At 41.4% G+C, this 72089-nt stretch overlaps 1 protein-coding gene across 1 annotated transcript; it reads right to left on the reverse strand.

Annotated features, from left to right (window-relative positions):
* Nucleotides 1–1944: 1944 nt before the first annotated feature.
* On the reverse strand, nt 1945–54718 carry GEMIN8 (gem nuclear organelle associated protein 8). Its single transcript, XM_081946834.1, has 4 exons — nt 54602–54718; nt 50854–50891; nt 33096–33528; nt 1945–4235 (listed from the first exon to the last, which is right to left on the reverse strand). Exons 2-4 carry the CDS (start codon nt 50854–50856, stop codon nt 3979–3981), a joined length of 693 nt encoding a protein of 230 aa, XP_081802960.1. The 5' UTR covers nt 50857–50891; nt 54602–54718; the 3' UTR covers nt 1945–3978.
* Between the last annotated feature and the right edge of the window lie 17371 nt (nt 54719–72089).

The raw sequence follows: 72089 nt of genomic DNA on the forward strand, positions 1-72089 counted from the left end.
ATGGTCTTCCCATCGCCACAGCCTTTTCATTCTTTGAAGAGAGAACTGAACCTGTCTGTAGCATAAATATTTTTGGAATTTGACGGTGAGTAACATTTGGATAGAGATAGCAACATAATGTAATTGCTGAGGGCTATAGTGTGAATCTAGAGTTACTAAAAGGGAAATCATGACTCATTTAAAGAGTACAACCACTTTTCTAAGATAGTATCATCCACATTCATTTTAATTACTTTGGGGCCTTGTTGTCTATAAATGCCTATGAAGAACACCATCCTGAAGGAGGAAGTCCGACTATGTCCACTGATTCACAAATGAGCCTCAAATGTTGCTCTTCTCTGTACTCTTTTCTAGAGTCTCAATGTCTCTCTCTTTTTTTTTTTTTGTATTGTGGTGACCCAAACCTGGATGCAATATTCCAAGTGTGGTCTTACCAAAGCATTGTAAAGTGGTTCTAACACTTCACATGATCTTGATTCTATCCCTGTTACTGTAGCTAGGAGTGCTTCAGTTGATCCAAGGCTGCCTTGGCCATACCGTGTCTCTTAAGCCAGTTCATTGCTGATTTGAAAAGGCTGGCTGTTTCACCCAGTGACTTTTCTCAATCTTTTGCTGGTAAAAGATCTTTGACCAGGTTTGCAGCAGAGTGCCACTCTCTTGAAAACAATGCCTTAGGGACTGACTCTATATTTCAGCTGACAAGATATGGGTCATCTTTCTTTCAGGCATCAGATTAAGTCACAAGGCAGTAGAAGCAAAGTGATGGCTGAGGGAGAAGCTGATGTGCTGTGCAGTTTGTCCTGCTTTTGTTGAGGTGGTTTTCTGCCCACAAAGAATGATTGGAAGTTGCCTTCTGCCACTTGGTCCCACTGAGCAAGTTCTGCAATTCTAACCCCACATTCCATATTACACACTCCTATGTAACAATTGGCAAGTACTACATGTGCTGATCAGCTGGAGCATGGAAAATGAAAAATTGCTCACTCAGGTACAATTATTGATTCTGGCAGGTCATTATGTGAAACTATTGTGTATTATATTGTCCAGTCAGTGTGATTATCTGAATTTAAATATTCAGGTTTGAGTTTCTACATCTCCTTTATTCTCCGTATTCATTCTTATGCCTATAAAATAGGAAAGCAATTGACAAATGCAGTTACAGTATGTTTGATTGACTGAGTGCCAATTTTGTAGTATCCACTAGCAAATTATATTGTTTTTGTATCACGTTAAACTGTGAAGAAGGTTTGAGCTGAAGTCGAGTGTGGCAAAAACTCAGCCATGAATTACAACAATGTTCACTCACCGTCTTAACGCACACTTTGTTGGTTAACTGAATAGACAACAAGCTGAGTATAAAGTACTATGCTTCATGCAAACAACTAAGCAGAAAATGACAATTTACTATATGTGAAGCCAAGCCCCTAATTTATATCTGCCAAATAGGCTAAATCATAATGTAAATAAGAAATTGGTCTTCATTGATTTTAATTTGATTTTCAATATACTTGCACTTCTCTCTCATCTTCTCCCCAAATATTTTTGCAATGGGCATAAGTATGAGTTGGACTGCATCTATACTCACAATCTAAATTTCTTAATTATTAATTTCTGATTGAAGAGACATAGGATTGCAATTTTCTTTACTTTCTTCATCAGATGCACAGGAGTGAAAGACGTAATAGAGTAACTGATAAAATATAAAGTGTTTTAATAAAATTTTATAGTCTGAAAAAATGCTTACTTTGGCTTTAAAACTCTGAATATTTTCAAATAAACTGTGAGTTTAAAAATATATTTTAATACAATCATACTTTAACTGCAGCCCTTTCAAGAAAGATTATTTAACAGACCTGTTTAAAAAGCAAGCTACAATAAATCATTATGTAGTGTTAAAGAGCATACTTTTTGAAAATAATTCAATAGATTTGACAGCACCCTCAGTGAACAAAAAAAGGAAAGTGGCTTTTATTTTTTTAAAGCAGACACCGTTTTAATTTTTTATCAAATAACAGAACAAGGCTTTCTGAGAACCTTACAATAGCAATTATTCTAATGGTATTTCCAAATGCATATTTTATTGTGCAAATTGCTGTACAACAATTCATCCAAACAATTGTATAGAAATCTTTATTGGTTTATTAAAATAATCCATACGGCTGTCCAATTCAAACACAGAGACTCTGAGTGATATACAAACAAAATAAGTTAAACAATTTCAATTAAGAACCAATTAAGTAACCAACAGCTCACATTCCAGATGGGAATTCCAATCATACTGGTCCTAAGATCCAAGCAAAAAGCCAAGTTTTTACTGTCTTTCAGAAGCCCATTGAGGGCAATCTTTGCAGAGAGCAGGCCTTCCAACAGATTAGGCATACCTCCTGGACCGCATTTAATTACATACCTACTCTAACAGGAGTGTCTGGGATGGAGAGATATCACTTACAAGAGGCCATCCCACGAACTGTCTTTTGTAAGCTTCAAGTCCTTATTATTAAAAGAAAAAAGAAAAAAATATTTTACCTGTAAATACCTGTGAAACAATAGCCCTTTTCAAAATAGTTGAAATAATTGAGCAATGTCCTTGTCAATTTAGAATAATTAAGTATGATAGAAACACTTGCAGAGAAAAATGCACATGAACAGCAAAGGCCATCTGTGTAAGTAAATTTTGAATAAAACTGATTTCTTTTTCACAAAATAAATGTTTCCCAAAATAAACTTAAACTTGGAAAAGAGATCATGGCACATGTTCTCAAAATGCCCTACGTATAGAATTTCTATTCTGAATGTAGAAATGGATAAGATAAAATATAAGCTCTTTATTAATATAGCTGCTAATTTTGCAAGGAAATAAATATGCATTTTAAGGAAGATCATTGAATGGAGAGGTTGTACCAATTAGGAGAATTTGAATGGAAATATCTTATTTCAATTAATCAGATCTAGCATAGTGTGTCTATGGAGGTACTGGTTGAGGAAAAGGATTATCCAAAGGAAATGTCTGAAAACCATAGAACTTCTAACATATATTCACATGAGACAGAAATACCAGCCAGTACATTTATTTATGCATATGTATGGCTGTCTCTCAGTTAACAGGAATGTTAGTTTTGAACCACCTTTTAAAAATGGATTTTGAGTTGCTATACCTAAGTAAGACAAGAGAGAAAAATCAGTAGCCATGGAGTGGAAATAACGTGGCTTGATTGGAATTAAAACTTTGTTCCACTATAGTCATGATGAGAATCACATGCACACACATATAATCTCTTTCCTTCTCCATCCCATCCCCATGTCTAGTTTATTTTTCTTCTTGATCGGTTAAATACAACTTCAAAATAAATAAAAATACGTATTTTAATCTGATTGGGTTTTTTTGTTCTGTTACTTCTATGAAAGCAGACAATGCTTGCTTCTCACTTGAAACCCTAGAGCTGAACTTTTCATTTTGGAAGAGAAACTTTCTCCACATAAAGCTCAACCCAATCTCTAAAAGCAAAATTACAGTAATTTAAGATATTTTATCCAATTAATATAGGTCCCTCCAAGAAAATAAATGGTTGCAAAAAATAGCTGCATTTAAAATCCTACAGCAAAACCTGTGTAGCACTAAAAAGTATTTTAAAAAATGCTTTGAATTTTGAGTTTTTAGCATTTTCCCTAGCCCAATTGAACAAAAATAAATGTTACTTCATTTCCTGCAAGGCTAACGCATGCCAAGATTAAATTAGTTGAAATACCCTTTAAAAGGGAATTTCCCTTATCCCTTGTACAAATGACTGATTCAGCTTTTCCTGTTGAGTTGGAATAGACTCTGGAAATTGGCAGACAAATTCAAAGTTGTGCTGGAAAGGGGAAAGGAAAATTAAAAAGGTCTTTTGCTGACTCTTGATTCATTCCCTTAATCCTTCTACTTGATTGAACATCAGGATATACAACTTTGAATCTCCCAAAAATAAAAGAGGTGCATACTCAGAGTTTCAGAGAAATAATTGGCCAGTACTTGGGTTGTTTTGTATCACAATTCCTATCAAAGTTGAGTTGCATGGTGGTCTCCATTGCTTGTATTTTGTTGGCACCTTTGCCATAGAGCTTTCTCATTTCAGCCATTCTTCTCTCGCCGGGCTTCTCAGCTGGGGGCTGAGCTGACCGGCTTGTGGATAAGTGAAGGCTGTGGTCAGCTTCCACGTACATCTCTTGCTGTTCTGCCTCCAGCTGTTTCTGTTTCCCTATGTAAAGAAGCACACAAAGAACGTCATGAGTTTTTTTTAAAAAAATTATGGGAATCCCAAATGATGCCAGCAATGTGCAACTTAGGTATGTTGTCTAAAGACATGTATACCTTTAAAACAAGAATTCTTGTTTGTATTTTAAACCCTCAACCATGGTCAACCAGTATGAACTGAAGCATACTGTTACATAAAGGGAACACTGCACCTATCTTACAAAAATGGCATTGATCATCAGCTCTTTTCTGGCCACAATTCATAGTACTTATCTCACAAATCATTTGGATTTAAAAGACAGCCTTGTATTGTATCATCCTGACCATTCCCCAATATCTGTAATCCCTTTTTGAAGTGCCTCTGAAGATCAATACATAGTGGTTATACAAAACAGGAGTAATTAAATGGGGGGGGGGGGGAATGAGAGATAAAATAGTGCTTATTACAGTTATAGACCAGAGTTCAAAATAACACGTTAAACAGATAGCAAAAAAAAGTAAGAATGTTACAATTGTGGAAAAGGCCGAGTGTCTAATTTTACAGGCAGTGTAACATATATTTAGTATATTTAGATATAGCCCCCCCACTTTGCCATTTAGTGACTTTGGACCAACATCAGAAGATTCTTGTGGGGATAACATTGATTGAATCTGGCGAGATAGAAATAAAGGGAAGAGTGTAAAACATTCACAAGCTTGATGGCTGGATGAATGCACATGCAATAATTATGTTGCCTTTTATCTGTTTTTAAATATCATCACCTGCCCCTAAGCACTATAAATGCAATAAGTGGTTGTAATAACAATGTTAGCAAATTGTAGTAGAAATTTAAAAAAAACCATTGAGATAATGAACATAATTGAAGGAGATTCAAAAAATACATTTTATTGCAATGCTAAAAAAGTGGTAAATAATTTACTACAACAGCTCTTAAATTGAAAAAAAGAAGTAACGTATATTTCTTTAAAGAGACATTAAATTTTTTTATGTTCCATAAAGCTGAAATCAATAGACCTAAACTGTTTTCTAGCTGTGGCAGTAAAATAATGCAAACAGGACAATATAAATTCAGCCAAATTGCTAGCAATGAAGACAGTTGACATTTAAAAAAAAATCTTCTCAAATTAAGCTAATTTTGTGATACAACTGCTGATACAGTTTACCATCATCTGCTAAATTTACACAACTCTTGACTTGTATAGACAAGATTGTGATTAAGACAGATGTGTTGAGAAACTTATTGCTTGAAAAACTTCATTTTATGATTAATACATTCAAATATTTAGGCTTACACTCTCACAGAAATAGGTTACATTAAATTTATTACCAGTTTTGAAAAAGTGAGTAATTTGTTTACACAACTGAGTCTATGAACCCACTTAGAATGCTAATTTTAAAGGACTGGTATTTAGATGATAATAACTATACTGAATATGTAACACTGATGATGATTATAATAAATGAAATACATATTTTGAAAAAAATATTTTAACATATTTCTGGCATAACTTTAAAAAATCATTGTCTTTAACTTGTCTTAAATCTTTATATATACAACCATTACAAAACACCAGTTTTATTTGGTTTGTGGAATTTTGCCAAAAGCACATCTTTAAAAGAAATGGCTACATGTGCTGGCCTCCTTAAAGAACAGCTGTGTGAGCCTAAAGTAATTCTGGAGATACAGTTCTTACTTATTATTTTCAGCAGTAAAAAGAAAGATTATTATCTTCAAGGAGAACATTCTTTTAATATTGAATTTTTACCCTGATCACCCTGAAAGTTCTTGGATAAGTTAACTATTGTTTAAAATTGGAATAAAAACCATTTTGCTTAAAGGACCAGCCTGGCTTTCAAAATATGCCATGGATAGCTAAGTGAACACACAACGCTAAAGTCTCTAAAAGTTCCGGGAACATGTAAAAGTCTTCAACTCTGCCAAAAAGAAACACACATACAAGATCCAACAAGCATTATCAAAAAGTTCCAAAGTTAGATGCCACCACTGAAAAAGTCCTGTGTTTTAACATGCATCTTGAACACACTGAACACACGCGCCACATGGAGTGGGGAAAACGATTCAGGGTTTCAGAATTAAGCACTTCAAATCATGAATGCTACTTGCCAAGCTCTACTTTCCATCCCATTCAAGGAGACTGTTCTGGATTTAAACTGTTGCTAGAAAATGACGGTGGTTTTAGTCTGAACAGCAACATGAAACTGAATCTTGACTAATCAGAAGTACAATTATCCAATAGTACTGACCTAAAATCAAGGTACAGTGGGACCTTGGGTCCCGAACGGCTCAGACAACGAAAATTTGGGTGCCGACCGAAAAATCTGCTAATTGCTTCACTCATGTTACGAACACATCCTTGGATGCCGAATAAACACAGCCCTGGCGATTTCCCCTGCTGCGGTGATTTCCCCTGCCATACCATTTTTTGTGTGCGTTCACATGCGCAGTTTGTCTTGCTTCTGGTCATGACCAAATCGGGTGCCAGTCCTGGAATGGATTACAGTAGGCACCCAAAGTCCTACTGTATCACTTAGATGAGATATTATTGAAAATGAAGGTGTAGAATTTGGGAGTTCTTGAATCTACTTGTTTAGAACTTGGCTATGGTCAAACTCACTTTTGTGCAATGGTGCAAGGCAGGATAACTCTGCCTACTAATATGGCCAGGGTAATATATGACTTCTTTTAACACATGTAGCCTGTTATAATGTCCATTATAGAGGGCTGCCTTTGAACACCTTTAGAAAATTAAATATCTGGCTCAGCCTGGCTGTATACAGGAAATTCAACCTTGTTTCAACACCTGCATGGCTTCCTAGTTGTTTCATTCCAATTTAAATTGCTGCTGATAATTAAGGGCAAGAATGGTTTAGGTCAGTGATGGCTAACCTTTTTGTTGTCACATGCCGAAAGCGCGTGACAGTGCGCCCCCACACCCATAATGCAATATGCATGTGACACCCCCTGCCCCACTGCACATGCACACGTGACCCTCCTGCGCTTCGCCTGCCCCTACGCGCATATGCGTGGGATACCTCCATGCCCTATTTTGGCCTTAGCAGGCCTCCCTGAAGCCTCCTGGGACCAAAAAAGGGGTATGGGGGGATGTACCGTTCTCCCTCTGCTCCCCCCACCCATGGATGCATAACCCCCCTGCACATGTGCACGGGTCTCCTGCATGTGCCCCTGCCCCTGCATGGCAGAGACCCAAAAATCAGCTGGTCGGCGGGAGGAGCGCACATGTGCAGTAGAGCTGGCTGGGGCAACGGCTCACAGGCCCGCAAAGAGGGCTCCATGTGCTACCTGTGGCACGCATGCCACAGGTTTGCCACCACAGGTTTAGGTTCAGGCCACACCCCGTTCTCCCATTCAGATCTACTGGTTAGTAACATCTTCAAAGGAATCATCTTCAAAAAATCTCACTTAGGTTGAGACTACATTTTAGAGAACCAGATCTGGGAGTCCTTTCCAAAGAAAGCCATTTCATGAATGATAATTCAGAAAGCTATTTTATATGCAGTTTTAGTTTTACATTTTAACTTGTCTGTTTTATTATTTTCATGTGTATTTTTTGTTTAAGTTAGGACAGGATTTTTTAAAATGTTAAATCTGATTGTTTGCGAGCTATGATTATCAATATTATTGATAAATTAACTCCTAGGTGTACTTTAGTTGCCCATCTGCCTAACTACAGTAAAGAAAATCAAAATAGCTGCAAAATGACATGTAAAGTGAATGAATACTCCTCACATTTAAATAATATAATGGGGTTGCATGTATATGTCCCACCACTCCCTGATCAATCTCAGTCCAGAAAGACTTGTGTAGTTCTGTCAGTACAGCTATTTCAATACATTAAGTATTATTTAATAGTTTATTTCTTGGATTGTTCAAGTCTATCTATACAATGGTGGGTTTCAATTTATTTTACTACTGGTCCGCTCATGCGCTTGTACGCAGAAGCATCTGGGTGGGTGGGCGGAGCCTCCTGCTGCCGCCACTATCTGTTGGCCCGATCCAGAGCGAACCAGCAGAAACCCACCTCTGTATCTATTCCAATTCACCTGGGTTGCTTCAGAGAATTGGTGTAATCTCCAGAGAAGATTTTGCAAATGTTGTTCAGAACTCTGTAGGAGAAAAGTGTGGATGTATGGGCCAGTAAGTTCTCTTATGTTAGTAGACATTCTTTTATCTATACAGATGAAGTCCATTTCAGCTTGCATTCAGAGTTAAGCGTCTTACCATACTATCCTCCAGAACATCTGCAATATATGTTATGGTGGGGGAAAAAAATCTCTGCAGCTCACAAAGCAAATTATACTACATTCATGGAAAATAGATACTTAAACAGTGCAATCAAGTATCATAATTTTAGGACTCATTCCTTTCCCATGTTGCAATGTTTATCATTAGCCTTGTCACCAATTTGCAAGGCTTCCTCTGGAGCAGGGGTGTCAAACTCACAGCCTGCAGGCCAGATGCTGGCCACGCCCACCCCATTTTAGTGAAGGGGAAAAAATCATGATACGTCACCTGATGACACGAGTTTGACACCCCTGCTCTGGAGGAATTTAAAAAAGCACACCACTGATTTCTGGGATGGTACTAGAAAAGGAAAAATCCCTTGGCTCCTGTTCTCCAAGATTTTCATGAAATTATTTAAAAGAAAAAAGAAGTATTAGCATTTATTTAGGCTTCAAAACAGTCTTTGACTCCTGGTGGCTATATGGACCAGTCCCTGTGATTTGTTTGACAAAGTTTTTGGAAAAAGTTTGCCATTGCCTCCTTCCCAGATCTGAGATAGAATGATTGGCCTAACATCACAGCAGGCTGGGAGAATGGAATGGAATATTCTTTATTGGCCAAGTGTGGTTGGACAAACAAGGAAGTTGTCTCTGGTGCATAAACTTTCAAGAAAGACTAGAATTTGGTTTCTGGGCTGGTGTCTTTACTACTACATCAAACTGGCTTTCATCCCTCAATATGATGTGTATAAAATATTTTTGGATGGTTAGACATTCTGTTATGTCAAGCCAAGTTCACTGTCTAGCCAATGAAGGAGTAAAAATAAAGTCTGTATAATCCAGGAAAATCCTAAATTCTTAACATCGCATAATCAAGGCTATTATACTACTTTTTAAAGTTTATTCTGTATTAACTAATTACTTCACATTATTATAGTATCTGCATCTTTCAATTTTCTACTATAATATTTGCTCATATTTCTTGCACAAATACTTTTGCACATAAAAATAATCCTGCAAATTAGAATGTGAACATGTGGTTTTTGCTCTTCTCTTTCTAGCAAAAACAAATGTTAGGGTTTCAGCTGGGAAAAGATGGGTTCAATCTTTCCTAAAGGAAAACTAAGCTGTATAAAATCTGCAGATATAAACAATTGCTTCAAGTTATGTTGTTGCTATTGTTTTAAGTAACTAATTCATAACATTAGCTTTAAAAAAAAATCAAATATTATTAAATTCCCACAGACAGTAATTATACAGGAAACTAGCGGGAGATCATTTGTACAAAATAAATAATAGAATATGTGATATGCTATTTTTATAATCAATAGCTATAACAATAGCAATACAGGCATATCAGTGCACAGGAACAATCCTTCTTAGCCCTGAAAATCTCAAACACCATAGTCTTTCCTGCCTATAGTGGACGGTTCACATGTTAGAAATTAGAGTAAAGGCATTTTTAAAGTATGAAATGATCTTGAAAGTTGTATTTACAAATATACTAGAGCCGAATATATATCTGGCAGACAGTTAATGGCGCTGGGTTAATTAGCACAATCACATGTGATACCACTGTTGCATGAGCTATGTTGGTTTACAATGTCCTTCCAGTGCAATTCAAGATACATTGGTGCCTTCCAGTGCAATGCAAGGTTACCTTTAAAGCCTTTTATGGCTTGGGACCACAGGACTGTTGCTGTCCAAATATCTTGATTTGTCCTACCCAGGAGGGGCATGCTCCGGGGTCCCATTAGCTATAGACTGATGGGGTCCAGAAAGCATATTCTGGCATGGTGCTTGCCCTTTGGGACGTCACTCTATCTGAGATCAGATGTGGTGTCAGATCCACCAGCTTTTGTTTGGTGCCTTGCCAGCATTCTGTCATCAATTGAGGAAGGGAGGAGGGAAACAAATGGGCAATATATGTATACCTTTGTGATAGGAAATTGGGAGGGGGGAATTGTCATCTGAGAAAGAGCAGAGTATCTTGGAATCTGGTTCATGCCAGTGCATTGTCATCTTCAAGCTATTTGCCCTGAGTGTGGAATTTCACCAGCCCAAACATCTCAGGACTTCCCAGTGGTTATATATGGATAGACCACGGGGGGAGGATGCCCTTGAGATCTTTTCATGGGAAGTTGGAAGGTCTGATTGAACTTTATTTTTTTAGTCCCACAAATTTCTTTTGTTGCCCTGCATGCAGCGGCAAAGAAACGCAACAGAGCTGGAAAGGAGGTTAGCGAAGGAATGCTTTGGGGAAGCGAGGGGAGCTGGGTGGTGTTGCTCCAAGCTCTATAGCTCCGTGGCGGCAGAAAAGACAAAGGAGTTGGAAAGCAAGTGGCAAGGCAAAACCCCCAGATGCTGAAACAGGCCTGTCTCAAAGCAAGGCCAGCATCTATTGAAACACGGCAGGCAGAGCTGCAGGCCTCCAGAGTTGCTGCCTTTGAAATGGAGAACAGGGACTAGGCAGTGTGAGGTGGTCACGCAGGACCGAAGTGGCAGGTGGAGGAGGTGGCAGCCACCGTCGGGCAGGTGATCTGTGGAGTGGGGTGAAGAGAAGAAAGCTCCTCCAGTGGTGGACAAAGCTGATGTGTAGCAGCAGTGGAGGCCTTTCACAGTCACTCTCCTGACTCCGAAACAGTGGAAAGGGATCAAGTAAGGCAACCAAGCCTCACCCGCCCTCCTCTGTAGCATGGTTTGGGAGGAGAGTGAAAGGGAAGAGGAGAGCAGCTGGGTCATTGAACAGGCAGAGAAGCCCATTTCCCATCTCACCCAACTGTTGATAAGGTGGGGGCAGAACTGGAGGACAACATAGGACAGCAGGGCGAAGCGTGCAGGTGCCGCCACATGGTGCCACCTTGCCACACCTCCTGCCTTGCCCGGTCCCTTCATCATCTGGCCTGCAAAGCCCTGATGCTGGCACTGTGGAGCGGTGGCAGCAGTGGTGGCCAGAGCAGCCTCTTCCCCATTTTGCCAAGCTGTAGATGAGGTTGTACAACGCTGCCACTGAATGGACCAGGAAAGGCATGGGGCGGAGATGGAGCTTGACAATGTAGGATGGCAGGGACAGAGTACATAGGGGCCATGGCATGGCAGCACCCCCACCTGGTCCATTCATCATCCAGCTTGCAGAGCCCTGATGCTGGAGGCATAGAGTGGCGGCTGGAGCAGCCCCTTCCCCAGCATGACACCTACCGCTATTCCCATTCCACCACCGGTTGCCGTGGCCATAGCTGTGATTCATGCCGCCACCTTCTCACCCATCAGCATCAGAGCTCTGCAGGCTCTGCCACCCCAACAGTATCCTTCACTACCCATCCAGATGGGGCCTGCGTGGGCACTGTGTATCGGCACTGTGGGGCTGGAGGGGGGCTGCGGCTGCAGAAAGGATGGAAGGGGTTCTGTGGGATGCAGTGGTTTCCTTTCTGATAGCATGCGCGCTGGCCAGCTGACAGGTGGCACGTGTGCCATAGGTACGCATCACTGTTCTATAGAATGTCACTCCTAATGGAAAAGACAAGGAAATTGACAAAACCTTTTTGAATTTCTGCTGGCTGATCTGCAAAACTATTTATGCCTCAGTCATTGGAAGGATTGGTGAACTGTCAAGAAGGATTCTTAAATTAAAAACAAAATAAAATTAACACAATGGGTATTTTACCTTTCTTGTTTGTTCTCTTTACTGCTACTTAGTAGCATTTAGTCATCTTGAATTCTAGTTTTACAATTTCTAATTTCTGCAGTTCCTTATTTGTTCTCTTTCTTTTAAAAAAAAGGCATTTCCAAACACTTTATTGTTTCTTTTGATAGAAGGTATTAAAACATTTTAGTTTCCTTTACATGGAATCAGAATTATCAAGGATTTACCCCAAATTAGAAGGCACAGATTGCCTTGAAAGAGGTCCAAAGTCCTGTTTTATCCCGAATCACTTGATGTTTGATTTTTGTTTCAGGAACCAACTTCTGACTGCATTATGATATTTAAGAGACAAGACTATTGACCTTATGATGTTGACAATTATATTCCACTATTTTGCAATGTTTGATTTACAATAGTATTTCAAAATCAAAGCAAAATAAACCTTGACTGTTACAAAAAATAATCATATTTGTAGTACTAACTTTCCATATAAATCTGTTGATTTTGCATGTTCAGTAAGATTTGAACCTATCTTCACTAACAGCACTGATAAAATCATTAATGCATTAAGGTTCTATTTACTTGATTTTCCTTCAAGTAGTTTGGATAATCATAGGATAACTCATCACTATATTAAACTAGAGTGGTGTGGTGTCCTAGTGGTGAAGATGCTTACTTCCTACTTGGAAGGTTGAGAGTTCAATCCTAGGTAGTGGCAGATATTTCACTCCTAGGGCGCAAAGAAAAAATATCTGCTGTGAGCTCCACATGGCACCAGGAAGGACATCCGGCCAGTAAATGCTCAGTTCCATTCAGTCACCCCGATTCTACCCCGAATTAAGGGATTACAGGGTTGTAAAATGGGATTTAAAAAAATCAATATATTAAATTAGATGAGCAAAATAGGACACTTTTAAAATACATTTTCTAATTAGGGCAAATGCCACATTTTGCTGCATTTTAAATTGTAATGTTAATAACTAGTCCAGTACACTTTTAATTGTTCACAAAGAAGTTACTGATTTTCTGAAAGCAAATGCAACAGATGGATTACCGTATAAAATTGGATACTGTGTGGGATTTTAAAAGAATCTTTTCAATGTTTCAGCATACATAAGCTTCAGAATATTTCCAACCAACATTCCATTTGTGGCATTAGGATGAACAAAGGAGAACAGGGTAAGTATAACACACTGTCTCTGTAACCCCAGAAATAAGAGTTTCCAAGAGTTAAACAACTATTTGATTATCAAGTTAGCTTTAAAAAAAAAAAGCAACTATGCTACAGCCAGGAATAGAACTTCCAGCTGTCTAGCAGCTGTCTGAGTAACTATTGGTATCCACACAAAAGGATAAGTTTCACTGATAGACATAAAGCTTCTCTCTAGAAGATTTTTTTTTTAAATTAAAATTGTTTCCATGCTTCTTGGCAACAAGCCTGTCAGTTTTGAAAGAGGCCCCTTGAGAGGGCATAATTAAAGTGAGACTTTGTTCAGTGACATTTACCTATCACTTTCTTCTGGGTGTCCTTCATATTTTTTAAATTTCAAATTATTTCTATCTAGAAATCTGTATGTCATTCATAATTTTAGATTAAAATATCAATTTGTTAATTAAAGCTGCCAGATTAAATCAACTTCACCTAAAACTCTTGCTAGTTTTAGAGGATTCCTAAAGATTTCTTTTGATTGGATACTGGCTTTGTCTCCTGCTAACTTTATTGTGCTTTTTGATGAATATTATGACCAAACTCAGAAAACTATCATCAGAAAACTCAGGTTTCTCCTGTTACCATTTAGCCACTTGGTGGCTAGAGAAACAGCAACTTCCTACAATTTGTGGTTAATAATGCTTTGCAAATTTAAGATATGTTGTAAATATGCTATAGATACAGAATATATGGTTTGTGTGTGTGTGTGTGTGTGTGTATGAATAAAGATTTAGGTCCACTTTCAATTACTATGTGATTTGGGGCCAACCAAAACTACAGTGTTGTCAGAAGTGTGTTTTTTTGTGTGTGTACAATAACAATAAATCTGTGTCTCCTATATCTTGGTTTATGAACTTGGTCCCCTACATTCCTATTTCTCATTACATCTTTCTATATACAACCAAAGAATTCAACTTTTGTTTTTGTTTCTTATCAAATGAGATTACGTTTGTTGTTACTATGGGTTAGTTTGAAAATAGTGTATTTGATGCTAACTTTAATGTATATAAGCCAATTTATTTATCAAATTTGCATCCTGTTTGTATATTTGATGACACAAAGATAAAAATAAAAATATTTTTATATCTTCTTTGTGGAAAATCGTTGAAAAAGCATGAGGTATACACAGATACTCTTAGAAAGGGAATGCATATACAGGTGAAACTTGAAAAATTAGAATATTGTGAAAAAGTTCATTTATTTCAGTAATGCAACTTAAAAGGTGAAACTAATATATGAGATGACTCATTACATGCAAAGCAAGATAGTTCAAGCCATGATTTGACATAATTGTGATGATTATGACGTACAGCTCATGAAAACCCCAAATCCACCATCTCAGAAAATTAGAATATTACATGCAATCAATCAAACAAGGATTGTACATAGAACAATATCGGACCTCTGAAAAGCCTAAGCATGCATATGTACCCAGTACTTGGTTTGGGCCCCTTTTGCAGCAATTACTGCCTCAATGCGGCATGGCATGGAAGCTATCAGCCTGTGGCACTGCTGAGGTGTTACGGAAGACCAGGATGCTTCAATAGCGGCCTTCAGCTCTTCTGCATTGTTCGGTCTCAGGTTTCTCATCTTTCTCTTGGCAATGCCCCATAGATTCTCTATGGGGTTCAGGTCAGGCAAGTTTGCTGGCCAATCAAGCACAGTAACCCCACGGTCATTGAACCAGGTTTTGGTGCTTTTGGCAGTGTGGACAGCTGGAAAATGAAGTCAGCATCCCCAGAAATCTCGTCTGCAGAAGGAAGCATGAAGTGCTCCAAAATCTCCTGGTAGACGGCTGCGTTGACCCTGGTCTTAATGAAGCAGTGGTCCAAAGTCGTCTTTTCTGATGAGAGCAACTTTTGCATCTCATTTGGAAACCAAAGACCCAGAGTATGGAGGAAGAATGGAGAGGCCAATCCAGCACAGTAATCCCACAGTCATTGAACCAGTTTTTGGTGCTTTTGGCAAAAGTTGCTCTCATCAGAAAAGAGGACTTTGGACCAAGGAGCAAGAACCAAGGAGATTTATTACTGAAATAAATGAACTTTTGCACGATATTCTAATTTTTCGAGTTTCACCTGTATTTACACCTGATGCCATTGTCAGGAAGATATCACACAGTGCTTTGACCATCATCAAGCCAATTATACTTTTCAATTAAGAAGTTTCCAAAATATCTCCGCATAATTCTGTAACTTAGAAGAATATTAAGTGAAACATAAAAACATATTTTGTTGTTGTTTATAAATAATAAAGAGAACTGGCTGGATCAGTTAAAGTTTCCTTGGGAAAATAAAAGAGAAGCGTTCCCACTGCATAGCGTAGCAGTTTCAACCCCTACACACTGCAATCATGTAGCTACATTTACAAGAGCAACATGAGACAGCCAGCTGTGTAGCTATTCAGCTGTGGAAAAAAGAGGAAATTATTCTAAGTGATATTGTATATCATTAAGCAGACAGACTCACTTATTTTATGAGTTTTTCATGTGACTGACTGGTTGTCCAGTCTTACTTCACAAATCTTTTCCAAAGGATCATTATCATTTCTGTTTGTTTTCTTTCTCAAGGCGTGAATTGCAGTGAAGACAAAGAATTGTCACTTCATAATAGGCATATTGACAAAATAAATTATTTATCAGGGGAAACTGAATATTTCAAGTTTACTTTTCTCTTTGGAATACTACTTTAAAGTCACAGCACTGTCCTGAAGTTTCACTTATTTCTACAGATGTCTTGTGCTTTTTTATGAGTGTAATAGATTCAGATTTTAAGTATATTAGGAGATATAATACATATTTTTTATCATAACTGTTATTTTGTGATGTTTAATTTTGATGCTTAATGTTTGTTTTATTTTATTTATTCTGCAAGCCCCCTTGAGGGAGTTTTGTATGTTGAAAGTTCTATCATATAAATAATATTTTAATATTTCAATGAAGTATCTGAAAACTGAAGTCATATATTCCATTTTATTTATAAAGTGCATTTGGTACAGAAACTGATAGCCAACCGGGTATGACAGAGCATTGATGAGGAATAAGAATTCTCCCTTTTACACATACAAAAAAGCCCCTTAATATCTTTGCTAGGCAAATCTGCATGTTAAAATGCCACAAAATCACTTAATCGCTTAAGAACTTAATCTACTGACTCAATTCTCATTCCCAAATCTAGAATTTTCATTTCATGCTAGTATAAGACTTGAATCTAAAAAGATGGGAAAATTGTCCTCTAAAATGGTTTTCACGAAATTAAGGCCATGTGCAGGAAAAATTAATACCAGTTCAGGCAATATTTTATTGGCTTATTGGTGTCAGATACAGATAAATCTTGATTTAATAAATCAGTAAGTGGGGAGAAGATGTCTGTAATTCCTGATTTTCTGTTCAAACAAAGATTGTATCATTCACAGCAATGTCATTACACAAATCATAAATCTTTTACACTATATATAATGATTTCCTTATCCAAATTATAGCATGTATGTCATTTCATGCTATTTACATGATTATAACATTGCATAAGTGAAGTAAAATTACATAATAAAATAAGACTTTTGTCCCATCTGAATTCTGCTGCATCACAGTCTACTAATTCAGGGTATGAAATGTTGGTACACTAGCTGTCATAACATCAAGAAAAAGCAGATTCAGATGGCCTGAAATTTGCATCTGGGAACGTTAAGCTCTGCCACAGATTGGAGGAGTCCTAGAGTTTTCCCTTGTCGCCACTTGGCAGAAGCACAAATTGGGCAGCTAATGTCCTTTTTAAGTGATAGCCACCAGAATTGACGCTTAATCAAGTGTAACATTTTTACAGAACCAAACTGTCGAGCGTTTTTTAAATCATGGCTTTTCTCCAGGATTAATTATAAAAAATAATTTTACCTATAGAAGAAAACATACCCACAACTTATAAAATCATAGGGTTGGAAGGGAGCTTTGAGGCCCCACAGTCTAAGCCCCTGCTAGAGTAGGAAACCTTATATAACTTGTACATAGTCCTTCACTAGGGCATATGGGAGGTAAATTTGACCTTGAATTTGCAAGATACTATTGCCTCCCTAATTCTAAGCATATAGGACAAGTAAATGATGGTCTTTATTCTATTCTGCTTTTTGGGTGGTATTCCATTCCAGCACCATCAGAACTCAAAATAAATGTCTCATCTCTCTCCTTCTCACAATCCCCTTCTTCTAGGCCACCTTTAAAACTAAGTTATAATTAACAAAAGAGCAAGGTTTTGTAATAAATGCTGGTACATTTTAACAGCTGTGGAGACCTGTGATTCTCTAGTTGATGCTGAACTGCCATCTCTGCCTATCAAACATATTGGTTAGGCTTACAGAATTGGAGTTCAGTAGTATAAGGTCCTAAAGGTAATGAGTTTGGGACTTGCCATTTTGAAAATGTTGTAACACAAACTAAAGCCTAGGGTGAAGATAAATTATGAGTGCAGGATGATATTAAATAACCCCAACTTTGTCTTATATTTTTCAATTATTTTTTGCATGAAGTAAAATACAAATCCTCTAATCTTAGAATTTACCATAAGGGTAAATAACTTTCCCTCGTAGTGAAACTCCCTTTCTTGAAAGAAATAAATTCTAACTATCCAATTCATTCTGAGTATATTAGATGGCTCCAGGATTAATTTATATGTATGTAAAATGATATCCATACACACATATCCACCCACAGTAAGCAGTAATAACAAAGTAAATAAACCAGCAGTGAATTTTGGATGTAACTTTCTCTGGAAAAGTGACTTAACAATAAAACAAGGGACCGAGAGAAAGCTGAACTTTCCTGAGAAGCAACACAGGAAACAGAAGTAGAATTGGAAAAGAATGACTTTTCCTAAGAGATCCTCTTGGCATCAGTATCTTCTTTGGTCAACAGATGTTCTTATAAGCTCCTCTGGAGAAAATAAATCTAAAAAGAAGAAATATTTATAAAAGTCTACTTGTGCAGCTGCAGTCATTAGTGGATTACATCAATCATAAGACTGCTTAGGATGGGAGAGTCCTACATTATTAAGAAAGCCACCCTCTATTGTCCACAGAGAGAAGTTCAATAGGTAACTTCCCAATACCTTCTTCATAGCATCTGGAACTTTGCCAGGTAAGTTTATTGTTAATGACTTTCTAGTCATAGTACTTTTTTACATGTCAGTTCCATAGTATACAACTAATGATATCTCTACTAGGTGAATACCGGTGCTCCGCTACGAAACTATGTGATCGGGCTTGATAAATCGACACTTACAACTTGAAAATTAATGAGTAGTTACCATCAACCTCTCCCCTCCCCTTCTCTCCCTCAGGCTTGTCCCACAGGAGCCCCACCTATCCTATCCCCTTCTCTCCGTCAGGCTTGCCCCATAGAAGTCCTATTCTATCCTCTTTCCTCCCTCAGGCTTGCCCCACAGAGGCCCTACCTATCTTATCACCTTCTCTCCCTCAGGCTCCTCTCCAAACTCCCAGCCAGCAGGCCGGATGAGTCACGCGCTAGCCACACTCACACCCAAGTTTTCAGGTTGGAAGGGGGAGTAGAACGTCTAACTCCTTAGCATCAGAGCGTGTTAATAATAATATACAAAATACTAATGCTCTGATGGTCATTTTGAAAAATCTTTTGTTACCAAGCACCTAGGGAGCCAAGAGGAACATATGTGCCAACTTTCAAGTTTGTAGGCTTTACAGTTCTGGAGATTTCGTGATTCCTGCATGAATGTTTTCGCATTTATATATAATATTTAGGTTTTATAGCTTTTGTCCTCCCAAACAAATAAACTGAATTTCTTGAAAAAAGAGAAACATACACCATGCTGACACTGATAGGCTTAATAAAGTATAATATGACCACATTATAAGTATCTCAGGCTTCACAGAAAGCTCTGAATTCTAGCATTTCGTCAGGCATGAAAATTGGCGGGGTGACTTTGGGCCAGTCATTCACCCTCAATTCACAGAGTTGTTGTAGGGAAAGTAGGAGGAATAGGAAGGAATATTAAGTATGTTCATTGCCTTGATTTATTTATAAGCGTAATAAAGATGAGATTAAAAATATATTTATATCATAATCATAGTACCCTCCTCCTCTAGCTAATAGTCTTTTTCCAAATCTAAGGCAGAAGTAGTGAGCTCATGAGCGGCATGAAAAAATAATCAGATACAGTCCCACCTTTTAACAGTATTCTGTGTTAACCCAGTTGATATTGATTACAGCTTGAGTGGATTTTAAAAGTCCCAAAAAGTAAAACTAAAGAGGAAAAGACAAGATGCTATTTAGACATTAGTTTAAGACCTTAATTTCTGTTGTGATTCAAGATAAGCAATCATTTCCTCGTTTTATAAATCGTCAGATGGATAAATTATAGATATAGAGACATTCTGCAACAAAGCATGGAGGTGTTGAAATGTGATTTCATCTTTAATCCAGCTACTAAAGAATTTTCAGGAAGCCTTTTTTTAAACAGAATGTTATATTCCTCTTTAGTTTTAAGAACAATGTCTTGGATTACCTAAGAGGATTAGTCTGCTCTCTCAAGTTCCTGATAACCAGCATTTCTGAACAGTTTCACAACTAAATGCTGAATGCATCTGACAGGTGTAATAATCCAGAAAAACGATTTCATGCTTTTAATAAATAGCCTCTGGGATGTCATTCAAATACATTCACAAAACATATCCTACAGGTTAAAATTACAAGCTCCAGAGGAAACATAGGAGAGATTCAGAAAGAGTGGCCAATATTTAACAAAACAAATAATTCACCTATTAATAATTTTAAATGCTGGGTTATATGTATATCTCTTGATAGAGAGACAGACAGGCAGACAGATGATAGATTGATATATTTTGTTGAATTGATGAAATCTGTGGGAAAGAAATGGAAAGGAGTATGTTGCTGTCTTAAAAGAAAAACACAGAGAAATCATGCAAAACATAACTTCCTGATACTTTCTACCCTTACCGTATTTATTCGAGTATAACACGCAAAATTTTGTACCAAAAAAAGGAATCAAAGTGTGGGTGCGCGTTATAAACGAGGGCTGGGGTGGGGTGGCAGTGGCGGAAATTGTAAATTTCCGGACTGCAGCCTCGATCCCGGCCTCAGGCGGTGGCGCGCCGTGCTCAATAGTCGCAACTCAACTGCCTGCCGCCTTTCCCCTCCTTTGTCTCCCAGCTATTGCCGCCGCTGCTGACGCCGTTCACCGGACCCGCGAAGAGGGTGAGAGGTGGGTCCTGTGAACGGCGGCAGCAGCGGCGGCAATAGTCGCAACTCGGCGGCGGGCTGCCCCGGCTGGGAGACAAAGGAGGGGAAAGGCGGCAGGCAGCTGAGTTGTGACTATTGCCGCCGCTGCTGCCGCCGTTCACAGGACCCGCGAAGAGGGTGAGAGGCGGGTCCTGTGAACGGCGACAGCGGCGGCGGAAATAGTCGCAACTCGGCGGCGGGCCGCCCCGGCTGGGAGACAAAGGAGGGGAAAGGTGGCAGGCAGCTGAGTTGCGACTATTGCCGCCGCTGCTGCCGCCGTTCACAGGACCCGCGAAGAGGGTGAGAGGCGGGTCCTGTGAACGGCGGCAGCGATGGCGGCAATAGTCGCAACTCGGCAGCGGGCCGCCCCGGCTGGGAGACAAAGGAGGGGAAAGGCGGTAGGCAGCTGAGTTGCGACTATTGCCGCCGCTGCTGCCGCCATTCACAGGACCCGCCTCTCACCCTCTTCCTCCAGTCGGCAGGAGGAAGAGGGTGAGAGGCGGGTCCTGTGAACGGGTCCTATTTCCCTTAAATGTGAACCAATTGGGGCAATTGCAACAGAATTTCTACTTATAGCATAAATGCATGCAGATATTTTACTGGGAGTAGCAGGTACAGTGATTCTTAAAACTTATTAGAACTTATGGTAAAAGATAATTTCCCCCCATTATACTGATGTCATATTTTCTCTTCTCCATGTGCCTCTGCTTCACTACATTGTCAGTGGGATTTTTTCCTTAATAACCTATTTCCTTAATAACCCATCTTCCTTCTAAGCTTTAAAAAGCTAGACATTTTCCAAATTTCTATTCTATACATGTATTCAATCAAAAATGGTGTGAAACAAAATTTTATACTGATTTTTAATCGAAAATTAGGGGGTACGCGTTATACACGTGTGCGCGTTATACTCGAATAAATACGGTGCATCAAAAAGGGCCATAGGAGGCATGGGTATTTTTCTTCTTTTGTGTAATGAAGCAATACAAGTAGTCCTTGACTTACAATCAAAATTGAGCCCAAGTTTTCTATTGTTAAGTGAGACATTTGCTAAGTGAGTTTTGCCTCATTCTTGCCACAGTTGTTAAGTGACTCACTGCAGTTGATAAGTTAGTAACAGGGTTGTTGAGTGAATCTGGGTTCCTCATTGATTGTCATACTTGTCAAAAGGTTGCAAAAGGTGATCACATGACCTTAGGACACAGCAATGGCCATAAGTATGAACCAGCTGCCAGGCATTTGAATTTTGATCATGTGACCATGGGGATGCTACAAAAATTGTAAATGTGAAAAATGGTCAAAAATCACTTTTTTTTCCCCAAAAAGTTTTATTGGTTTTTTTAAGATTTATAGGGAAAAGGGTAAATGGAAGGGTGTACAAATTTTGGCAGTTGCAAGTGTGGCAGGCTCCCCCTCCCTCCAAACTCATAAAGTACATCTAAGTATAAAACATTAGTACATAATCATATAAAATCAGCATATTAATTCTAAAAATATTTTCAATCAGTTTATATATTGCAATATATAATCTAAATATAATTTCATTACTACTTTCGGTCTGTTTATAACAATGTGGTTTTCTTATTCATTTTTGTGATCTGAGCTTTCCCTTCTCCCCCCGCTGGCAGATCACTTTTTTCAGTGCTGTTGTAACTTTAAATGGTCACTAAATGAACTGTTGAAGGTTGAGGACTACCTGCATGTTATATCTGAGTCTAATCAGAGAAAGTACCGTATTTATTCGAGTATAACGCACAAAATTTTCTACCAAAAAAAGAAATCAAAGTGTGGGTGCGCGTTATAAACGAGGGCTGGGGTGGGGTGGCAGTGGCGGCCGGTCCATTGAGGGCGCAGGCGAATTGTAAATTGTAAATTTCTGGATTGCAGCCTCGATCCCGGCCTCAGGCGGCGCCGCGCCGTGCTCAATAGTCGCAACTCAGCTGCCTGCCGCCTTTCCCCTCCTTTGTCTCCCAGCCGGGGCGGCCCGCCGCCGAGTTGCGACTATTGCCGCCGCCGCCGCCGTTCACAGGACCCGTCTCTCACCCTCCTCCTCCAGTCGGCAGGAGGAAGAGGGTGAGAGGCGGGTCCTGTGAACGGCGGCAGCAGCGGCGGCAATAGTCATGGCCGCATGTGTTCAACAATGTTTTTTTGTCAATTACAATGCTTGGTGTGAAACAAAATTTTATACCGATTTTTAATCGAAAATTAGGGAGTGCGTGTTATACACGTGTGCCCATTATACTTGAATAAATACGATATATATGTGTTGCCTCTGTGTGTATAAATTCTGCTTTCCACACGAGCTTCATATATACAGTATGTATGCCCTGAGAAACCCAGGACAGGGTAAATATGCCTCTTATGGGCCACCAGACCAAGAATGGGGGAGAAGTCGATGAACTGGCAATGATATAATCAGTCCAATTGATTCCGCTGCGGGAATGCACTTGGGTGTCCCTACCTGGATAAAGACCATTTTCAAGCTTGAACTTTCATTTACTGGCTTCTCCTGTGGTTTTTCAATGCATACATATACATATACACAACACACGCAGAAATACACGATGCAATGCCACATTTGGTTTTGTTCTGCTTTACTTTCAGGGACCTTATCCATGCAGAGTTTTGAACTCCTTATGTAACTTTTTTTAACAATACTTTATTTTCTTGAAGGGAATAAGAACCACTATGTTCTCTTTACCTGAGAATCATAACTGTTTATTGTACAATAAGGCTACTAATTTGGCATATTATATACATTTTGAACATGTCACATGGTATCAATTATAAAAAGATGGCATTTAAGAGAAATGGAAATAAAAAATTGTGAGGGGAGAATGGGTCTACATAGGTAGGAGCAGGGGAAGGCAATCTCGTCCTTATTGAAATGTTAAAATAGAGACAGTGTTTCAAAAAATTGACAATTTTTAGAAACATTCTTAAGTACTGAAGGTCTGAAGTTTAGCATAAAAATATTTAGGTGATGGGTATTTTACCCTTATTTCATAAATTATTTTGAAATCTAATGGCTTCACCCTGGGCAGACTATGAGTACTGCATAAAATACTAGAATGGAAGAACTGGAAGAACCTTGGAGAACATCTACAATGCAGAAGTACATATCTGAGATAGACAAGAGATCCAGCCTCCAATAAAGAAGAGTCTGCCATCTCTAAAGAAATATATTTCCACTGCTGAATAGAGTTCATTGTTATACATTTGTTCTCAATGTCCAAATAAATCTGCAATTAGATCTGCAATTAAATCTATAATTAAATCTGTAATTTAAGACCACTGTTTTTGGAAAAACCCTGAACAGAACTTTTACAGCTTCTATTCGTCAATCTCTATGTAGAGATTTATCATGCCCCCCATTCCAATCTTCCAACTAAACATATTCAGTGCTTCCAACTGTTCTTATATACATTTATTCTTCTAGGACCTTTATCTGCTTTGATTTCCTTTAGGCATATTCCAACATCTACATGTCTTTTCTAAAATGTGTACAATATTCTAGAGCAGTTTGATCAACGTAGAACAGAAAGGAACTATACTTCTGTTGATGAAGTCTAGGATTACATTTACTTTTTTCCACAGCTGTCAGTGGGTTTAAGGAGTACTGAGAACTTCCCCACCATGTCTTTAACAGAGCCTGGGCATCATTTTAGTCAGATCTTCATGCCTGTGGCAACTGCTCTTCCTCTGGGCATCAGAACTGTTATCATCAATCAGGAAGGGCCTGGAATATATTCTAAAGCTCAACAAACAAGGAGCTATTCTAGGCAAGCTGTGCCCTTTGCATACACTGGATAAAGAACAAGCTACAAATGTTGGCCTGTCCATTTTTTTCTTTTATCTCCATGCATTCAGCTGAAAATAAGCTTCCTTGTATTTGAATAAAACTACTACTCTCCATGTGAATTGGGACTATGTTTTATAGTGTACTGAGAAATAGTTTATGTTTAATTGAGGACACTCACCTTCATACTTTCCATATGAAAGTTGATGCGAGTAAGAAATAGGATTGTTTGTGTGGCCGTGACATCTATCCATCTTTAAACTCTATTTGGTCAAATGGAATATTCCACTACGTGGGAGGAGATATTTACTACATATCTACCATTTATTTCTCTCCCTGTTAAATACGAACGAAAGGCGAGCGGAATCGTGAGGAGAAACCAACAAACTTTATTGAACAAACAGCCACAGCCAAAATACAGGAGAGAATCAATGCAGGGTTCGTCTGACAGCTATTTATACGAAGCTGTCAGACGAACCAGCCAATCCCCAAACCAGAGTTTCCCCGCTCTCAGCCAGGTCGCGTCTTAGCCAATCAGACGCGACCTGGCTGTTGCTAGTGCAGATGCCGGCTGTCAGGGGAAACTCCCTGACGTCATCTGCCCGGACACAACACTCCTTCCCCCCCAGTGACTGCGCATGTGCAAGCGACGCACAAACGTAGTCACGCAAATAGTCTGGGCGGCGCCGGACCCGCCCAGAACGCCTCAGTTCGACAGGAGGCGCCGGAGAGGAAGGTGGTGTCCGTCGAAGCTCCTCCCGCAAGGGAGTGGAGCTCCGGGCGCCATCTTGGAGGCCCACCCCTGACGGAGAACGACCAGGCCCAGGTAGGCAGGGCCGAGGGGGCGCGGCCGAAGGCGGGCTTGAGCAGGGCACCTGTTGGTAGGCCTGGCCTGACTCGGGGAAGGCCACTTGGAAATCGGGAGGCTGACGCCTAATGGGCGGCACCCCCTCAACAATGGACGGCCGGGAGGCGGCGTCCGAGGACGGGAAAACCCTGGGCAGCTGGACCGGGCGAACAATCTCTGGTGGAAGGGCACCAGGAAACGGAACGTTGGAGGGCTCAGGCGCAGCGACGTCGATGGTCGACCTTGCAGGGGTGTTGTCGCTGTTGCAGGGCAGGCGGCGCCTCAATTGATCCAGGTGCCGCCGCCATTCGGTCCCATCAGGTAGCTGGACCCTGTAAGAACAGGGGCCGGTTATGGCGGAGATGGTGGCAGGCACCCACCTAACCGCCCCTGAGAATGCCTGAGCCCAAACAGAGTCGCCCAGAAGGAAAGATCGGGAAGGGGGCCCCAGGTTGCCAGGCTGTTCACTTGAATAGAGTGGGTGCAACCTATCCAAGGTGGTCCGCAGGCGCCGGCCCATCAGCAGCTCAGCTGGAGACTTCCCGGTGAGGGGGCAAGGAGTGGCATGCTGTACCAATAGGTAAGCAGCCACCCTTGATGGCCAGTCTGCCCCATCCATCCTGCCTAACGCCTCCTTGGCTGAGCGGACCGCCCGTTCCGCCCGGCCATTACTAGCCGGATGGTATGGGGCGACTGGGGCATGGCGGATGCCCTGAGAGGCCAAGAACAGCTGGAACGCGGTGGATGCAAACTGAGGCCCGTTATCAGAGACAATGACGTCCGGCACGCCATGGGTGGCGAAAAGCCTAGTCAGTTCCCTGATCGTGGCCTCAGCTGTGGTGGACCTCATGAGGATGAGCTCCACCCAGCGCGAATATGCATCCACCACCACCATGAAGGCCTGGCCTCTGAAGGGACCCGCGAAGTCTACGTGGAGGCGGGACCAAGGCCCTCGGGGCAATTCCCATTCCCGAGGAGCAGCTGCCGGTGGCGCCGCACGGGAATGCTGGCAGGGGGAGCAGCCGGCCACCCAGGCGGCTATCTCGTCATCAATGCGAGGCTACCAGACATAGCTGCGCGCCAGGCATTTCATGCGCACTATGCCCGGGTGGCCCTCATGAAGGCGAGACAGCACCTGATGGCGCAGGCTGGGTGGAATAACCACCCTGTCACCCCACAGGAGGCACCCACTGTGAAGTGCCAGCTCCAGCTGCCTGGCCTTGAAGGGACGAAGGTGCTCTGGCACCGGACCCTCAGGCCAGCCCCTTTGGACCCAAAGGATGACCTGGGACAGGTCAGGGTCAGCCCTAGACTTTGAGGCCACCTCTCCGGAAGAGAGTGGCAGAGCCAAATCTGCTATGGCCAAGACCGACAGGCAAGGCACTGTCGGGGGGTCAGCAACGGGCAGGGGGCAGCGGCTGAGGGCATCAGCGTGCCCTATATGCTTGCCCGGGCGGTAGAGCAGAGTATAGCTGTATGCAGCTAGGAACTCTGTCCACCTGGTCATGCGCGGTGAAAGGATGGGAGGGGTCGGCTTGTTACCTGCCAAAAGCCCAAGGAGTGGCTTATGGTCGGTGAACAAAGTAAAGTGCCAACCATAGAGGTAATCATGGAACCTTTTAATCCCTGACACTGCAGCCAGAGCCTCCTTGTCGATCTGGCTGTAATTGCGTTCAGCAGAAGTCAGTGTCCAGGAATAAAAGGCTATGGGGGCCTCTGAGCCATTGGGCAGCACATGGCTCAGGACCGCCCCCAAACCCACGGGGGAGGCGTCACAAGCAAGAGTCAAAGGCAGCTTGTCCGAATACTGAACGGGGACTGCCTCTGACGTCAGCAAGTCTTTGACAGCCGCGAACGCATGCGCTTCGCGGCTGCCCCAGCGCCAGGCCGCCGATCGGTTGAGCAACCGATGCAGCGGCTCGGCTAGTGACGCCTTATGCGGCAGAAAAGGCGCATAGAAGTTAAGCAAGCCAAGGAACGCCTGCAGCTCCGTCTTGGAGGCAGGCGTGGGGGCGTTCCTGATGGCTGCTACTTTTGAAGGGGTGGGGTGAATTCCTTGGGCGTCAATTGTGAACCCCAGGAAATCAACCCGAGGCACAGCAAATGAGCATTTGCTGCGCTTTAATTTTAAACCCGAGCCCCTGAAACGCTCGAGGACCTTCTCTAGTACTTCGATGAGGCCCGATCGGCTGCTAGCGGCGATCAGGACGTCATCGAAATACGGAACCACGCCAGGGAGCCCATGGAGCAGCCGCTCCATGAGGCTCTGGAAGATCCCCGGGGCTACGGAAACGCCGAATTGCAAGCGGCGGCAACGGAAAGCTCCACGGTGGGTGACGATGGTCTGCGCAGCCGCCGCCTCGTCATCCACCGGGAGCTGCTGGTAGGCCTGCGCCATATCCAGCTTCGCAAAGATGCAGCCCTGCCCCAAAGAGTGGAGCAAGTGCTGCACTACCGGAACTGGATAGGGGTTCGCCTGGAGGGCAAAGTTGATGGTGGATTTAAAGTCGGCGCAGAGGCGAATGGACCCATCCGCCTTAACTGGGATGACCAAAGGGGTCTCCCACTTGGAGTAATCCACCGGCTCCAAGACTCCCTGCGCGACGAGCTTGTCGAGCTCCGCATCAACCTTTGCCCTCAAAGCGAAAGGCACCCTACGGGCCTTCAGCCTAATGGGGGCAACCTGAGGGTCTAGGTTCAAGGAGATGGGCGTGCCCTTATACGCCCCCAGCTGCCCATCAAACACATCAAAAAATCTGGCAAGGACGTCGGCCACGTCGGGAGGCGTGGCCATCACTTGTCTAATCCCGTGCACTGATAGGCCAAGTGCCGGGAACCAGTCAAGGCCCAGGAGGGCCGGCAAAGGCTTTTCTACCACTAGTAGGGGAAGGCACCCCGAATAGTCCCCGTATTCCACCCGCACCAGGTGACAACCCAGGGTAGGAATTAGAGTCCCCTGGTAGTCCCGTAGGGTTGCGTCTGGAGGGGCAAGCTGAGTCTTTGAGATGCCTGGACAGAGGCGGGAGAACTCTGTCCACGACAAAAGGGATCGGGATGACCCCGAGTCCACCTCCATGGTGCAGGGGGAGCCCTCTATGAGGAGCGACGCCTTGATGCGCTCCGCACCTGCACCCGTGTGGAAGGCCAACTCTGCGGGGTTGGCGTGGAAGTCTGCGTCCACGGCGTAGCAGCCTCCGCGCGAAGGCTGCTGCTGCTGCTGCTGCTGTCGTCCAGCACGGCCTCCAGGTCGCTGTTTAACGGCGGCTGTGGTCGGGACGTCCTCTGCTCGCTGTGGCAAGGGAAGCTGCGCTCGGCAGACCTGGGCCAAATGTCCCTTCTTGAGGCAGCGGCGGCAAACTGCGGCTTTAAAGGGGCAACCCGAACGGTCGTGGTTGCCTCCGCAGCCAAGGCAAGCGGTCACGGCTTCCCGGGCTCGCTGAGGGACGCGTCTTCTCGCGGACTGGCCGATGCGCGCCACCGCTCCCTCCTCAGGATAGTCATTAGGCAAGGGAACTAGCTCATCCACCAGGCAGGTGCGGCCTGGCGGGGGCGGCAGGTTGAACATCTCCGCCATTGACTCGTCGGAGAGTTCAGCCGCCCTTGCCTGCTCGATGGCCCCAGTCAGCGTGATGTCCGCTTGTGACAGGAGCCGCCGGCGAAGGCGCAGATCTTTTACGCCGCTGACGAATTGCTCCGTGAGGTTGCGATCGAGGTCGGCAAACTCGCACCTCATCGCCGCGGTGCGAAGCGACTGGAGGAACTGGCTCACCGACTCCTCCGGCTTCTGGACACAGCGCCGGAAAGCGTAGTGCCTCGCCACCCAGGATGGAGTGGGGGCGTAGTGGCACTGAAGACGCTCGGTTAGTGTAGCCCAGTCCAGAGAATGGACTGGCTGTGGGGCGGCTAATGAGCGAGCGGCGCTAAACATTGGCGTGCCGCAGCAGCTCAAGAAGAAGCTGCACTTCTCGTCGTCTGGAACATCGCGACGGCCGTTGGCTATCAGGTAGCACTCGAAGCGCTCCATGAACGCTTCCCAAGTCTCGCCGTCGCAGCCAAATGGAACGAAGGTTGGCATTGCCGACATGGTCTCCTCTGGAACGAGCTAGGCCGGCCAGGAACGGGTCGCCGGTGCGATTGTGACAAGATGAAACACTCGGTGGGTTAACGGCTGGATCCCACCCTTGTTGCCAGTGTTAAATACGAACGAAAGGTGAGCGGAATCGTGAGGAGAAACCAACAAACTTTATTGAACAAACAGCCACAGCCAAAATACAGGAGAGAATCAATGCAGGGTTCGTCTGACAGCTATTTATACGAAGCTGTCAGACGAACCAGCCAATCCCCAAACCAGAGTTTCCCCGCTCTCAGCCAGGTCGCGTCTTAGCCAATCAGACGCGACCTGGCTGTTGCTAGTGCAGATGCCGGCTGTCAGGGGAAACTCCCTGACGTCATCTGCCCGGACACAACACTCCCCATTTCACAAGATAGTTTAAATATTGCACTGTGATATGCTATCAACCAATAAATGTCTCTGAATTCTGGATTTAAAAGAGCAAGCAGGCAAGAGAAGTTGATTTGTCCTCCAGGGAATCTTTAGAAATTTGGGTTGAGGAATTTGATGAGGAAGCCAAAAGGACACATCTGTAGGGGGTAGCATTATTAAACAATCACAGGCCTGAAGAATTGGTATATGTATAAGATCTGGTAACTCTCCAGTCCCATTTCTCCCCAGCGTTATCCCTAAATTAAAAAAGCCAGCTAGATTCACATAGCCATAGACTTTGATGCAGGACTTAATAACAGCAGGTAATCTGCTGACATTTAAAGAAAACAATGTGCAGCTTCTTCAACATATACACTCCAAAGGTTTTCTGCTGAGGCGGAATGACGAAATGAAGTAATGCAGTAATAGCATTTAGCTTAATCAAATTTTATCTTGAAATTTGTTCAGCTGAAAACAATCAACTGCAAAATCAATAGCTCTGTGAAATTAAATATCTTTCTTCTCCATTGCCAAGTTCTAGGAGTTTGCCAGGTGGTGAGAGTCTTCCCAAATTATAACAAAATTGGAAAGATGGACAGATGTTCTTTCCCAATCTGTACAGGCACTGAAAAAAGTGACATGGCCATTTTTCACACATGACCATGACAGCATCAACCTCATGGGCACGTGATTTACATTTACATCCAATTTACATTTGGATGTTTGATAGCTGGTTTATATTTATGACAGCTGCAGTGTCCCAGGGTCATGTTATAAACTTTTGCAACCTTCTGACAAGCAAAGGCTAGAGGCCAACTTCAATTAACAACCTTGTTATTAATTTAACAACTTCAGTGATTCATATAACCCATGTGGCAAGAAAAGAAGTAAATGGGACTAAGCTTGCTTAACAAATTTCTCACTTAACAACATAAATATTGGGCTCAATTATGGTCATTCGTAGAGGACTACCTGCATTTACTTTTATTTGGTACTACGAGAGTTGGGATCCTTATTGAGGGGGAGGTTATCCTATTCTAGAAAACAGGCTTTGCGCTGTGAGTGCCTCAGTGTAAAACTCTAAGAGAAGTGCCACAGTGTAAAATTCACAAGGGAGAAATAATTTTACTTAGTCTGTGAATTGAGCCAATCAAAAAGAAAGCTATAAAAGGTCTTTCAAATCCAAGACATTCTAAAGAAAAGGATTACTTAGGGAAGACGATGCTTTTAATTTGTCTAAAACCTTTTTTCCTCAAGTAAAGTTGTATTATTAGTGGGGGAGAAGGAGGGGGAGAGAAAGAGAGAGAGAGAGAGAGAGAGAGAGAGAGAGAGAGAGAGAGAGAGAGAGAGAAACTTCCTGTACTGCATAACAAACACTTGAAGGATAAAGATGCATTGAAATCTACTCTGTTGGATTAAATCAAGGAAAGAGAAAGTAAATGGCTGATCTGTATGATACACTAGTCATGACTTTCCTCCAGGCTTCAGCAATATACCGTAACTAGGAATTTCCTCTGGACCACTTTAATAACCTACTATTTAAAATGTTAAAAATAAAATTGACATTAATTTTAAACAATAGCATTCTATATGCACATATTTCACAGGATAAGATTCAGAACATCGTTTTATTAAAAGTTTCAATATATTGCTTAGAAGAACAAACTGTTAAATTGCCCTGCAGATTATTTCTCTTGCCACAGAAACCAAATCCGCACAAAGCACAAGACTCTTATAGCCATAGGTTTACAAATTCCATATTAACAGGGCTATAAATATTTAGATATATATATACTCAGATTCTAATTAGGATTGAAATTCCCCCATCACTTTGAACAGCCAAGTAAAGTAGAGAATTTCCAATGCTAACATAACCAATGTGAGATTCACTTCCCAGAAAAGATCCCTGGCCAGTTTTCTTTATCATGATATATGCTCAAAAGTAGTAGTCAGAAGAAAAACTAGCTTGGTTAAAGGTCATTTTACCAAAATATTTGGGACTCAAATTATTAGCAGATTGAGTAGCTAACAAGCACAGGTTTCATAACTGTATATAAATGACTTTTTACTATGCCTTATGGACAAATTTCAAAAATCAATGTATCCGTTTGGCTGGATAGCTTAGATCAGTGATGGCAAACCTTTTTGTCGTTGCATGCCGAAACCCATAATGCAATGAGCATGCAAGCCCCTGTGCTCCCCCTGTACATGTGCGTGTGACACCACACGTGCGCCCTTCCCCCCGCACATGCATGCATGACTCCCGTGCTCCACCACATGCACATGAAACCCCTCTGTATGCGCTCCACCCCTCTGCCCATTTTTGCCTTCCATATTGGTGCAGGCGGCTTTTCAGGCCCAAAATGGGACGCGGGTGAGCCTTCCCCCCACACCCCATTTTGGGCCTGGAAGACCTCCTGCACCAACATGGAAGCCAAAATGGGGCGCAAGCTCCCAAAATGCAATATGAGCACCCTCCCCCCTCATGCATGCACTACCCCCGCTCATGCATACGTGCATTCCCCACATGCACCCCGAAGACCATGTGGCTGGTGGGAGACACATGTGCATGCATGGTGGAGTTGGGCTGGGGCAATGGCTGGCGTGCCCGCAGAGAGGACTCCACATGACACCTGTGGCACGTGTGTCATAGGTTCACCATCACAAGCTTAGATCTTATCTTTTATTTAATGCAATCTAAGAGAATTTTAAGACCAATTTATATAAACCTGCAAAGTAGTATTTCTCTCATGAACTTCTGAATGAAAAATGTCTGAGAAAATGAAGGGGAGTATGTAGAGAAATCCCAGTTTTGCTTTTCTGACTTGATCGAGAATAACAAAGTCTGACTTGATCATAAATAGCTGAAGCTTGAAGCTTGCCTGGTATATTGCACAAGGTTTTCTCATTTTAAGAGAAAAGCTTACAAATTCCTAAAGCCTTTATATCCCAGGCTTTCCCCCCCTGTAATGAACCATTGCTGATTATGAACTAATACTGATAATCACTAGCCAAAATTGGCTATTTGAATTGTATGGTTATTCAGTATTTATATCCAAATTTAAGTGGCTCAGATAAACCATCACCACTTTTTTCATTATCTTTTTCATTCCAAAGCAGCTTGAAAAAATATTTTGCAACTTTGTCTAGAGACATTGACACTTTGACTGCAAATTACCAGTCCCTGAGCTTACTGGTCCCTGATTTGTGAAGAGCTCACAATGAAAATCCTATCTACAAGATTTCCAGGCTGAGCTCCTTAGACAACAGATGGAATCCACACGTGGACGTGAAAAGAAGGGATAAGACGTATAAAAATAAACTGATATGAAGAATAAGAGAAGAGAACACACTCACGTAGTTCTTCCTGGTGTCTCTCAGTCTGCTCAAAATAGTGACGGAGCTCTTCTGTAATTTCCATATTGTCAAGATCACATTCTATGTCCTCTTCACTTTCAGATTCTGAATCTGTTTCAGAAACTTTCTCTGCTGCTCTCCTTTTTCTGACATAACGCAGGCCATCCTGAGGTCTTAGAGGACGCTGTGGTTTGCTGTCTGAGGTGGAGAATGAAGATGGACCAGTTTTCCCTGGAACATTTTCATCCCAGTCAGAATAACGTTGATATTGTTTGGAAGGATGAAGTGATGGATTATATACTAATTCCATAGCTTTCCTATAAGCGTTTTTATGTCTATACATCCACTCCATAGCTTCATTGTAATGTTTCCAATATCTTGCATACATTTTTTGAAAATACCATGGTCCTTTGTCTTGACATAAAAAATTGGCCTAAAAAGAAAAACAAAGTTCAGCAGGGTAAGATCTCATTCCTATACAATGTTTTGTAAGCATCCTAAGTATGTAGAAAACAAATATTTGTTGCAGCATAGCATAGCACATTACTTTACTATAAAACATGAAAGAATGGGAAATACACAGATAAATGTCCTCTCCTACCCCAAAACTATTAATCAGTCTCATTTTTAAATATATCATTAAACAGATTACCACCAGAAATGGGATTTATCTAGAGACATTCCAACAATGATAATCATGAATACATTCTTGCTGCTCCTACATATATTTATGTCTATAATAGCTTTGTATTTCACTATAGGATTGTCAAAAATAAGAGAATCTACCAATTCACCAGATATCTAAAATTTCTTCGGTGCAAGAAAGAAGGATGGAAGGAAGGAAAGAAGGAAGGAAGGAAGAATGATAGGGAGGGAGGGTCTGAGGACTTGGCCACCAGAAGCCCTGCTGCCCTTTCACCATCTCCTTGTCTCCTCCTCCTGACATCTCCTAGTAATCTCCCATCCTATCGCTGAGGATGCTTTAGTTACAAAGCTGGGTCTCCTTGCGTGGAGAGAGAGTGGGCCTCCCCTTGTTCTACACACATTGCCCTCCCGTACACACCATGACCAACCTGGCCAAGGAGAGCAACAAAGCAGCAGCAGCCTCGAGGAGGTAAGTGCAGCTGGCCACCCCCTCGAGGAAGCAGGGCTCAGCTGGGGGGTTCTGGTGCCCTGGGAGTTCGAGAGTCAGGATGGGTGCTTGCCCTCTGCTGCCTAGTTCTCTGGACAGTCTGTGCCGCCATCTGAGGGTCTTCTGAGTGGTGTGAGAGGGATGGCAAGGCTCCTCTGGAGGACAAGTGTTTGGCCTTCTCCCTGTCTTGCCTTCCTCCGCTGGAGACAATGGATCCCTCCAGTGCCACCTGGGCCACCACAGACACCACCAACATGAGTGATGTTGAGCTGGCCATGCCCCACTCCCGAGGTCAAACACAACCCTGATGCAATCCTCAATGAAATTAAGTTTGTCACCCCTGCATTAGAGGAACATTATATTAATGCCATCATTATATTAATCTGTTTAAAAGATAAGGGTTTATGAGCCCAGATTCTGTATTTTGCCCAGAAAGGAAAGGAAGAGCCAGAAGTCTTCCAACACAATTCCTTGTCAATTAAAACAAGGAATGTTAATCTAACAAATCTTTGGAATTCTATTCAAAGCTATGTAATCAAGCCTCACATTCCCCTTCCTTAATATATAACATGTGGACCATACATCCATTGCCTGAAAAGCATGCTTAGGAGTTGTGAAGCAATCTTATTTTCTGGGTTATAGCAACTGGAACGTCGTCATCAAAGATTGCTAGATTTTGCATCTCTCTTCTCTTTTACTGTCAACTACTTTGCCTAGGCCCTAGGAGGTTGAATAAATTACCTACAGATAGTCAAGAAAGACTTGCCCAGATTTTTTTTTTTGTTCATTTGTTTGGGGTACTATTTTACAGTAAATCCTTGGCTGACCTCAATGTAATAGTCTCAAACATGCTGAACACGTTATTTGCTTAAATTATTCATTAAATCAAGAGTTTACTGCCATATATTATTTGCATGAATTATGAAATTTCCCAAATAATGATGATTGGTGCAAACCAGAGGTGGATTGCTAATCTTTTTACTACCGGTTCAGACGCGGGACGCTTCTGTGCATGCGCAGAAGTGTCTGGGCGGTGCCTCCCGCCGCCACTACTACCGGTTCGGCCGATCTGGCCCGAACCAGCAGCAACCCACCTCTGGTTTAAACCATGTAAATTAGGATTTAATAGGCATTAAGGTTAATGGACATCCCTCTATCTGAATGTGCCATTAAATTAAGGTTTTACTGTAGTTAAATCTTCTTTAGAAAAAAAAATAGAAACAGAAATTTAGGATTATTCTACCTAAAATGTATCCAGCATTTAAGTTAGGTACAGAATCTTCTTGAATACAAGTAGGGCACAAAACTGTTCATCATAGTCTAATATTAAATTCAGCATTTGTTAGAGGTGAAAGTCAAAACTAAAAAGGTGAATATAGCCTGTTGCAAAGAAAATGCAGTTGTTATGACAAATAATAATGGGAGAACAAATTATGTTTAAACCAGAAACTTTTATCCTAGGCATAATATCGGAGGGGTTTAAGAAAGATACACTCTATCTAATCATACATATACTAACTGCAGCGCGCATAACCTATGCACAGCATTGGAAAAAATAAAATACACCATCAGAGCTAGATATAATCAGAAAAGTGTTGGCCTGTGCAGAAGCAGATAGGCTCACTTTGGAACTTAAAAATAAAGGGGAATCAGAATATTTTGAGGTATGGAATAGATTTTATGATTGGTATAAGTTAAGATGACAAGACTGGAATAAACATATATATGGCGATCGAACAGAAGGACAGACAATGTATTAAGTAGATTAACTGTTAATGGTTGAAACTAGCTGTACATAATGTGAATATACGATCACTCCGACTCCGCGGCATTGCATTGTTTTAAATGTAAAAACAATAATATATATATATATAAAAAAATAATAATGGAGTTTATAGGAGTAGAGATTTGATTATTTCATGGGAAAGCCTAGATCAGTCCAGTAAAATACAGGTAGTCCTCAATTTACAACAGTTCATTTAATGACCATTCAAAGTTACATCATCACTGAAAAAAGTGACTTATGACCATTTTCGCACTTATGACTCTTGCAGCATCCCCACGGTCCTGTTATCAAAATTTAGACACTTGGCAACTGACTCATATTTATGACCTTTGCAGTGTCTTGAGATCATGTGACCTTTTATGACAGGGGTGTCCAAACTTGGGAACTTTAAGACTTGTGGACTTCAACTCCCAGAATTCCCCAGCCAGCCATGCTGGCTGGGGAATTCTGGGAATTGAAGTCCACAAGTCTTAAAGTTCTCAAGTTTGGACACCCCTGTTTTATGACCTTCTGACAAGCAATTCAATGGGGAAGCCACATTGACTTAACAACTGTGCTACTGCTTTAACAACTGCAGTGATTCAGTTAACAATTATGGCAAGAAAAATTGTAAAATGGGGCAAAACTCAATGTCTCACTTAACAACATAAAATTTGGGCTCAATTGTGGTTGTAAGTTGAGGACTATCTATACATGCTACAGAAGAATTGGTCCTAAGTTCCAACTTGGCCCCAGGTAAGGGAAATGCAATAAATTCTTAAGCTCTGAAATTTTATACAACTCTTCAAACTATATTATACGTGCACCACTTATAATAAAAAAACTTTAATTCTACAGAAAAGTCATCAAATCCAGTTTGATGACTGGATTTGGTTAAGACACCAGACTATAAAGCAGGAGATAATGAGTTTTAGTCCTGCCTTAGACATGAAAGGTGGCTGGGTGACTTGTTAGTCACTCTCTCTTAGCCTAACTCACCTCACAAGGTTATTGTTTTGGGAAGGTGTGTTGGATATGTTTGCCTCCTTGAGTTATTTGTAAAATAATAAAGGTGGGAAACAAATATATAAATAAAAATAAAAATGCAATTGTTCTCTTAACCCTTGAGGAAAGGAACTAGAATTTTAACTTGATGAATCTGCCTGGAACACTAAAAAATTGGTAAATTATTGGAAATTATTTGGAAGTGACTAAAATATAGTTCATAGATAGTATGACATACTGTATCATTCGAATTCTATAATATTAATAAACACCTTTTTAGATTCTAACTGGTAAAGAAATGATAAGCTATCACAATTTGAATGCCAAGTGGATAAAAGCACACAGTTCTCTTGGCGGCATAAAGAAAGTGATTTGCCATTGTCTTTTTCCTATATAAATATATATTTAAATTCTAATGTTGCCAATATCCCTAATATTCCCTGGTAGTTCCTCATCCAAGTGCTAATAAGGCTTGTCCCTGTTTAACTTCTAAGAACAAAATTAGCCAGGTGCTGCCACCTGCTGAAACTGGTACACATTATCATCTCTGTACAACTGTTGTACATCTAGCAATTTTAATTTCCCCTAATCCAGGAGTGTCAAACTTGATCGCATCACGGTCCGTATCGTGACATATTGAGATGTTTTTTGCATTTGCTGAGTCGGGGCGAGTGTGGTCTGGGCAGGCTGTATTTGGCCCATGGGCCTCCAGTTTGACAAGCCTGCTCTAATCCCTTGCAGGGTCTACTCCTACTTGGGAACTGAGATAGAATAGCATAAGACTTGTCAGAGGCAGTGGTCTTTCCATATATTGTTACGCTAAAAAAATCTGTTCAAAATCTGGCTGGGTCTGGAGTACGTCCATTGGTCCATAGACCAATAGAGATTAGGTGTAAAAGCAAATAGAGAGGTAAGCTTACTTCTGCATTGTTCATTCAAGCTTATTTGATATTGTAATTTACCCACAGGCATTTTAATTTTTCTATTTGTTTCAAAGATTCATTTTGAATTGGAAAAGAGTTTTCTTTACCTAGTTTAGTTGTTAGGGTAGAGCAGCTGATTTGTTGCATTATTAACATAAATATATCTACCACTCACACACATATGGAAAATATGATCTTAACAAAACTATATAATATAGAACAGACCTGGAAAGGACCTTGGAGATCTTCTAGTCCAGTACCCTGCTCAAGCAGGAGAACCTATACTATTTCAGATAAGTGGCTGTCTAGTTTCTTCTTAAAAACCTCCAGTGATGCAGCGCTCACAATTTCTGAAGTTATTCCATTGGTTAATTGTCCTCACTGTTAGGAAGCGTCTCCTTAATTCCAAGTTGCTTCTCTCTTTGGTTAGTTTCCAATAATTAGTTTTTGTCCTGCCTTCTGATGCTTTGTAGAAGAATTTGACCCCCTCTTCTTTGTGGCAGTCCCTCAAATACTGGAATATAGCTACTGTATCATGTCACCCGTAATTCTTCTTTTCTTTAGACTAGCCAAACCCAAATCCTGCAACCGTTCTTCATATGTTTTAGCCTCCAGGCCTTTGATCATCTTAGTTCTCTGAACTTTTTCCAAGGTCTCAACATCTATTTTGTAGTACGGTGACCAAAATTGGTTGCAGTATTCCAGGTGTGGTCTTACTAGGGTTTTATAAAGTGGTACTAGCACTTCACGTGATCTTGACTCTATGCCTCTGTTTATACAACCCAGGATTGTATTAGCTTTTTTGGCTGCTGCTGCACACTGCTGGCTCATAGTCAAGTGATCATCCACAAGGACTCCAAGGTCCTTCTCACAGTTAGTGTTTTTGAGCCAGGTTTAGCCTAATCTGTACTTATACCTTTGATTTTTCCTGCCTAAATGTAAAACTTTGCTTTTCTCCACATTAAAATTCATTTTGTTGGATAGGACCCATTGTTCAAATTTGTCAAGATCTTGTCTTCTGGAGTGTTGGCTACTCCTGCTACTTTAGTGTCATCTGCAAATTTGATGAGTTCCCCTTCTATTCCCTCACCTAAGTCATTTATGAAGATATTGAAGAGCCTGGGCCTAAGACGGAGCCTTGTGGTACCCCACTACTTACTTCTCTCCATGTGGATGTAGTACCATTAAGGACTACTCATTGAGTATGGTTTGTCAGCCAGCTACAAATCCATCTGGTGGTGATGTTGTCTATTCCACATTTTTCCAGCTTACGAAGAAGTAGATTGTGGTCTACTTTTTCGAATGCCTTACCAAAATCTAAGTATACTATGTCCACAACATTTCACTGATTTACTAATTTAATCACTTTATTAAAGAATGAAATAATTGGTTTGACATGATCTGTTTTTAACAAATCAATTCTACTAGTTACACCTTTATTTGCTTCTAGTTGTTCAAGATCTGTTTCTTGATTATCTTTTCTAGGATCTTTGCAGGTATTGATGTTATACTGATAGGTCTGTAGTTTCCTGGGTCTGTTTTTTCCCCTGTCTTGAAGATGGGAACCACATCAGCCCTTTTCAAATCCTCAGGTACTTCCCCAGTGCTCCAGGATTTTTGAAAGATGTACTACAGTGTTTCTGAGATAACATCTGCCAGCTCCTTCAGTACTTTGTGATGTAATCTGTCAGGTCCTGGTGATTTATATTCATCAAGGTCAGATAGATGTCCTCTTACTATTTTCTTGCTTATTTTATTTTTTTATTCAATTTTATAAATTTTAATAATAAAATTTATTTATTATTTATTTAACATACAAATTATTAAATGCACTTTTCCTGTTACATTGGCAAAACAATGAAACATCAAATATTCCCTCAACAATGATTTTCTTCCGAAGAACTAACTTACATTCAAAAGCTTCTATCTTAATAATACAGCAGAAGGATAAAATTGATGGATCTCATCAATATGATCTTAGAAACTGAGATCATTTAGGAACTACAACATGTTTATCACATATGAATGTTAGAAAATCCATTTGATATTATTGAACAACCTTGGGAGCTTGAGTTTCATTTCAAACAAGAAATTTCTCTTCTTAGCTTGAAGATCCTGGATAGTATCTTGTTGCACAACTGCTATCTCACTATGGCATGTAGCAACAGGCTTGTAAGTACACAGTTCACGTATTAGTATTTTGAATATTTCTTTAGGACATTGGCATTAATTTGATAAACAATTGTTTATACAATTATACAGCCCTATATAAGAATCACGTTTATCTGCAAGAATTTCATTTTGGCTCATATAGTGTGTAATTTGAAAAACAACTTTTTCAATTTTATAATTTTTGTAGTGTATTAGATAGTATGACTGTCTGTAACAGCATCCCTGGTACAAATAAAAGTTTTGATGAAGACTATTCTTTTTAAATATCATCAATAGTGTGATAAATATCTAAATGTTTTGTTTGGGTTGACTTTGCTGTGAACCACAAATACATTCTCAAACCCTTTTCCCTCTTGGAACACTGAAAAAGTTCCATTAAAACATCACAGTTTGAAATATTTATTGATCTGTCAGCTGAGCAATAAGCTGTGCTTCAGCATCATAATACATGTTTTCAGTATAATATTTCATTGAAATCTTATCATTTGAGTGGATTTTAAAAAGTATTCTATTATTCAACTCCAAGAATTTCTCTGCAGAATTCTAATATTGTTGGTTTTATCATTTGTTTCATGTATTAAATATTGGTATTTCACATTTAGTAATTTGCGAGACTTCCGGTTCCGGCGGCTACGGCGACAGGCAAGCCTTTGCCTGCTCCCGCTCTCCCGGTGGGCTTCCCCCGTTTCTGGGGGGGCACAGGACGCCCCGGAGAGGTGTCCTGCCGAGGGAACGGCTCGCGGAGGGTCCTGGCGTCGGCGTCGGCTGGCGGGGGCTTCTCCGCTTCGTTCTAGGCACCGGGGAGCAGTCTCGGAGGGCGCCCGTGTGCGCGCGCCTCGCCCCATGCCGATCGGAGAACGCGCTCTTGAACGAAGCAGCGGCAATGTGGTGAGAGGCTTCCCTTCTCCATTCCCTCTATTTTGAACTTATGGACCTTTCAGCATTTTTTTTTAAAAAAAAGTTAAACTTTCGGATTTCTGCTAGAGGTGCGGCTAGAGGGAGGGGGATTTCCCCCCCTCCCTTGGACAAGCGGCTTGAGAAGATTTTGCTTTCGCCCTCAGGGGAAGGAGGAGGGGGGAGAGCCAACTAATGATGCCTCACCCTCATAAAAGTGACTTTCATTGGACTTAGCTCCAGAACTTATGGGTGTACTGAGAACTTTCTGAACTTTTAAAACTTTATTATGCCTCTGAGCCCAAAGCTGGCAGGGCAAGATGGCACACTTCCGTTGTCTTCATGAACTGTGAAACCTGACTCCACCTTTAAAATTCAGGCTTCCGGTCTTTGTCTCCGAGTCACCCAGAGGAATCTCTTGTGGATTGTTCTTTTCTGAACTCTTTGGGGAAAAAACTTTCATCTATTGCTAGACTGACTAAAGAAATCCCCATCTGTTTGGATCCTCTGCCCTCTGGATTCGCCTGCCTGCCCTACTTCTCCAGCTGCCCAGTCTCTACTTTGACTGATTTCCTTGCTTTAAAAACCATGTCTCCAAAAAGACCACCTCCTGGAAAGCCTGGATTTGCTACTTCTGCCCCAACGTCTGCAACGTCTAGCCCAGCTACGCAGTCAAAGATAACAGAACTGATGCAACCCAAGACTACAGAGATAGACTTTCAACAAATGCTTCAACAAATTCTACAGGGCCAGGAGGAAATTAAGAAACAGTTAAGGGAAATGAAAGATGAAATTAAACAGAACCAAGCCCAAATCTTTAAGAACTCACAGAGACTGGACCTTGTGGAGGGTGGGGTGGCGGAGGCGAGGGGGGGGGTAGAGGCTTTACAGAAGGGGAACAAAGAACTTGACATCCAACAAATGAAAATAGAGTTTGAGAGAATGTCCTTTTATCTTAGATTTCAAAATGTAATAGAAGCAGATGGGGAAAACATAAGGGACATTATGACTAATATTTTAGCTGAATACATACACAAAGACAAACAGCAGATGGAATGGGAGATAGACCTAGCCTATAGAGTGAATTCAGCATATGCCAGAACACATAATGTACCCAGGGAGGTTCACATCAAATTCCTTAGGAAAACCACAAGAGATGAAATTCTGGGTGTACAAAGGGGGCAAACATTGACATACTGTGACAGGGAGATAACCATTCTAAAGCAGATTCCCAAAAAAATTAGGGAAAAAAGGAAAAGTTATTCGCAATTGGCGAATAAATTATACCAGAAGGGGGTGTGGTTTAGATGGTTGATGCCTGAAGGTATGCTGATATTCTGGGAGGAGACAAGAATCAGAATTAATACACCCATAGAGGCACAGGCCTTTATGGAAAAAAATAAAGCCAACCTAGAAAAAACAGAAGACACTACAACGGTCATACAGGACACGGGAGGGGCCGGAGCTCTGCCAGCGGGGGGTGAAGGGTCAACACCAAGAAAGCTCAGATCACAAAAATAAATAAGAAAATCACAATGTTATAAACAGACCGAAAGTAAAAATGAATTTATAACTAGACTATATATTATAACTATATAAATTGATTGAAAATTATTCCTTCTAGAATTAATATGCTGACTTTTTATGATCATGTATTAAGATTTGATATTTTGATGTAACCTAGGAGTTTGGAGGGAGGGGGCGTCTGCCACACTTGCAACTGCCAAAATTTGTAATTCCACTTACCCTTTTCCACATAAATGTTTTTAAAAAAAACCAATAAAACTTTTTGAAAAAAAAAAAACATTTAGTAATTTGCAAATGAAATTTTAAAATAACAGAATTGAGAGACATCTTGGAGTCTTCTAGATCAACCTCCTGCTCAGGCAGGAAACCCTATATCATTTCAGACAAATGATTGTCCAATCTCTTTAAAACCTGCAATATTGGAGCACCAAGTGTGGTGCCAACTTCTGGAGACAAGTCATCCCATTGATTAATTCTTCTGTCAGGAAATTCTCCTTAGTTCTAGGTTGGTTCTCTCCTTGATTACTTTCCATCCATTTTTTCTTGTCCTGCCTTCAGATGTTTTGGAGAATAAGCTGATTCCTCTTCTTTGTGGCAGCCCCTTAGATACTGAAAGACTGCTATCATGTTCACTCCTAGTCCTTCTTTTCATTAAACTAGACCTATCCAATTCCAGCAATCATTCTTATGTTTTAGACTGCAGTCCCCTAATCATCTTTGACGCTCTTCTTGGCACTGGTTCTAGAGTCTCAATATCTTCTTTGCATCATGGCAACCAAAACTGAATGCAGTATTCCAAGTGTGGTGCCAAATTCCAAAGCTGAACAGTGCTATTATTTGCCAAAAGAAACATGTTTTGATTAAGCTTTCCTTAATACAATCTCTTGAAAATGCTCTTAGATGTTGATATCTCTACTGTATAGAATTTCAGTTTACACCTTTCATCTTCAATCTTCTTTAAATCAGCTATTATCTGTCCATCTTTAGCATGCCAATTTGAGGTTGATTCCCCCCCCCCCTGAATTCAGAGGTCTTTAGGAAGATCTTGTTTTTGCATGTCTGTTTCCAGCTTCTTTATAGGTAGTCCTCAACTTACAATAGTTCGTTTAGCAACTGTTCAAAATTACAATTACATTGAAAAAACTGATTTATGGCCATTTTTCACTCTTAGGACTTTTGCTGCACCCCTATGTCACGTAATCAAACTTCAGACGCTTGGCAATGACATATTTATGATGGTTGCGGTGTACAGGGGTCAGGTGATCTCCTTTTGCAACCTTCTGACAATCAGTCAATGGGGAAGCCAGATTCACTTAACAACCATGTCATTAATTTAACAACTGCAGTGATTCACTCAACTGTGGCAAGAAAGGTTGTAAAATGAGTCAAACTTCACTTAACAAATATCTCACTTAGCAGCAGAAATATTGGACTCAATTGTGGTCATAAGTCTAATACTAACTGTACTGATATTTTTATAAATGATGTTCTCTGAAATTCTTCGTTAAGTTCATTCTTGACAAATTGTCTTTCTTGGCTTTGACTTCTTTTCTCTTGTTGGAAGTTTCCATGGCTTGTTCTGACATCCAGTTTGCTTTCTGCTGTTTCCTGGTCTTTGGCAGGCTCTTTTCACATTGACTCTTGACAACGTCTGGTTGTCAAGTTTAAAATGTATGACGACTTCCGGTTCCGGCGGCTGATGGCGACGGGCAAGATTTTGCTCGCTCCAGTTCACCGGTGGGCTTCCCCACTCTTTGGGGGGGCACAGGACGCCCCGCAGAGGCGTCCTGCCGGAGGGGCAGCACCGCGGGGGATCCCTAGATCGCCGGCGGCCGGCCCCCCGCATCGCCCAAGGCACCGGGGAGCAGATCGGAGGACGCGTGGGCGTCTTCGCTGAGAGGCTGTGCGGAGAATGAGCAAGCAGAAGGACGCAGCTGCGGTGCGGTGAGGCACAGACTTCCCTCCATTCCCTTTACTGATTTGAAGAATTTGCCAGCAGTTTAAAACTTTTTCTCTCGGCTGACTTGAGAGGTGCGGCTGGAGGGAGGGGGATTTCCCCCCCCCTCGGACAGGCGGCTTGGAACAATTCTGCTCTCAGCCCCAGGGGAAGGAGGAGGGGGGAGAGCCAACCAATGATGCCACACCCCTTCTTAAAGTGATTTTTTTTTAACTTAACCTCATAATATATTGATGATCTGAGAACTTTGGGAACTTTGAACTTTGAAAACTTTGTTATGCCTCTAAACCCGAAGCTGGCAGGGCAAGATGGCACACTTCCGTTGTCTTCATGAACTGTGAAACCTGACTCCACCTTTAAAAATTCAGGCTTCCGGTCTTTGTCTCCGTGCTACTCAGATAAATCTCTTGTGGATTGCTACTCTTTGAACTCCCTGGAGTGAAAAACTTTGCTCTACTGCCAGGGTGATTAGAGAAATTCTCTTCTGCCTGGACCTTCTGCCTCCTGGACTCTTCTGGCTGCTCTGCCGCTCTGACTGTCCATTCTCTACACTGACTGAACTCTTTATTCTATAAACAATGCCTCCTAAAAGACCACCTCCTGGAAAGCCTGGCTTTGCTACCTGTGCCCCGACATCAGCAACTTCTAGCCCTGCTACACAATCAACGATAACAGCCCTGATGCAACCTAAAAGTACAGAGATGGACTTTCAACAAATGTTTCAGCAACTTTTACAGGGACAAGAGGAAATCAAAAAACAACTAAAGGAGATGAAAGAAGAAATTAAAGAGAATCAGGCCCAAATTAATAAGAACTCACAGAGACTGGACCTTTTGGAGGGTGGGGCGGCTGAGATGAGAGAGGGGGTGGAGGGGGTGCAGAAGGGAAACAAAGAACTTGATACCCAACAGATGAAAATGGAGTTTGAGAGAATGTCCTTTTACCTTAGATTCCAAAATGTGAGGGAAGCAGATGATGAAAACATAACGGACATCATGACAAGTATTTTGGCTGAATACATTCATAAAGAAAAACAACAGATGGGGTGGGAGATAGATCTGGTTTATAGAGTGAACTCAGCCTATGCTAGAACACACAACGTACCCAGGGAGGTACACATTAAATTCATTAGAAAAAGCACAAGAGATGAAATTCTGAGTGCACAAAGGGGGCAAGCCTTGACATACCAAGATAGGGAAATAACCATTCTGAAACAGATCCCCAAGAAAGTGTGGGAAAAAAGAAAAAATTATTCGCAATTAGCGAATAAATTATACCAGAAGGGGGTGTGGTTCAGATGGCTGATGCCTGAAGGTATGTTAATATTCTGGGAGGAGACAAGAATTAGAATCAATACACCCATAGAGGCACAGGCCTTTATGGAAAAAAACAAAACACACCTAGAAAAAACAGAAGATCCTATAACAGACATGCAGGACACGGGAGGGGCCGGAGCTCTGTCGACGGGGGGAGATGGGGCAATACCAAGAAAGCTCAGATCACAAAAATGAATAAGAAAATCTTTTTGACATAAACTGATCGAAAGTACCAATAGAATTAATATGCTGACTATATACTACTATGTATTAATGATTTTTATTTAGATGTATACTATGAGTATGGAGGGAGGGGGCGCCTACCACACTTTGCAACTGCCAAAATTTGTATACCTTTTCCATTACCTTTTCCCTTGTAAATTAAAAAAAAAACCCAATAAAACTTTGTTTATAAAAAAAAAAGTTTAAAATGTATGAGGATCTAGAGAACCAATTATCTTAAGTTCTTCAGCCTAAACTGGCACATTCAATAACCAAGACAGTCCATACAATAATAAATATTTCATTGCTCTGGAGAACGTTCCAATGTCTTCTATCACAAAAGGTCAATGAAATTGCAAAGCAAAGGCAAAGGCAAAAGTTGTATTTAAAATGGTTGAAGCTGCTGAATAAAGCTACCTTCTAGGGCAGCGATGGCGAACCTTTTTTGGCTCGCGTGCCATAAGTGGAGGGAGCGCAGGGGGGTAGTGTGCAGGCGTGCTGCACCCATAATGCAATGCACGACCCCTCCAGTGCGCATCCATGTACAGGCGCTCCCCATTTTTTTGCATGCTTTTTTGCCCTACCTAGGCTCCAGAAGCTTTATAGGAGCCTGGGGAGGGCGAAAATAGCCTCCCCGCCCCCAGGGGGCTTCAGGGATCACCAGGAAGCCTCCAGAGCAAACTTGGAGGGTCGTTTTGAGCGCTCCGTAGGCTTGAGGGACCTTCAGGATGTTTCCCTGAAGCCTCCGGAGTAGTCCAAATGAACCTCCGAGCAAACCGGAAGTGACTTCTGGTTTGCTTGGAGGGTCGTTTTGAGTGCTCTGAAGGCTTGAGAGACCTTCAGGACGCTTCCCTGAAGCTTCCGGAGCAATCAAAACGACCCTCCGAGCAAACCGGAAGTCTGTTCCTGAACTTCCGGTTTGCCTGTAGGGCCGGTTTTTTACGCTCCGGAGGCTTCAGGGAAGTTCATGAAGCCTCCAGAGGGCCTTGGGGGGGGGGGGGAAGGCTCTTTTCACCCTCCCCAGGCTCCTATAAAGGCTCTGGAGCCTGGGGAGGGTGAAAAATGGCTGTAAAAAAGGGTGAACTCAGTTGGCCAGCATGCACATGCGCGCTGGCCAGCTGACAGGGCAGCGCCTTGCGTGCCCTGACAAATGGCTCCGTGCACCACCTGTGGCACGCATGCCATAGGTTCGCCATCACTGTTCTAGATGATGTAATATATAGAACCTGGGACTTCCAAATGGATATCTATCTGCCTGCTTTACCTATTCTTTGAAGAAAAGCTATGGCAAGTGCTTGTCCAGAAAGTCCAGTCACATGCATATGTGCATGTATGTTCAAAAGTGTCCTCGTCCTCCATTATGTAAATGCCCCTATAATTTAAGTCAAGAGAGCTGCATTTCATTCAGCACTATGGAATCTTCTTTTTTACTTTTAAGAGTGAAAAACATATTCTTATTTCAATGGGGAAAAAAGTTAAACACCACACAATCAACTAACCTTCTGTATCATGAATATATGTCTTGCTCACCAAATCCCAGAAGTTGACAAGATTGATTTCTAAAAGTGCCATTTTAGCCCAAACGTTTAAGAATACATGAATTCTGGAAGCCTAAATGTATTTATTCTTGGTATTCAGCTTTAACAAATGAATCTTAAGAGGTCAATCTCCTTTTGTTTATGGCTACTTTCACTTTCTGGTTCCCAGGGACCAGTAGGACATACTGTCAGACACATTTGAATACAAGTTTCTCCTCCACTCTCAAACATCTCTGAAAAGCTTTATTTTGGGAGAGGGGGAGGGAACTTGACAATGGATTCAGTCTCTATGCCACTGAAGTTAATGGCAACATTCCCATTATTTTAATCGGCCAGGACTACACAATAGCCTTTTGAAGACACAGTTTGCAAGGACAAGAACAAATTGCTCCAAAGATTAGCTTATTTTGCATACAACTTTTCCTCCTTGTTAATGTTATTGGCAATTACTTTTTGTGTTTCTACTTATTTAAAAGCAATCAGCCGTCGAAACAGATAAAAAAAAATCCCCTAAAACTCAGAATTCAAGTTTATATTTAACATAATATCTTTTGGACGCAAATATCAGAATTCAGCCCCAGTATGAAAGAAATCCATTAGTCTAATGCTACGCCTGATATCCTAACTTAATCTTCTTTAATTTAGCATCTTTCAGATGCAAACCTCCTACACCACAAGTTCATGACACATGCAGGTTATTTTATTCTAACTTGTAGATTTGCATATGCTAACAGTTGCTACTAGGATATTTTTAGGACCTGAGAATTTGTAGCTGTGTGCACTTTATCAGAATCTTTTTTTTTTGTAGATTCTAAATAAAATAAAATAAGGTTTTTTTCTTAATAAAGTGCAGAGTCACAAATTTCCATGAAAAAACCCTCTTTTATTCTATTTGTATGGAAGGAATGGGTTAGTTCAACCAGTAAAAAAACCTGAAATCTCCAGTAAAGGAAATCACATTATTTGCTAAATTGCAAAATATTAATGTTGTTTCTAAAGCTTATTTGGGTGGCAACTTCATTGAAAAAAAGTGTACAGCTGGCAGATTTGCAAAGCTGTTGTTAATTGTGAAGACGGACAGAAAATATAGCTTCAACTGATTAGTATTGTGATTCTGATGCAAAGCCAAACTTTTTTGTGGGAGAAAAAAAAGGGATAGAAGTGATCTGCGAAAACTTCTAGTTTAAATAGAATGTTAATAAAAATCTCAATATTTTAAACATTTAAACATGGGACTTCAAACCTTTTTTGTAAATCTAGCATGATTATGGAGCCAGTAGTGGTTAAGACACCAGGCTAGAAATCAGAAAACTACTCAGTTCTAGTTTCATATTAGGCACAAAGACAGCTGGGTAATCCAGAGCCAATCATTCTCTCTCAGTCTTAGAAAGAAGACAATGGTAAATCATAAAAACAACTTGCCAAGAAAACTGCAGGGACAAGTCAAAGCACTACCAGGAGTCCAGAACTGATTTGAAGACAAATACATCGAGAAGATGATTATAAAGAACATACTGGCCTTTCTAAACCTTGAAGAAATTGTACTATGTATTTCTCTAGAAGCTACAAGGGATAAAAACAACCAGAAACATGAAAGACAATTATAATGCTGTTACTTGTAAGATTCTGATGAGAACAACGTCTTGAGTCTAGTGTCCTAAGAGATGTCAGACTACAAATTTTATTACTATAAGGGGAACAAATGGACAATTTCAGGTTAGGAAATATTGAAAGTACCAAGTTGGAAAGAGGTGAATATATAAGCCTACAATGTTTTTGTGCATATGGATGCAAAACTAATGCCGCTTATTTATAACAATCAAAATACTATTTGTTTAACTTCTGTTCCAGTGATGTGGTTATGGAATGCATATGAATTTTCCCAATCACACATTCTATGTGGACATTAAATATGAAGAGCAAAAGCCTAGTTGCTAGGTATGGCACCACTGGAACAATGCTAAGCAGATATATTGTATTAAATTACCCGTATTTATTAGAGTATAATGCGCACACGTGTATAACGCGCACCCCCTAATTTTCGATTAAAAATCGGTATAAAATTTTGTTTCACACCAAGCATTGTAATTGACAAAAAAACGTTGTTGAACACGTGCGGCCATGACTATTGCCGCTGCTGCTGCCGCCGTTCACAGGACCCGCCTCTCACCCTCTTCCTCCTGCCGACTGGAGGAAGAGGGTGAGAGGCGGGTCCTGTGAACGGCGGCAGCAGCGGCGGCAATAGTCGCAACTCGGCGGTGGGCCGCCCCGGCTGGGAGACAAAGGAGGGGAAAGGCGGCAGGCAGCTGAGTTGCGACTATTGAGCACGGCGCGGCGCCGCCTGAGGCCGGGATCGAGGCTGCAGTCTGGAAATTTACAATTTACAATTCGCCTGTGCCCTCAATGGACCGGCCGCCACTGCCACCCCACCCCAGCCCTCATTTATAACGCGCACCCACACTTTGATTTCTTTTTTTGGTAGAAAATTTTGCGCGTTATACTCGAATAAATACGGTAGATTAAAGTGATGGACAGAAGTGTGAAAGTCTAGGTTCTTATCTCCCTTAGGTACAGAATCTGCCTATAAGACTAGACTGGGAAAACATCTATCTACCCACAAAACTGGAGCATGGGGGGAAATATTGGCCCATAATTTTCCATGAGTGCATGGATTATATATACACATACAAATATATGTACACATACTCCTACCTCTTAAGAGCTAAAATACAAACCTTTTTTTATTATAACTGCCTTCCATGATGATTACCAGCTCCGCTTAGATTTATGTTCTTACCACATTCTTTTATCATCTTAAAACTGCTTATCTAATAGTCTATTACTCTGATTTAATTTTAGAGCTCAAATACCCACAATTTCTATATTCAAAATCTGACTGGAAGATAAATCATACCTCAGTACAAAGTTATAGAAAAGACATTACAGGATGAACTATTCTGTTTTCGAAACCTTTGATTCTGCATTCACTTTCCAAAATTTTCTGATTGAAGTTGCCATCACATTGTCTATTAATTTCAGTACTTACACTGAAAGGTAAAATGATTTGTTGTGATACCAAGTGCAAGTGTTGAATAATGGAGCAACTTTTACTAAACTATTCTGCATTCTTTCCTCTTTTTTATTACTGTATGAAAGTCATTGACAATGATGCCCATACATGACAACACCCATACATCCAAATGGGTGTTAAATGGTTTCAGCCGCAATTCAATTGGAATAAATCTCTGTATCTAATTAACATGAAACAAATCAAATACATTAGCAATTATAAGGAAACAAATCTTACCATTGTCTATTGGTACACGTATCAGTGGTAACTGCGAACTAAAAGACAAAAAAATAAATAAATCCAAATTTAGCACAGAGTGGTTAAGATTAAAGAGCAGCCATTTAAATTTCCACAGAATCAATTTTATTTTTTAAAGCCCAAGTTAATTTAGGGTTCAGGTATCAGTATTTTTTAAATCTCTCTTCACTAAATGAGAATTTCGTTCCTTCTAATTTTATCATGTGAAGCAATATATTAATTTTCAAGAGGCAAAGATTTTTATGAGTGATATAAAATACTTAAGACAAAGCCTTCCAAAATACCAAAATATTTTTCAGATATTTTGCAGTGCTGGAGCAAAATAATGTTTGGCAAAATGCCATTCTCACTTTCCATTTTATTCTTTTCAGTCTTACTGTTAATTGTTCAACAAATTTACTTCAAGATAAATCCAACCCAACATAGCGAAATGTACTTCTGATAAGACAAGCATAGAATTGCAATGTTGATATTCAATTTCCCATGTTCTCCAGGAAAAAAATAGTTTAAACTTTGGGTGTTTACTGCCCAAACAGCTTATCTGGAAGTTTGTAAAATATGATGTAAACATGCTTTTCCTCACAGTACATTTTAAAAACAGGATTGCTTTTTGTGACTTCAATCGGTGCCCTTTAGAATACTCTGACCCTTTCCTTCTCAAGTAAATGGTGCAGCTAAAAGAACAATCCGCCCTTTCTGTAAAATTAATCTGTCCCATAAACAGCTAACACAACACTCATTTTGTGGTGGCAGTCATTTTGAACATCTCAAAGTTGAAAACATCCTTATGTCACAAGCAACTTGAACACAATACACACACAATAGAAGCCAAAGACAGATCTTAAGAACAGTTAAAGAACACTGAAAGAGGGGAATATTCAGTTCCATCAATATTGCACTTCACTTGCACTGTAAAAATTAAACAAATAGTGAAACAGCAAACAATTAAGAACTGTTCTGGTAAAATCAGGAACCCCAAATCTCTATCCAGTATATGTTTTTTGCCTCCAAGCATTATAGCTCTGAATGAAAGGAGAGGGGTGCTATCAGCCACCCCTCTCCTTTCATTAATTGGGACAACTCGCCATTGCCAACTTGCCATGGGACAATGTGCTGCAGGACAATTCAATTTAATTATTTAAGGTAATTTAAAATATGTCAATTTTTATGATTTACATTTTGTTTTGTACCTCCTTTGTCATCCTTTCTTGAATGATTCTATTTCACTAGTTCTTCGATGTTAGTGTAATTCTTGTCCCAGGGCCAGTTGTCCCATGGTGAGTTAGCTGTGGCGAGTTTGTCACAACAACTTGGCTGTGGCAAGTTGTCATAAACCTGCTATCAAGATGATCTCCATTTCAAGTAATTTCCAAATGAACAAGTGACCACAAGGCAGCACAGAAAGGCAGCTAATATGACGGTACATTTGAGAGCAATTGCTTGTTATTTGCATGTTACTTATATACAACTTATATGCGGAAATATCACTATCCTACACAGAAAAGAAACCCTATAATATACTGCTTCTCCTATAATGTTGAGAGCAAGAAGCAAAATAAAGGCTGACATAATATGTCCATGGAGATTCCAGTATATGTTAAGGTTGAACCACTTCTGAAACATTTGGGTCTTATCATTATTCAATTTGCCACAGAACTGGGGGCAGGGAAGGGCGAAAAAGAATGCAGATGCTCCAGAAACAGACTGTGAGAGCCCAGACCCACCAAAGTCACAGATGGAGGTGTCCAACAAAAAAATGAACTGTTCTCAAAACAAAAGGACGATTCATAATTGGACAACGTGACCAACGTGCTATGGGGAAGAGAAGCTATTGTTTAACTATACAAGCATTGCACAGGAAAAACTAGAGTTGGTTTTGATTCCTCAGTACCAAAATTGTGTATCCAATAAAGTTGTGCCTTTGGGATTGCAAAGTTCCTGAGAGTGCTTACTTTTCTTGAGTTTGATAGTCGGACCGTTGACAGTATACTGTACTTATGCTGTAGTTCAACAGTACCAGTTCCATTATCCAAAACAGATACAAGACTTTTTTTTCTGTAGTGATGTCAGCAGGTAATAAATCACCAAAAAGAATGGCCAATTCACAGAGAACTAAAAACACTAGCCTTGTTAACAATTACTGTACTTTGAATTACTTTCCTATAAACTTTCCATACTAGTGTTTCTTAGCTTAAGGTAGTGCATAGAAAATTTGCTCTATCTGAGAGGAGAAACAGAATTTTTTAAAAAACTTGGGAAACATGCAAACTCTGCTGATGCATTTGTTTGAAGAGGAGGGCTCACATAAGATAAAAGATGGGGCATCCATGAAGTCTTTTCCTCCATCTTCCATATGGTCCCCTCATTTTTAAAATGTTGTAGTGTTTGCAGCAGGCAGGAAGTTCACCCATTCTGTAGCTATTGGGAAAGATGCATCAGCTCTGCTCTCTCCTGATTTTTAATTGCCAGAGGATGGGTACCAAGGCTCCGAATGAGTTTACAGTGATGGTTCCATAATATATGCCTGCTCTGTAAAGTAGGATTTTAATTTACTTGTTTACATGTTATCCAACTATTATTATCACAAAGCAGGAAGGCTTTCACTTTAATTTTAATCAGCAATGTCCTTATTGTGCTAATGCATGAAGACTTTTGATTTCATGTTGATCAAAGTCAACAATATTTTTAATAATATAGAAAACTTTCAATTTCCAATTTGGGGTAATAATGAAGCAAATTAAAAGTCTCTCTGTTCGGGAGTAATGGTATTTTCCTGCTTATAGTTATTAATTAATTCGCATTAAAAACTACAATCCTACAGCATTTTACAACTCTAGAAAACTCTAGAGGCCTCTGAGAGTCTTAAGGGTTAATGTGGACATGGGATAGTTTGTGTTAAATGAACTTGTTGGTGTCAATAATACTGCATATTGTACATTTTGTGCAGATGTGCCTAAAAGCAAGCTGAAGGAAGATAGCCACCATTCCAAATACAGCTATTTTAAATTTGCAACCATGCAACGCATTGCATGAATTTATACATGGATGTTTCATAACATATAACTGGATACCCTTCTTAGTAGAAGCAAGCAGGGTTGTAATTTAGGCAATTTAAAGGTCTTCCTCTTACAGATGCAGATGGATTGCAATTCCAAAAGAATTCGGAGTGCCAAATTAGTTTTTTTTTAAAAATCCGTAACGCTGCTTGCATTTTTTTCTGGAAGTCCATTCGGTGGCTTTAACCTGCTAGTGGCTTCGCGTATCTCCAAATGCCGGTGATCAATAAATTAATCTGGGTCAAGGTTTTTTGTTTTTTTAGCAAGAGAACTAAAACCTCCAAGCTATGGGATTCACAAGGAATGGGAGTAAACTCGAGTCGCCGCTTTTCTGATGAAACCTTAAACTTTTCAGGCGAAAGCGATTCGAGGGGGTTCAGATTAGAAAACGTTTTCCCTCCGCTTTCTCTTGAATCCTTTGTTTCCTCCCAAGAACCGCTGCGGCCATCTCGCCCTTAATCCGGTACCTTCCAGATGCACTGGGTACAACGTGCCAGGGTGGCCGCACATGATGGGAATTGCGTTACAAGACAACTGGGGGACACTGAATTGAGAGAAGCTACGCGGAACATTCCTGCAACGGAAGGTTGTTCCGTTTGCTTTGCCTCCCTGCTTTCTCTCTTTTCGCCATTAGAAAAGAAAAACAGGGCAGAAATAACAAGCGCACATACTTGGTCTACTCGCCGCCCGATTAGAACCACGCAGCCTCTCTTCTTCGACCTGTAGGCTCGGAAGAGGAAGAGGAGGATCCTACTGCCATTAGGAAGTAAACACAGTTACCGTGCGTGAATATATGGGGCAGTGGCGCCATCTCTTGGTTTTAGATTATCAACGCCATCAAAATAATGACTTTTCCCCCACGAGGTATTGTATGTTCTTTCTTATAGGGAACTCATTCTCCGGAACGGAATCCCGAGATAGCTATCCAATCTAGCAACATTTACACTGAATAAAGGCAGGTGCAAAGTCTGTGAAAATTTTGGGGAAGAATCTAAAGCGGACGCTCCCTGGAAGCAGCAAAATAAAGAATGTACCAGTAAAGGAGAATATTTGTAGCTTGGGGTTGAATTAAACTGGCAATAAATCTCACTTCTTTCTAGTGATGTTTCCTAGTTTGGATACTGAAACATTTTCAAGAAAAGCAAGCTCAGAGACCACCAAGGACCCCTCAATGAAGGTTGTGCCTGCTTAGTGCTTCAGGGAATATTATTTTATTGGATTAGAGACAAAAGAGGACCAATTGAATGGAGAGGTAGTGAAAATTGCTCTTTAACAAATGCTGCTTTCAGGGCCAACTCTAAATTCTGTGTATTCATGATGAAGGAACACAACCAGTGTAAACAGACCAGCTTCTCGTCTTGTCTTGCTTTAGTGCAGGGGTGTCCAAACTTGGGAACTTTAAGACTTGTGGACTTCAACTCCCAGAATTCCCCAGCCAGGCTGGGGAATTCTGGGAGTTGAAGTCCACAAGTCTTAAAGTTCCCAAGTTTGGACACCCCTGCTTTAGTGAAAGGTCTTAAAGTCCTACAACGGTGATGGCGAACCTATGGCACGTGTGCCACAGGTGGAATGTGGAGCCATTTGTCAGGGCAGGCAAGGCGCTGCCCTGTCAGCTGGCCAGCGCGCATGTACGCGCTGGCCAGCTGAGTTCACCCTTTTTTAAAGCCATTTTTCGCCCTCCCCAGGCTCCAGAGGCTTTATAGCAGCCTGGGGAGGGCAAAAAGAGCCTCCCACCCCCTGAGGCCCTCCGGAGGCTTCATGAGCTTTCCTGAAGCCTCTGGAGCGCAAAAAAAACAGCCCTATGGGCAAACCGGACGTTTGGGAACAGACTTCCTGTTTGCTGGTAAGGTCGTTTTGATTGCTTCGGAGGCTTCGGGGAAGCTTCCTGAAGGTCCCTGAAGCCTTCAGAGCGCTTAAAACGACCCTCCGAGCAAACCAGAAGTCACTTCTGGTTTGCTCGGAGGATCGTTTTGACTGCTTTGGAGGCCTCCGAAGGTCCCTGAAGCCTCCGGTGGGCTTCGGGGGGGGAGGTTGTTTTCGCCCTCCCCATGCTCCTATAAAGCCTCTGGAGCCTGGGGAAGGCGAAAAAAGCTTGCAAAAATGGGGGGGTCGTGCATGTATTGCACGCATGCACACTGGGGGGGTCGCGCATTGCATTATGGGTGTGGCATGCCTTCAAACGACTCCCCTGCGCTCCCCCCACTTCTGGCGCACGAGCCAAAAAAGGTTCACCATCGCTGTCCTACAATATTTTACCATGGGACATAAAAAGTACCCTATCATTCCACCTCGTCTTTAAATGACCATCTTTTTATATTTTACTTTTGAATATAAAAATAATTCTGAATTGCTTGTTTTTAACTGAACATGAGTCAACCATGTGAAGCAGTGGTGGGTTCCGGATCCCGTTGCAACCGGTACGGTGGAACCAGGCCGGGCGTCCACCACATGAACGCGCGCACATGTATACTTACTGCCCGTGATGCTCTGCGACGCCTCCGCTATTCTCCAGCTGCTCGGCAGAGTGTCACGCAGGCGCCTTATGCTCCATGCGCATGTGCGGAAGCCCCAAAAACCTCAAATACCAGTAAGGAGCACAGGTAGGCGGGCGGGCCTTCTGGAGCACCATACCGGAACAGTACCTGGTGCTCCAGGCAGGCACTGTTACCCTTGTACCAGGGCGTACCGGTCGAAACCCACCACTGATGTGAAATTGCTACAAACTGCCCCAGTGTGCCCATGAGAGGAGCTAGTCTCTTTGTCACAGATATATCTGAAAACATGGTTGTCAATAAATATATTAAGGAAAAACTAATTTGATACATTTTATTGTAGGCATATCTGAAAAATAAATGTAGGTGTATCAAGAAAGTAAATATTGATATTAATGAGTTTCCCATTAATTAATCCTTGAGAATATTCCAAGGACAAAGTACTGGAAAAAAATGAATTAGCTGACTTGTGTGGAGTGGCTCACGATTGTGCTGTTTGGAAAGACTTTAGATTTGTTTTCTTTTTATTTTCATCCTAAGGTTGACAAATACCTTTAGGTTAATTCTGTCATGGGATCTTAGAAGTTGAGGATACACATTTCACAGAAAGCATATGAGTTCCTTTTTTAAAAAATGATTCTCCTGTGCGTGCATGTGTGTGAAAGGGCCATGCCTTTATTATCAAAAATGTTATTTCAATAAATAATCTTGTTGGCTTTAATGGCTGTCATTAATCTAAAGCATAAATTAAAGCTGAAAAAGTGGTAAGGGAAAATGAAAGCCTTTTTTGGCTGCCCTTTAACTCATCCCACCATCCTCTGTAGGTCCCCCTCTATACTTATTCTACCCACTGGTTGCCTTTACAGTTGCTGCAAGATTCCTTTTTCCTCCTAATTATTCTTCCTGCTGCGGGAAGCTCCTACCCCTAGGAGAATGAAATATTTTGGGAAATATTAAAAAAGGCGGAATATTATATTTCCCCAAAGGAGAAATGGAGAAGCATGTTCTTAGAGGCAGAAAGCAGCCCACAGCCTTACTTAATAGCCCACAGCAGATACCAGCACTTAAGGGTGTAAAGAGTTTATTGAAAGAGGAAGCCAACTATCTAGATGGCTTCATTCATAAGCAAAGCAAATATTGTCGACAGAAGTCCATTCAAACAGGATATTTCAAAACCCCTTACAGCAAAGTTTGACAGCTAACAAAAGCTGAGTAATAGGATTATAACAAGCAACCTATCACCCAAAATCCAGCACAGGACATAAGCCAGAGGTTGGCAACTTTAAACATTCAAAGAGCCATAAAGGCCCTAACTGAAAGCCTTCCCCCAATTCAATTCTGGAGCTGACCAGAAGTCCTGTTCCCCCACCATAGAGTCTCCTCCTAGCATGGCGTCCTTTTCCTCTAACTGTCCTAACCGAAAGCCCTATCAATTGTGGTGCTGACCAGCGACAGGGAGCCGCAGCAGAAGGATGAAAGACCCACATGTGGCTCCAGAGCCACAGGTTGCTGACCCCTGACATAAGCCATCAGCCACAATGGGAATTGCACAACACCCTCTTTAGAAACACAAAGCCCATATTGCACAAACCCCAAACTTCAAAAACATGGCACCATATCAAAACCCTTCGTCTCACTCAACCATTTGATGAGCTGCCTCAGAACGACAAACCCTGGTGGTTCTGTTTATCAATAAATGGAACCTTTTTTCCAATCAGCCTCCAGCCTCCATTTTATTTTTAGTGCCTTTCTCCTGGCTTGGAACTGAACCAGATGAATATTTCTTCCAACACTGCCATACCCTGAGTCCATAAGATCTTTATTTTGCATTGAAAATATTTAATTGTGATGACAATAGCATTCAGTTTTCTCCAATCTGTATAGGTTAATGGGGCCATGCTGCCATTTTACTCCTGGTGAGTTCCTTTATAAAAACGGGGGGCTTATTTGTGGCTTTATGCATCATGGAAAACTAAAGCAGTCTTCCATGTAAATTTTCAAGAACCATATCCTGGATCCAATGCTAGCTGAGATACTATTTACGTAACCCAAGTTATACTGTAGCTGGTTTGGTTATGATCTGAGCTACTGTAGCAGGGGTGAAATCTGCCCTATTCGGCCAAACCGGTAGGGATGATTTTCGTTGGTTCTGCGAACCAGTAGTAAAAAAAAAGCTTCCAAGGATCGCATGGCTCAGCTGAGAGCTGCGCAGTCATCAGAAGCTTTTTTCCGTGTTTATTTTTTCTTGCCTGTTCGGGCAAATAGGCAGGAAAAAAATGCTTGAAAAAGTGGGGGGAAATGCTTCCAATGATTGCGCGGCTCACAGCTGATCTGCGCGAGCGTTGGAAGCTTTCTCCCCCACTTTTTCAAGCATTTTTTTCCTGCTGGTTTGGGTGAACCGGCAGGAAAAAAATGCTTTAAAAAGTGAAAAAAAGTTTGCCACGCGCACCCAGTCACATGACCCCCACCAAGCCACGCCTACAGAAGTAGTGGTAATTTTTTTTAGATTTCACCACTGTACTTTAGTCTATCAATGTATTACAGTCAATGAGCATAATTTTAAGACAATTTAAATAAGATAAGCCAAAATATTGCAAAATAATACAATATTAAACAAAATATAATAGAATTCAAATTACTGCACTACTGAATATTAGCAAAAGTCAAAAACACAAAAGTAATCAAATGATGACAATTTGAAAATATATAATAATGATCTGAAGTCTTTGGAATCTCTTATTGCAGAGAAGATAAGCTTATTATTTAAAAAAAGAGATAGTCCTTGCTTAATGATCATTTAATGACCATTCGAAGTTACTGCAGCACTGAACAAATGGCATTTACACTCAGTTCACAAAGTTACATTGCTTGCAGCACTCTCATGCTCATCCGATTAAAATTTGGGCACTTAGCAGCCCACTTTCACTTACAATTGCAATTGTGTCTCAATCCCTCTCCTCCCCCTAGCATATTTCTACCTCCTCTTGCTCTTTTGGACACACTGCACAGCAGTACCCTTTGTTGGTGGTGTCAATGCGATTAAAATAGAGGCTCACAATCTCAGCAGCCTTAGCTGGAATCTGCAACTCTCAGGCATCTTCCTCAGCCCCTGTGCCACTGGTATTGCCACTGCCACTGAGAAGTATAATCTCAACCCCATGTCATGGCCTGCTTCTTCAGCTTTTTTTGCATATTTTGATTGTAAAAAGTTTATACAATCAATATCTATGACTTGGTTGATCAATGCATTAAATATTGCTTGTTGGAATACTGAGTCAAATTCCTTTTTGTAATAATTGAAAGCCATGGACAGGGCATGGCATATTTGTTGTGCTTTTCAATGACTTGCTGAACGACCTGGATGTGATCTATTCTGCTGTAGCCACTTCTGAACCCTGCCTGCTCCTTGGGCTATGCATCATTTAATGTTCTCAATATTCTTTTTGTTATTATCTTGGTGACAACCTTGTAGATGAATGAAATAAGACTTATTGGACAATGTTTCTTTAAATAATCTTGAACCACTTTCTTGTGTATAAGAATCACTTCAGCATTTTTCCATGCATCGGGTATTTTTTCTTCTCTGAGTCAATTTGAGTATAGTTTTGCTAGTATCTTGTGTAAACTTTGACTACCAACTTTCAGCATTTCCACCGTCAGTCATTTCCTGAAGCTTTCCCATTTTTCATGGATTTTATGGCACTTGAACTTCCTCCACTAGGATATCTGGCATTTCCTCTTTCATGGGTATTGTTAGGTTGAATGATCTTGATCTTTATATAGCTCTGGACAATTTTAAAATTATTTCTAACATTTCCTGTCTGTTCTATACACAGAACCATCTTTACTTTTTAATGCAAAAAACTTCTTTCTTGTATTTATAAGCTTGCATTTTGCTCTATTAATCCCTTTGTTTTCTTCAATTGCCTTTTTCACAAGATTCACAATCAACTGAATGTTTCTTCTTGGATACATTTTCTTATGGTCTGGTATTCTTCATTATCCATTGTTTTTTCATTAAATCAATAGTTTCGTCAAATATTTGTGACTGTACATAATGTTTTACATGAGTCCAAATCTCATAGATTTTATAAATAAATAAACAAATCTTTTAATTAAATTGCCTAATTTCAGCTTTGATTATTTTTTATTTTGCATATTGCTTAATAATTGAGTGAATTTATTTCCATCACACAACAATGTGCATATTGTTGTTTCAGCCAGAGGATTCTTTCCCATTATAAGTTAATTTGGACAGAAATACAGAAGTACTTCATATTGACATTAGGAAGCATAATGAGGAATGCCAGATTCTTTTCATTTGCCCAAGAGAATTCCTGGTATATTAAGGAACCAATGCCCCAAAGAAACATCAGCCAAGAATAACTTGGAGGAGGTGGAAGAAACTGTTCCTGTGCTGAATGTATAAATTAAAAATGCCACAATGAGAATTTTTTGCATTTGTCATTTTTTGGGATATTGCCCATTCTTCCCAGTGCCAAGCATTTGATATTAATACCTGGCAAATTAGAGTTTCTGCATATAGAAGGGTATGCTGTCAACCTGTAGTGAACAGTATCTATCAACTGGATGGGTGAGTGAGAGGGTAGGTTGTGGACTGCATGGTAAAATTAAATGATTTTTTTGCTGAAAATTTTCTATGATTAACATCAAAACTACAATAGAGTTATTTTCTCATTCTAAACATCAGTTATAAAGCTTACAAGAACATGGTACAGGGAAGAGTGATGTCTCTCCTCTTTTAATCTTTATGGCTGGATGCTGGTTATCAGCAGAACCTGTTTACCACATTTCTCTGCTAGAATCATCCTGAGCACTCGAATCATGCTGGGGAAAGCAGCTGGAAGTCCCCATTTCCAGGTGCTCAGAAGGGCCCAAATCCAATCTATTTCAGTGTTAGGACCAGCCCTCTCATCCTTTTGAGATTTTGTTTGCCTTCTAGAAAAAATCTGAAAACAGGTCTTTTTCTGGAGGGCTTTCGGGCCCTGATGCTATGCATTGTGTCTTAGTTGTCCTATTTTTCATATTCGTATTATTTATTTTATATGAGAGCCATGGTGGCACAGTGGTTAGAATGCAGTATTGTAGGCTAATTCTGCTGGCTGCCAGCTGTTCAATCCTCACCAGTTCAAGGTTGACTCAACCTTCCATCCCTCCAAGGTCGGTAAAATGAGGACCCATTGCTGTGGGATCACTTTTTTTTGTAATAGCATTGAATTGATGAATCAGCAGTTCACTGCATTTCTTTTAGCTCCTGGATTATAAAAGTTTAGTCAGCTAACTAATATGCATTGGTGGAATCAGGCACACTAACCCCAATGAAACGTATTTCTGAGTAGACTTGGATGTGATTGGTTTATGTCAAATAGCATCAGGTCAGACTAAAGAAAGCATGGAAGCATGAGAAATCAAGTAAAAAAGAAGAGCAAGCAAAGCAACATATTTAGATAACATCATCTTCATCATTAGAGTCAATTTTATGCAGATGGATGGATAAATGGATGGAGATAGATAGATAGATAGATAGATAGATAGATAGATAGATAGATAGATAGATAGATGATAGATAGATAGATAGATAGATAGATAGATAGATGAATAACCACAATACAAAAGAAAAAGAAAATTATAAAAAATAGTAGTAATTGGTCTTTCCAGCTTCCTAAAGCTTACTAGCATAGACACAAAGATGACACAACATTTTGACAAGAATCAGAAACCAATCATATGATCTCCTGCAAATGCAACACTCAGTTCTGAATTGGTGTTCATTGTTCCTAAGCTCTTTTTCTGAGTTGAGATAAAATGCTTCCCACCCATTCCCAAGCCAACAGAAAATTATGCCACCATGACATTTGCTGTTGTTGTTCCTATTGCCAATTCCTATCTTGCTTCTACTGCCTTTGTTTCAAGTCATTGGACTGTTCTCACTCTGATGAGTGAATCTTACCAGATTGTATAGACCAGTGATGGCGAACCTATGGCATGCGTGCCACAGGTGGCATGCGGAGCCATTTGTCAGGGCACGTGAGGCGCTGCCCTGTCAGCTGGCCAGCGTGCATGTGCGCGCTGGCCAGCTGAGTTCACCTTTTTAAAAGCCATTTTTCGCCCTCCCCAGGCTTTATAGGAGCCTGGGGACGGTGAAAAGAGCCTCCCCCCCAGGCCCTCCGGAGGCTTCATGAGCTTCCCTGAAGCCTCCGGAGCACAAAAAACCACCCCTATGGGCAAACTGGAAGTTCGGGAACAGACTTCCTGTTTGCTCGGAGCGTCATTTTGACTGATCCGGAGGCTTCAAGGAAGCTTCCTGAAGGTTCCTGAAGCCTTTGGAGGGCTTCCGGGGGGCGGGGGAGGCTGTTTTCATCCTCCCCATGCTCCTATAAAGCCTCTGGAGCCTGGGGAGGGTGAAAAAAGCATGCAAAAATGGGGGGGTTCGTGCCTGTAGTGCACGCATGCGCACTGGGGGGATTGCGCATTGCACTATGGGTGCGGCATGCCTGCAAACCACCCCCCTGCGCTCCCCCCACTTATGGCACATGAGCCAAAAAAGGTTCGCAATCGCTGGTATAGATCTTGTATCACACTAACCCTAACGTGACTTACGTTTTTCTTATTCATAGATTCTGTACAAACTTAAATAAATATTAAGAAGATATATAGAAAGAAAATTGCTAGGTCATGTTTGTGGTAAGATCAGATGTAAATGAGGACACATCCTAAGAAAGCATAAGAAGGCCAAAAGTTATACTCTGATAGAGGTTGTTTAATTCAATCTATTTTGAGCAGCAGGAACCAATATAGCAAAAACTTGACAATCTCCAGCAATTAAGTATTCTGGATAGAAGCAAAGATTGCACATGGACCCCAGCAGTGGTGGGTTTCAAAATTTTTTAGAACATCTTCTGTAGGTATGGCCTGCTTTGTGGGAATGGCTTGCCGGCCATGTGACCAGGCGGGCTTGCCGCCCATGTGACTGGGTGGGAGTGGCTTGCTGGCCATGTGACTGGGTGGACGTGGCCAACTTGTAAAATGTGGTGAAACTCATTTAACAACACTCTTGCTTAGCAACCAAAATGTTGGCTCAGAAACTCTGGCATTTGAAGCACGCAAGTCTTAAAGCTGTCAAGTTACAAGACCCTTGCACCCCTACCCCTTTAGAAAAAAAACCCCAGGGTGTTCAAACTTGTCACCTTTAAGATTTGTGGACTTCAACTCCCAGAATTCCTCCTCCAGTCATGTTGGCTCAGGAACTCTGGCATTGAAGCACGCAAGTCTTAAAGCTGTCAAGTTACAAGACCCTTGCACCCCTAACTCTTTGGAAAAAAAACCCAGGGGTGTTCAAACTTGATAGCGTTAAGACTTGTGGACTTCAACTCCCAGAATTCCTCCTCTCGCTCTTCATCTTGAGGGCAGGGGGCAGGGGGAGGGAGCTGGAACTGGTTCTAAACGGCAGTGTAGATTTGTGGAACCTCTTCTAAAAAAGAGGTTAGAACTCACAGGAATCCACCCCTGGCCCCCAGTGAGTCTTCCTGTAAATTGTGGGTTACCTGTTACATGTATTATAGTGCATTCATCTTTACTGAGTGTCTGTAGATGTATGCGTTGGGCTGTAACACCCATAATACATAATCATTCATGCTATGTGGAAATGATAACAATCATAACCCAACATAATTTCAGGGCATTCTTTTGGGGAATACAACCATGGTATTAAGCTATTCATGAGCCAGGGAAGACTGCAGATTAAAATTCATTAAAGATTTATTTATCTGTGCAGAGAAATCCACAATCCTCATGAGAAAACAAAAGCAATTATCATCACTATGTGAACTTTTTCTTCCTTTTTCCCAGCCACAGATAATGGAGGAAAAAAAGGAGAATACAAACTGGTGATTAGATTGGTAGGAGTAGACATAGAAAAACACAAGATCTACTGTATAATTGGAAAAGATAAGCGGCTTCTGTCATTGTTAAGAAGTCAGGCTAGATGGCCAGAGAGGAAAAGGGAGAGGGGAAAAGGATGTGCCCTACATTATCCTATGTAAGGATAATACCTGAAAAGAAACCCAAGAATTAGGGATGGAAAGCAATTATGAGGGATGAATAGATTTCAGCCAAATGCCAACTAACTTATTCAGATTAAGACTCACAAAAATCACAATATAGGCACAATGGCAAAGACTGCAAGATTAATATGACATAATGATTTTTGACCGCATTATGACTTCTAAAGCCATTAGTGGAGTATTTATGATATTGTCAGGAAGAGACTTAAGCATCACTTCGACATACAGAAAATGTCATAATTAACTGGATTAATGAATCCCTTAAGGAAGTGCTGTTTGAACTGTTAATTATCTAGACATGATTTTGTGCTGGTTTTTTAAAAACATGCTGCATTCTCCTAAAAGAGATCTTCTGCTTCCTTCCTTTTTTTCCTTCAACATTTCTCTGATTAGCAGTCTTTTGTGTGTGTTAACAAATAGAAGTAACATTGTTTCATCATTTATTTGGGAAAGCAATTCTAAATGCCTTAAGATAACAAGCTAGAAAGAAAAGCCTTAAGCAGATAGGATGTTGCAGCAGTATAATCCTTGACCTCAAGCATCCCACCAGATTTCCTCACTGTGGCAAGGGAGAAGCCAGTCCTGAATTTGAGAGTAAATTCCCCAAGAGAACTCCCTAAAGTAGAGTCTCTTTTAATCCCTGCAGAATCTCTTTGAGATATACCTGTTGCCCAATTTTGATCAATAGAGGGGCTCTAAGGGGCAATTTCTGTTCCTTCTGGGACATCTAATAAGGAAAAAGACCCCCCCTCTAGTTGTGAATTTTGTACAACTTTTACACATATTTTTAGAAAACAAAATATAGATAAGTGAACAATATAACACACGTATTTCAATAAATTAAGCAACACCAAAGTATTAAACTGAATGGATGAATTTCCAGGGGTTCTACAGAAAGTTACGTTCCAATGTAACACTCTTCTTTTTCACTTGAAACAAACTAATCTTCCTAAAGGTGCAGTGTAAAGAAAAGCACATACCCCGTTTCCCCCCCCAAAAAGACCTCCCTGGATAATAAGCCCAATCAGGCTTTGAAGTGCATGCGCTAAAATAAGCCCTCCCCAAAAAATAAGCCCTCCCTGAAAATATTGCAACACAGCAGCAGCCATGAAGTGACCATGCTCACTGACTCCTGCACCTCAAAAATAATAAGACCTCCCCAAAAATAAGGCCAAGTGCTTATTTAGGGGGTCAAAAGAAAATAAGACCCTGTCTTATTTTCAGGGAATCATGGTAGAAGTAACCTAACTTTTTCATTTGGTTAGCAGATGTGTTCATTGTAACAATGGTCTCTCTACAACAATTTATCTCATTCTCCCTTTTCATTGTTCTTAAAACTTCCATTTTGAGCTAGATCTTCTTCTTCCTGATCTATCTGGGATTTGTTAGCTGCAGGGAAAATCCAAATTGGACAAAGTACTTCAGAGAGAATTCTTTATGCTTTCTCTCTTGCTCAAAATAAGTCTTCTAGGACTTGAGGACGGATGAGGACATGTTCTGCTCTTCTGGTTCCCAGGTACCTTTCTTCTTATCTGTGTCAACTTTTGCAGTGCCATACCCAAATATGAATCTTTTGCATCTTCTGATCCTGTCTATTCCTGAAGTCTGTTATTTCTCTCAATTCTGTCTTCCTTGTAAAGGGTCTCTGCTACCTCTTCCCTCCACAATATCTCTATTTGTCTACCATCTCCAAATCTTATTTCCTGCCTTCTATAACTCCACTCTTATTTTGTTTATATTTTGTTTCCTAACCAACATTAACCTTCCTTGGCTTGCACCAGCTTACTACAGCTGCAACCAGTTAGGTTGCAGTAACACTCATGAAAGTGCTCAGATAGAACCATATAATTTGCAGGCCTGTCTGCTAGTGGATTTGCTATGGCTTCTTGAATTCTGGAGAGCTTGCTCTGAAGCAGGTAGTTATGCCATTGTTCTGTAACATTCTCCCAGGATACCAGATTAAATGCCAGTCACAGCAATAAATCATTATTCTCTAAACATTCATTATTCTCTATATTCAGGAAATTGATTACAGCAAAAGACCACAAATTGCTATATTTATTGGAGACTATTTATAGATACTAATATGTATATTATATACTCATACACAAAGAAAAATTCAGTTTATTGCAGAAATCAAGACCAGATACAAGTCTGCTTCAGAGTTTTTTCTCCCACATTTTCAAGTGAAATAAAATTTGCCCATCTTCTTTTGGCTCTGGGAATAGAAGATATTTCCTCAGTGTGTACATAATAGTTTCACTGAGCCTGAGAACCATTGAAGTCTTGTCAGCTTCAGTTTTTACACTTGGCAAAGTTTGACCTATATAGCTCTTTGATCTCCTCTTGCTCATCCAAGATACCGTTATCTAATTAGCTTTCTTCTTAGAGGTAAGATAAACTTTTATGTGAAAATTAGATCTTCTGTACCAGTAATGAATTACATTTGGGTATCCAATGTTAAAAGAACTTGTCTTCATTTTTTAAAAAATTTGAGGCAATGATTGTGTAGGTCTAATGAACAGCAGCTTTTGATGTAATAAGTTTAACCTTACAATACTATTTGGGAAAAAAATTATGAAGAGTAAATGACATCTTTAACCTTGAAAGCTAAAAAAATAATATTACTACATTTTATTAGATCACACTCCCCTTTGTAAGTTGCATCTGATCTTTTCCTGTGCCTGATAAAGTGCACGGTGATCAACAAAAATTTACATAAGAATAAATTTTAAGGGATGCAACAAAAGGAGTTAGATTGCAAGGGCAAACAATTTCCAAAGCTTTGTAGTAACTCTAAATCTCAATAAAGTTGCCATTGTAGAAAGTTAGTACCCACCCCTCTCCTAGAAGAATGAAATATTTTAGGAAATATTAAAAAGGCAGAATATTATATTTTCCCTAAAGGAGAAACATGTTTGTAAAGACAGAAACTCAGATCCTCAGCTCCCTGCCCGCAGCAGATATTTGGTGCCCATCGAGAAGGACTGGACCAGCCTATCTACAAAATAAAAGACCTTCACTCCAGGGTGATGGGATTAAGCCATGACCCTTTAGGACATAATAGGATTATCTAGCAGCAGGGTTCAGTGTATTGCAAAACCTCCTAAGGACATTACATCAGCCTAGGCTCCAATCAAACTTGATTTAGACAAACATGACTCCACATGGCCCATGGGAGTCTGACTACAGCTAATAGAATACATCCTTTTGCCACAGGAACAGGAAGCTCAAGGGCAAGGCCCAAGAGGGGGTATAAATAACCCTTACTCTCCACTCCATGGTCAGGTACCCAGAATCACATTTGCTTGGTGGTTCTGTTTCACCATTAAACCATCTTTCCAATAACTCTCCATGTTTACAGAGTCTTTATCCCCACTTATAACTGAACCAGATGGATATTTCTTCCAACACCATAAAAATGTGATAACGGAGGTAAATGATTAAATACAGAGATAGTACATACTGTATATCGCTAGCAAAGCCCCTCAATATTTTATTATTACACAAATGAATAGAAGACTAGAAAATGTAAAATAAAAGTGCCACAGTAAGAATAGTGTTATAAAATGCATGTCATATATGAGCAAACATGACTAATGCAGGATCTCCACAAGGTTAAAAAATAATAGTAAGTTACTGCTTCCAGCACCGTATAAACGTACAAAACTGGAGCTTTTGAGATCATATCCACAAGGTAATTGACAGATGTTAAGAGCTTCTGAAAAAAGAGAGAAAATGGGAGTCATAAGACCCTTATACCACTAAACTGAAGGCCTGCCTATAGCAAAGATGGAAAGAAAAAGAAGTAAAACACTTAAAGGGAGCCCTCAGAACATGTGGCTATCCCAAATGGGCCTTCATCAAATCTCGTAAATAACTCTACAGGAGCTTCTCCATAACAGACAACAAAGAGAACAATAAACAAAGCAACGTTCTCATTCCATACAGGAATATTGGAAAAGCTCAGGAGGAACTTCAGCAACAAAACATCTGTGCACACTTCAAACACAAGAATACACTAAGGCAGAAGCTTGTCCATCCCAAGGATAAAACACAGAACAACATAGTATATGCAATACAATGCAGTGAGCCATGTGCAGATCTGTATATTGGGGAAACAAAACAACCACTTCATAAATGCATAACATAGAAGAACAAACCCATCAGGACTAGATTTAGCAGTCCATCTGCATTTAAAAGACAACAGCCACTCTTTTGAAGACAGCAAAGTCCATATTTTGAACAGAGAGGACCATTGGTTTGAAAGACGGGTCAAAGAGGCCATTTATGTCAAAACTGTACAGCCCTCTCTCAACAGCGGGGGACGGATATGACATCATCTATCTCCAGTCTACAACACAGTCCTTTCAACAATTCCAAGAAGGCTCCACAATAGGAGTATTCACTTACCTTCCCTACCAGTTTGCAAATGTGAGCATGCATGCACGGGGCACGCTTTACTCACACATGCCATCTCTGTGCACTCACAGGGCACGCTTAAGTTGCATGCACCACCTCTATGTGCTTAGCCTTCTGCTCATGCGCTTTTGGGTAAAAAAGGGCCTAAATGGGATGCCTTAGAGCAGCGATGGCGAACCTTTTTGGGCTCCCGTGCCAAAAGCGGGGGGAGCGCAGGGGGGTCGTAGGCAGGCGTGCCATACCCATAATGCTATGCGCGCGACACCCCCCGTTGCGCATGCGCGCAAACACGCCCTGCGCATGCGTGTGACCCCTCCCTTTTGGCAAGCGATAGACCCGTTTTTCACCCTCCCCAGGCTCGAGAAGCTTTCAAGGAGCTTGGGGAGGGTGAAAACAGCCTCCCCCACCCTCCCGAGGCTCTTTGCTGTCTCTCGGACTGCACTGGGGGAGAAGCATTTGCAATCGGTGTCTGCCCCGTCCACCTCCCCCACGGCAGCTTCTCCTTCTTCTGGCTGCTCCAGCATCCCAGCCAGAAGCAGCACTGTGACAGCCGCTGGGGGTGAGGGGGCGACGGAGGCAAGGATGGGTAAGGGTTCCCCCCCCCGCCTGAGCAGACTTCTTCAGAGCTCCAGCCTGCAGCTCTGATGAGGATCCGCGGTCTGGAGCACTGCCGCTTCCAGCCAGGATATATTCTGCCAGATCCTCGGCGGCGACATTATGCGGGTAGCTTGCCTTCCTGCCAGCAGCTCATCCAGTGTCCCAGCTGGAAGCAGCAGCACAACAATCGCTGTTACCAGGGGCGAAGGGGTGGCGGTGGAGAGAACGGGCGACCACCGCCCCTTCATCCTCTCCCCAACAGCGGCTGTTGCGCTTCTGCTTCCAGCCGGGATGCTGGCAGAGAGGAGAGCTACCCGCATAAAGACACCACCGAGGGTCTGGCAGAATATATCCCGGCTGGAAGAAGCAGCGCAACAGCAAAGGAGTAGCGATGGCAAGGATGGGCAGTCCCAGGCGTCCCCCCCCACCTGAGCAGACTTCTTCAGAGCTCCAGCCTGCAGCTCTGATGAGGATCCACGGTCTGGAGCGCTGCCGCTTCCAGCCGGGATATATTCTGCCAGACCCTCGGCGGCGTCTTTATGCAGGTAGCTCGCCTCCCCACCAGCAGCTCCTACGCCAGCATCCCGCCTGGAAGCGGAAGCGCAACAGCCGCTGTTGGGGAAGAGACAAAGGGGCGGCGGTCGCCCGTTCTCGCCACCGCCACCCCTTCGCCCCTGGTAACGGTGACTGTTGTGCTGCTGCTTCCAGCCGGTGGCTTCCCGGTTGCTTCTATGCAAGAAGTCCACTCACGCGGGGGAGGGAGGGAAGCCCCGACCATAGCTCTACTAAGAAGCGATGGCCAGGAACCCCGCTCTGTGTCTTTGGGCACGCGCGGGCGTTGCTCTTCCTGTTGCTGGTTTTTTGTGTGCATGCATGCCAGGAACCAGATCACCAAATGGCCGACACGTATGTGCACCCTGGAAACAAAAAGATCATTTTCCTAGCGTGCGCATGCGCACCGGGCGGCTCCACTTCTGCTTTCTGGCACGCCAATGCGTGTCAAGACCAGTTGGCTGCTGCGCCCGAACCCGGAAGAGGAACTGGAGATGGCTCCGCGTGCCAGGAGAAATGGCTCTGCGTGCCACTTCCGGCACGCGTGCCATAGGTTCGCCATCACGGCCTTAGAGCCAGGTTGGATGGGTGGGGCCACCCGCAATTTTCACTACTGGTTCAAACGAACCGGTCTGAAACAGTAGAATGCAACCTCTGCTCCACACCCATTTGCACCACTCAGGTTATCCTGATGATACAGATAAACCTCCAGGTGGCCTTAATGACTCCCTAAAAGAATGCAAATGACCAATTATCTATAAGGAGTATAAATCCTTACATCCCCATCATCCAGTCAGTGCTCAAGAAGCTTCTTGGGAAGAGGAGAGCTGATGTCGCAACGGCACGACGTGCGAACTTGCTGCTCTGAGTTCGCAGTTGAATTTCTGCCACTGGACGGTCCATTTAGACCTAAGCCGTCCCGCAGAGATGGTAATTGAGAAGGGCACCTCCTGATGATCTCAGGGACACTGCAAAGTCCCTGAAAGATCCAGGAATAGCCCTTTTTTTCCGGTGACAGAAACACAGCTAATGAAGCTGCTGAAGTTGGGACAGCTCCGGAATGGGAAGAAAGCAGAAAGAGAAAGTGTGTCGAATTGGTGAGGAAATTTTATTAGAGGAAGAAACTACCCAAGAAAAAAAAATTAAGTTAAGATTGAAGACAGAAGACTGTAGGCGGCGAGATTGATCTGCATTGAACTTAGTGTGTTATCCAGTTTCTAATTTTTTTTCACGGATGGAATTTTTGCAGGGGCTCCCTATTTTTTAAACTGAATGGATTAATTCTTTCTTCTTCTTTTTCACTTTTGCTTATATCTATGGATTAAAATTCTCCTTTTTAAAATAATGCTTGATTTGCTTGATTTGCTTGTTTTTGATATCCATTTAAGGGTTTTTTTTCTTTCTTAAGCTTGGGATATAAAGAAGATAATAAGAAGGATTATAAAGAGGGTTGTAACACAGGAGGAAAAGCAGTTACACTGCCACTTAGAGGCTGGAGGCTGGATACATTGTTTTTCTTCTTTCTCTTTGATCATTTGAGATTCAAGTGTCAGGCCTGTAATTCTGTTCCTTTTAGGATCTTTGGCCTGCCACATAATTAAAACATATATATTATGCTTTTTCATTGGTATAGTAGTTGGGAGGGGGGAATAGAAAGGAGTAGGATTGTGGAATGTATTGTTATGGATTTCTTAGAAGCTCAAGGTCGTCTTTTGTCTCCGCACCTCGACACCTGGCCGGAAGAAGAGGGGTGTACATGCCAGCGTGGAAGATGAAGATTGGACCATGTGATGAATTATGGGGTGTGGGGATAGATGATGAACTTTTAACTTGGGGAATTCACCGGATGTACCTTAGAGTTGAAATTTCAACAGCATAATGCCAACATGCCTGTCTTATTAAATTGGAGTTTTAAGGACTACTTTGCCTTGGACAATGATTTAATTCTGCATGATATTTGGAACGCTGACATTATTTCAACTCTCCCTTAAAAAAATTTTCTTTCATCGGGG

The sequence above is a fragment of the Natrix helvetica genome (genome assembly GCF_964273705.1).
Source record: "Natrix helvetica genome assembly, chromosome: 3".
NCBI lineage: Eukaryota > Metazoa > Chordata > Lepidosauria > Squamata > Natricidae > Natrix > Natrix helvetica.

Excerpts from the sequence above, each read along its gene's own strand:
- GEMIN8 (XM_081946834.1), bottom strand. Across the intron at positions 4,236-33,095 it reads GAGACACCAGGAAGAACTAC|GGAAACAGAAACAGCTGGAG; the intron begins GTGAGTGTGTTC and ends TTCTTTACATAG.